At 42.3% G+C, this 72,089-nt stretch overlaps 2 protein-coding genes across 7 annotated transcripts in view; one reads left to right on the top strand and one right to left on the bottom strand.

Annotated features, from left to right (window-relative positions):
* Positions 1-13,492: 13,492 nt before the first annotated feature.
* On the bottom strand, positions 13,493-69,186 carry LOC108258729 (adhesion G protein-coupled receptor L1). Of its 6 annotated transcripts, XM_053675983.1 has the most exons (27): positions 69,027-69,186; positions 62,183-63,292; positions 61,847-62,030; positions 42,874-43,022; positions 42,526-42,739; positions 36,781-36,890; positions 32,776-32,983; positions 32,333-32,597; positions 29,725-30,052; positions 29,231-29,518; positions 27,815-27,918; positions 27,454-27,639; positions 27,323-27,361; positions 26,183-26,363; positions 25,926-26,048; positions 23,294-23,499; positions 23,020-23,193; positions 22,672-22,881; positions 21,331-21,551; positions 21,143-21,209; positions 20,745-20,836; positions 18,780-18,948; positions 18,126-18,278; positions 17,867-17,960; positions 17,059-17,181; positions 16,775-16,792; positions 13,493-16,370 (listed from the first exon to the last, which is right to left on the bottom strand). In XM_053675983.1, the coding sequence occupies exons 4-27, from the start codon at positions 42,941-42,943 to the stop codon at positions 15,553-15,555; spliced, it is 4,461 nt and encodes a 1,486-aa protein (XP_053531958.1). In that variant the 5' UTR covers positions 42,944-43,022; positions 61,847-62,030; positions 62,183-63,292; positions 69,027-69,186; the 3' UTR covers positions 13,493-15,552. The 6 variants fall into 6 exon arrangements, with proteins under 6 accessions (XP_053531958.1, XP_053531959.1, XP_053531957.1 ...); XM_053675984.1 differs by lacking the exon at positions 62,183-63,292; XM_053675982.1 differs by lacking the exons at positions 61,847-62,030; positions 62,183-63,292.
* Positions 69,187-70,128: 942 nt separating this feature from the next.
* LOC108258423 (basement membrane-specific heparan sulfate proteoglycan core protein) overlaps positions 70,129-72,089 on the top strand; it is a 7,858-nt gene continuing 5,897 nt past the window's right edge. The window contains exon 1 of the mRNA XM_053676311.1: positions 70,129-70,285. Within this exon, the coding sequence (XP_053532286.1) occupies positions 70,150-70,285 (136 nt within the window). The 5' untranslated portion in view covers positions 70,129-70,149. The remainder of the gene's footprint in view (positions 70,286-72,089) is intronic.

Raw genomic sequence — 72,089 nt, 5'->3', positions numbered from 1 at the left:
TTAACAGCTTTTCAGACGGAAGGTAGTGGGACTCTTGTCTTCCCTGATGGAGGGAGATTTGTACAAAGATGCATCGACTCCAAATCTTACAATTTGTCAAAACGTTTTAATAAATATCACCTCAACTCTATACAACTGTTTGTTTATTCTGTGAGTATTTTAGTAGAATTTTAGCATACAAACAAACTGTAGGGAAAAAAGTATAGACTACGCATCTCTTGAAGACCCTAAAAGACTTCATGATTCTCAGTCAGTATTGTTGGACGTCACTGTTAAACCCTCTACAGATCTTCAGGATCTAGATTGACAACACACTTTCATTTGACCATATATTGGGCCACGGAAAAAAAAAAAAATTATAACCACTGTCGTACAGATAAAGAGTTGAACTCCAGGGAAAGTCCATGAGGGGGATGCAGGAAAATCTATTGTTGTATTGTACTGCAGACAAAATGACCATTTTTATCAGGCAGTAACAGGAAGTTCAAGCTCTGAGCTGCAGCAGCTATTAATGTTAACTTGGACAAATAGCAGAAGCAAAAAGGTGTCCATTTTTACTTGGGACTCTACAGTGAGGGAAATGTAAGATTGAAATATATAGGGGGTGTTTCTAGGTGTAGCATAAGGACCGGAATATAATTATATAATTTCAGAATAAGGACTGGAAAGGAGTAGCGGAGAAGGCGTGTGCCAAGTTATCTCTGTGGACTTGGGTCCCGCCCCGGCTGTCGTATATGTTTGGAGTACTGATGCTAATATCCTATACCCTGATACCTTAGCACCACCAGGGTCATTGATCATGGGAATCCAGAGGAACTCTGGACAGCATAGCACTGTGTCTCTGTCCTCCACCTACCAGCGTAGGAGAAAAACTGACATGGACTGTCACAGCTCGCACCTTCCTCCAGACTGTAGAGGACATGATTTATGAAAAACACCTGTTTGTGTGATGGAAATATCAGCAGCTACTCATTTCTATCAATCTGTCACGAGAGCTGAACATCAGCAGGACTCTTCCCAGGCACTGAAGAAGAGCTGATCCAGTCCAGAATTTTATCATCTAGATACACACAAGAGCCCTTCTAGGAAGCACGGATCTCTAATATCAAAGGAAGACGGCCAACAAACTGCGCTGAGGCAGGTGCAGGGCTCCAGGGCGTGGCTCTGAAGGAATCCAGCAGCTTCTCCCTTCATTAACCATTTAGAAATTGATCAGGAGGAGCTCTCCTGTCTTTCCAAAGACTACAACTGACAACTTTTGCAGATACATTCACATTAGCAAGCAACAAGTTGGTTATATTTTGTGTCTCGTTGGTATGTCATGACTGTTATTGTCGTCCTGTGTGACCTGCCTGTGAGATATATGTAGCCTCAGTGATGATAAATGTTTAGTGTGTAAACATGAGATGGTCTGATTTCAGAACGAGAGCTGAACACGTAACGCAGGAAAACCTTTTCAATTCAATTTCAATTCAATTTTATTTGTACAGCGCTTTTTACAATAGACATTGTCTCAAAGCAGCTTTACAGAAATATCAACACGGTATACAGATATTAAAGGTGTGAATTTATCCCAACTGAGCAAGCCACTGAGTGGCGACGGTGGCGAGGAAAAACTCCCTAAGATGTTTTAAGAGGAAGAAACCTTGAGAGGAACCCGACTCAGAAGGAACCCGTCCTCATCTGGGTGACAACAGATAGTGTGAAAAAGTTCATTATGGATTTATATGAAGTCTGTATGGCGTTAGGAGCAGCCGTAGTCCCAGCAGTCTGGAATTAAAGAAGATTTGAGCTCCATCCAGAGGCAGAAAGGATCTGCATCTCTAGTATCTCCATAAATTCGTGTGGGGCTCGGCGAAAGGAGAGAGGGAGAAAAAAGATCATTATGACTGCGAAGTAGTAGAACAGAATCTAGTCAGGGTAGGCTTGAGTAAACAAATACGTTTTAAGCCTAGACTTAAACACTGAGACTGTGTCTGAGTCCCGAACACTAATAGGAAGACTGTTCTATAACTGTGGGGCTCTATAAGAGAAAGCTCTTCCCCCTGCTGTAGCCTTCACTATTCGAGGTACTGTCAGATAGCCTGCATCTTTTGATCTAAGTAGGCGTGGCGGATCATATAAAACTAAAAGGTCGCTTAGATATTGTGGCGCGAGACCATTTAGTGCTTTATAGGTTAATAAAAGTATTTTATAATCAATGCGAGATTTTACTGGCAGTCAATGCAGTATTGATAATATCGGGGTGATGTGGTCGTATCTTCTGGTTCTAGTGAGGACTCTAGCAGCTGCATTCTGGACTAACTGGAGCTTATTTATATTCCTACTGGAACATCCAGACAGTAAGGCATTACAGTAATCTAATCTAGAGGTGACGAATGCATGAACTAGTATTTCTGCATCATGTAGTGACAATATGTTTCTTATCTTAGAAATATTTCTGAGATGAAAGAAGACTATCCTAGTAATATTATCTACATGAGTGTCAGATGATAGACTGGAGTCAATAATCACTCCAAGGTCTTTAACTGCTGTACATGATGAAACAGAAAGACCATCCAGAGTAACCATGTGATCAGAAAGAATACTTCTAGCTACACGTGGGCCTAATAAAAGTATTTCTGTTTTATCAGAATTAAGCATAAGGAAGTTAGTTAACATCCAACGTCTAATGTCCATTACACAATCCTCAACTTTACTAAGCTTCTGTCTGTCCTCTGGCTTCGCTGAAACACACAGCTGTGTATCATCAGCATAACAGTGGAAGCTAATTCCATGTTTACGAATAATTTGACCTAGGGGTAGCATATATAATTCAAATGTAAACAGTAAAATTTCTACACTGATGCAATATTATAATCACAAACAATCACCACGTCAGAGACGTGACAAAAAGAGTCGATTCCACCACAGATTTCTGCTTTGTGCAACTTTTTCAGTGTGACTCTCTCTCTCTCTCTCTCTATTTCCCTCTCTCTCTGTCTCTTTGTCAATTTCTGTTTCCCTCTCTCTCTCTGTCTGTCTGTCTGTCTGTCTCTCTCTCTTTCTGTTTCTCTCTCTATCTGATTCTCTCTGTCCCCCCTCTCTCTCTGTTTCCCTCTCTCTTTGTCACTCTCTCTTTGTCTCTCTCTTTGTCTCTCTCTCTATTTCCTGCTCTCTCTGTCTCTCTCTGTTTCTTGCGGTCTTGCTCTTTTTGCCTGTCTGTCTACCTCTCTTTCACTTCTATCTGTCTGTCTGTCAGTCTGTCTGTCTGTCTGTCTCTCTATCTCTCTCTGTTTCTTGCAGTCTTGCTCTCTTTGTCTGTCTGTCTGTCTGTCTGTCTGTCTGTCTGTCTCTCTCTCTCTCTGTCTTTATTGTCATATTATTATTATAAATTCAGGGAAACACTCGCAGGTCAACTGATGCTGAGCGTGTGAAAGAATCATGTGTCTTCTGGGTTTTCACACAGACACACACACACACACACACGCACACACACACACACACACACACACACACACACAGAGTTTTAGTTCCCTATTGTGTAAAAACGGAGTATCGGACGGAGCAGCGTTTAGGCCTAGTACACGCCCCATGGAATAAATAAGTGAAGCAACACATTACAGTCGCTGTTACTAATTTTAGATCCCTGAACACTCACTGTTTTCAGTGTGTGTGTGTGTGAGTGTGTGTGTGTGAATGAGGGACATACCCTGACATCATACACCTCAATCATACACCACCATCTTTATTATTTAATTATTATAGAATTAATATATAATTTATTTATAATTCAGCACAGTGGCATCATCGCCACAGTATGTAATACTACAGGAATAGACGAAAGAGTCCAGTGCAAAAAGTTTGCGCACCCACAATCAAAAAGAAATGACATTTTTATAATACATTTAAACAGATATATAGCTGAAAATGTTTTACAGTTACAAATACAATACAAAAGATAATAAATAATAAATGAAAGAATAAATAATAATAAATAAACAAATATCAGAAAAAATAGGAAAAACAAATACAGACGAAATCATGAAAATAGACTGTATTAAAATGTCTTTCGCTGCTTTTTAAGCTGCTCTCATCTCATAAAACATCCCATTATTAGTTAAATAAATAAACAGAAAGTAATGAAATGCACACAGTGAGTCTCATGTTTACCAACAAGATGTTTATCACAAGTAATGAAAAGGCTTAAATAGTGTTTAATGCTTAATATATTCTAACATATAATTGTTCCCTGTGCCCAACCTTTACATTTATTACCTTAACTTACTTTCTAACCTGGTTTATGTTGTTTGTTTATAACTGTTTTTTTTTTCCTTCTTTTTAGACATATTATAAAATGTGTACATTTTTAATGAATTATAAACTTTATCAGCCAAAAACCATTTTTGTTGAGGGCGGTCAGGTTGGAAAACATTTGCTCACACCTGTGCAATTATTGTTTTTGCTGTTTTCCCAAGCATACACTTTCAGTCTTTTCAGCATGTTTAAACGTGTGTGTGTGTGTGTGTGTGTGTGTGTGTGTGTGTGTGTGTGTGTGTGTGTGTGTGTGTGTGTGTGTGTGTCATATCCTGTCTTAAATAATGTTGGTTTATGACAGAAGTCTTTGTCTCAGGATTGCACCATACAGCTAAAAACTCCTATTATCACATTCATCAATGCGTTGATGCAATTTGGCAAATCAGAACAAAGCTGATACCCCAGGGTCGAACCTGCAACACAATCACCAGTGACATCACCACCTTGTTTGGCAATAGTGCTGAAGGCAAGGAACATAGATAAATATACAGATAGTATTTTTTTCTGTCTGTGTTTTTTTGTGTGCCTAATTTAACATATAAATGTTTACTCCACTAAAGCAGCACTTCATGTCCACTCAGACAGACAGATGTTCCAGGTAGACGGAATATTACCGAGGCAAACCCCATTACAAAGTGTTTCTGGAAGATTGAAAGAGCCAGAAACATTCCCTAATGTTCCAATAAGAGGTCTTCAGAGACATATACATGCGTGTTCAAGGAATTCACACAGAGAGAAGTTTCTGCTGTGTTCCTCTTTCACAAATTCCTGAACAAGCCTTTACCTATAATTCATTTTCCAAGCTGTGTTTGTGAATAAACACTTTCAGTTTTTGTTTATAAATCACTGGGAAATCCCTGCAGTCACACGAGTTCAACGATTTGACAACGGATCCTCGTGAGGGTCGGTCAGTGACAAAAACATACAAACATGTCGAGTGCTTTGTGGTTGTCTTTATTCCTGTTTTACACAGTGCTAAATTTATTCTGTGTAATACGTCATGGACAGAAACACATGATTACATCATGGAGCTTGACCAATCGTATCTCACAGTCAGGTACTTCTCACCGACAGGCAGTGTATATAACTGCAGTATATATAACGGGTTTTAATGTTGTGGCTGATCGGATACAACGTCTATAAACTCCCCATTGGAGCATCTGTCCAATTCATAGAGGTCCGACCTCACAACATGCAGAACTTAAAGGATCTGCTGCTAACGTCTTAGTGCCAGATACCACAGCACACCTTCAGAGGTCTTGTAAGTTGTTGAGTCCATGAGTTGTTTTGGAGGCACAAGGAGGGCCGACACAAAATTAGCCAGATGGTTTGAATGTTAGAGTTGATTATATTTATATATTAGGACTGTCAAACTTTTGACTGAATGAATTACATGATGTGTTACACATAAATTTGCCAGAGAAATTACCCCTTAAAAGATCAGTTTAACGTCATTATTGTGTTCGATGAGAAAAGCATTGAATAAACATTACAAAAAGTAGCTTTAGAAAGAAATGCATAATTTTATTTGATACAACATAGAATTTATTACACATAAACTTTTAGGTTGCATCAGAGGATACGATTCAAAATATTTCCATCAACCCCCTTCCACCATATTAACAGGCCTACAGTCCACAATTATCTACAGAAGCCCTAAGGGGCCATGCATTCATTATTATTTTTTTCCTGTTTCGTTTTCTCATGATCACGACTTAATTTTTGGGACTGGTGTTGCATGCAGGTACAGGTCTGGGGCGGGGCGGGGTGGGGCAGGTTAAATGCCTTAATCCTTTTTAATGCATTATTTTTTCCACAATTAATCAGACTAAATTAACATATCAAAATGTGTTTGAGTACAAACACGAATATGAGATAATAGATCAGCTTTCGTTTTCTGATATGTATGGTATATCTAGACGTGTTAAACAACTTAGAACATGGCATAAGTGATCATAAATATCAGAACATGTGACTGACAGGTGTGTCCTGTTAGATTGGTTTTAAAACAATTAACAGCTCCGAACATCCATTCTTGGATTTAGCCTTCAGTTTCACTTGTGAAGACGGCATTTGTTATTAAAAAGAATAAACCAATCTTTTAATCTGAAACCTGAAGCCCTTCGGTGTATAGCAAAAACAAACGAATTGACCTCACTGTTCCAATACTTTAAGTGGGGACTGTATAATGGAGTGAATAACTCATCAGTTTGTTTTACATTCTCAGATCATGTCGTCCCAGTCACTTCTCTCTGCCTCGATACCTCTCTCGGTCTTTATATCTGTTGTTGATATGATAATACATATGGACTGCTAAAATGAAGCACCATATGACAAATCCCAGCACCTACAGTAGATCAAGGCACTTAACCCTTAACTGCACAGTCATATCTGGTCCCAGTTGTTGCTTTGTACATTGGTGAATACCAACTGAATAAATGTAAATGCATCTTATAAACGTACCAGTCTGTCAATGCTAGTGTACTCTGAGTCTGAGTTACTGTTTGGTGCTGTGTAGTAGTTTATGTGTATTGGGTGTATATGGGGGTCCCGTGCAATATGAGACTAAGCAAGGGTTAATGATCACAATACAGTGGGAATGTATATCTACAGGACATAGTTTGTCCTATTGTCCTGACTGGAAGTTAGGGAGATTCTGCGGCACTTTCCATATGTCAGGTGGTCAAAAAATGTTGTTCTGGGAAGAAGCAGAAGCCAGAAATGAAAAAAACATGACTCTCCATAACAGTGCCTTGGAGAGTTAACTTACTCAATTCCGGAAAGTGCTGTATCCTGGCCAGAGTCTGGGTGAATCTGGAGTCTATCCGTGAAACAGTGGGTGTGAGCTGGGAATACACCCTGAATGGTATGCCAGTCCATTCCATTGCAGGGGACCATTTACATACTCAATTACACCTAGGAGAAATTTAGCATAGCAAAACCACCTAGCATGTTTTTGGGAGGCAGGAGGAAAACATTCTATCACTTTTACCTATAATTCTTTTGTTTCTGGAATCATCTGAACTGTGAAAATACATTGATGCTATTCTTTTTTTTTTTAGGCCATAGATCACAAGGAAATCATGCAAGTCAGTTGAGATGTGTTTCATTACTGTATCTTCTCTCTGGGTTGTGACTACTTTGTGGTATTCCCTCCTTAAATAGTGCTAAATTTATACCCATGTGACACACGACTCACACAGAGTTGCAACATGCAACTCGACCAATCACATCCTAAATCCACGTGTACTTTCCCTCTCATTTGCAGACAGACTGGAATCCATAGCACCTGTTTCAACTTGTGGGCCGTTTATATATAAAGGAATTATTGACTCATGTCACACAGATGTTGTACATTCCTAGACAACACTAGAATTGTTAGAACTGAGACATGCTTTGGATACACTAGCTTCTAATATTCCCACTTTGCTTTGAAACATGCAGACTATTAATAGGTTCTTTGGTTGTACAGGGAGTCCTTAAAGGTACGTGGAACCCTAAAACAGAGTGGCTCACCATCCAAAAGGATTTCAACTTAAACCATGTTTGGCAGTGTTTAGGTGTCCTTCAGAAGAGTGTACCATGTACCAACATAGCTCAATTTTAAATGACATCTTCTAGGTATTACAAAAAAAACTTGTACATACTTTACATACTTGTAGAACCTTTAAGGGTTTGCCCAGAGGGATATGTTTTAGGTTTATGCCTTTATATGTGGTATACACTGTCTTCTTACATTCGTACACCATTTGAAACATGCAGACTCTTAATAGGTTCTTTGGTTGTCCAGAGAGGCCGTAACGGTACAGTATGCAGGACCGTAAAACAGAGTGTTTCCCAATCCAAACGGATTTCAAGTAAAACCATTTTTAGGAGTGTTTAGGTTACCAAAACAGCTCAATTTTAAATGACAGGTTCTAGATATGACAAAAATAATAACGAGAAATAATTTGGAGTTTGTACTGCACACTTACCAAATTGATACACACTAAACTCGGTATGTTCAAGGGTTTTTTAAGGGTACATTGCATAACTAAGGGTTCTTAACATTTAAAAAGAGGGTTCTGCTTAGAACCAGATAGGAAAACACTTTGCTGTATACACCTTGTTTGGTTCATAGAACCTACCCTGAGACATACAACCTGTAGGGGCAGTGGTAGCTTGGTGGTTAAGACATTGGCTACTAATCAGAGGGTCATGAGCTCAAATCCCAGCATTGCCACAGCTGGGCCCCTGAACAAGGCGCTTAACCCTCAACTGCTCAGTTGTATGAATGAGATGAATGTAAGTCACTCTGTATAAGGGCGTCTTTCAAATGCCGCAAATGTAAACGTAACTGAAAAGCATCAGATTTGAAGAAGTCTAGGAATGTAAAAAGGTAGTGTCACCCTACAATAACTCAATGCTAAGCATGTATGTATTAACTGGGTGAGAGAAAAGTACAAATGTCAAATTATCACTCAGTTTTTCTAATACCTAGAACCTGACTGTATAACATGAACACTTGGTACTTGGTTGTTAGACAAGGAGGAGGTATGAGTGGGCTAAGAAGAATTCGGGAGCAGTGCTGTCCGCTACACTTGGAAGGCATTCCATTTCCACTTACTGAGCCAACTCAGCTGAAATATTTTAGCACTCTTACCAAGAAGACCGTTGTTACTTCATATAGTCATTAGACTAAACAACAATCACAGACTCCAACCATGTCAAATTATTAGAAGCAGTTAGTGGTGAATAAAGATTCACCACTAACCCTATCCCTGAACCTGACCCTATCCCTGACCTTAACCCTGACCCTAACCCTATCCCTGAACCTGACCCTAACCTTGACCCTCAAGCTAACTTTCTCTTGGTCTGTGAGAAAAGGTGTGTGATTGGTCGGCTGCCATGTCAATCAAATTACCTCTTTCTAGGATAGTATGCAACTCTTGGCCACATTTATTGTAAGACATTCATTCAAGATTAGCAGATTCTTGAATCCACACCTCAGATATTTATGTTGTTAGTTCGCAACTGAAAATTATTATTGAGTTCATAAATTTGGAAAAAAAAAAAGACTACCATTTGAGTCATGACTGTATTTTTGCTATTCATAATTATAAGTTTGTAATTTTTAAGTTTGACATTAGCAGGTTTGGTTGATCCCAAAATTTTATTTCCAATTCCAAAATTATAATAACACTTGCAAAATAAAGTATATGTCACGTATCAAGGAAGGAACTCTGGACTTCATTTCCCAGCAGCCACTGCACCGTACTACATCAATGTCACATGACCACCTGCACCTGAATCACATTTAATGAGCACTCCTATATATAGCCACTGTTTGCACTGCTTCCTTGTCTTACGTATGTCTTACTTTACCGTTGTCTCGAACCTAAATGTCTTCAGTGTACAGCAAAAACAGATTTTGGAGGATGAACCCATGCCAGAGTACAATCACACACCCATTCACATAAGATTTAGAAAATCAGTCTACAACATGTCTTTGGACTTAAGTTTTTAAGTGGTACCATCCTCAGTAATCTCAGTGATCTTTAGGCTGCACAATGTGGGGACATCCTCAGCAGCAGCATGTGACTTCCAATTGAGAACTCCAACCAGAAATAGGACATCAGAATGGATCAGGCAGGTCTGGAGAGCAGAAGGGGTCAGGATCACTGGTATGTCAGGAGTATCAAGTAGCTCAACAGAAAGGGAGAAAGGGAACGAGAGGGAGAGATTATTAGATATGCTTATTGTAATGTAATGGTTAAGGAGAATGTACTTTGCGTGACTGAAAGCAGGGACTCTGGCACGACTCGCTATGACAGCATAACTAAAAGCCAGAAGCCATAACTAGAGCCAGAAGGTAACACAGACATGAGGGCTCCCTGGGACATAAAGCGGTCAGACACTCCATCAACAAACATCTCCGTTCACCACAACACGCTATGCCTGTGAGCTTCTACACCTCCTCCTTTACCTAAGAAAAAAAAATATTCACAAAATGCCTGACTAGACAAATACATTTTCAGCCTAGACTTAAACACTGAGACTGTGTCTGAGTCCCGAACACTAATAGGAAGACTGTTCCATAACTGTGGGGCTCTATAAGAGAAAGCTCTTCCCCCTGCTGTAGCCTTCACTATTCGAGGTATTGTCAGATAGCCTGCATCTTTTGATCTAAGTAGGCGTGGCGGATCATATAAAACCAAAAGGTCGCTTAGATATTGTGGCGCGAGACCATTTAGTGCTTTATAGGTTAATAAAAGTATTTTACAGTTAATGCGAGATTTTACTGGGAGCCAATGCAGTGTGGATAAGATCGGGGTGATGTGGTCGTATCTTCTAGTTCTAGTTAAGACTCTAGCAGCTGCATTCTGGACTAACTGGCGCTTGTTTATGCTCCTACTGGAACATCCAGACAGTGAGGCATTACAGTAATCTAATCTAGAGGTGACGAAAGCATGAACTAATATTTCTGCATCATATAGTGACATTATATTTCTTATCTTAGAAATATTTCTGAGATGAAAGAAGAATATACTAGTAATATTATCTACATGAGCATCAGATGATAGACTGGAGTCAATAATCACTCCAAGGTCTTTAACTGCTGCACATGATGAAACAGAAAGACCATCCAGAGTTACTGTGAGATCAGAAAGATTACTTCTAGCTACATGTGGTCCTAGTACAAGTTCTTCTATATATTAGAAATAAGTAAGAGGAAGTTAATAATCATCCACTGTCTAATGTCCTTTACACAATCCTCAACTTTACTAAGCTTCTGTCTGTCCTCTGGCTTCGCTGAAACACACAGCTGTGTATCATCAGCATAACAGTGGAAGATAATTCCATGTTTACGAATAATTTGACCTAGAGGTAGCATATATAAAGTAAAAAGCAGTGGGCCTAAAGCAGAACTTTGTGGAACACCAAGATTTTCCTCAGTATCTTGACCTGATTTATAAGGGAGATCTATAGAATACATGCGAGCTTAATCTTTCATTTGGAAATGTATTCACTGGTTCATGTACATTTTAAATCTAAAATAAAGATATTTTATGAAATAAGTCAAATGTCAGGCAATGGCTTGATTGGTACTACACCAAATGTAATTCATTCTGCTGCTACCATCATGAGTTCCATCAGTAAAGATCAGTGAGAATGTTCCAGAAGCAGCCATGCAAACCCAAGCCATGACACTACCTCCACCTTGTTTCACAGATCAGCTTGTGTGTTTTGGATCATTTTCAGATCTTTTCCTTCTCCACCCTTTGACTTTCCATCACTTTGGTAGCGGTTAATCTTGGTTCCAGAACTTTTGTGGCTTATCTCTGTTTCTTTGCGAATTCCAGTCTGACTTTCTGATTCTTACTGCTGATGAGTGGTTTCCATCTTGTGGTACGGCCTCTATATTTCTGCTCTTGAAAGTCTCCAATTTTACAAATTGAGTGGCCTGATAGAAAATCTGCTGTGATCTATATCATTTAACATTTCTGTGTATACCAGGAATACCAGGAAAATACCAGGAAATACAAGTTGAAATGGAATTGGCCTTGAAGTTTCAGTAGTTTCAGAGGGGGTTGTGTTCCTCAACAAGATCTAAAAGGTCTCTTTGAGTGAAGCTCGAACCCCAGTCACACAGGACATACGACTGTAAAAAGAAATGGACACATTAGTCGAAGTTGTCACTACATCACATTACCATCTCACATTATCATTCCTTCATTTATTCCACAAATCTTCCTCTCTACCACTGAACTGAGAAAGGTCTCTTGTCCCTGATGAGCCTCTACTCTTATCCTGGTCTTCTCTCTCTCTCTCTCTCTCCCTCTCTCTCTCTCTCTCTCGCAGACAAGTTTTTTATCATGCTCTTAGGGTAAAGGGGACATGCCTGTACCGCTTTTTGGACGGATGCTATAGTATTTTCTTTTTGTTGTAATTTTTCTCACTGAAAGCAAAAGGAGATGCACCTTAGTCAATGTCTATATTCAATAAAGCCAACTAGTCCTGCACAAGTGTGTAGTTTGTAACATATGTAGGCCTGTCTAAATATAGTTGTAAATGAGGTCAGTATGGTAAAAGAATACAAAGAATTGTTATTATCAAACACTTTCACGTAAGAATAAAAGAAAATTGATTCAAAATTAGTGGGACACGTAATTGAAACATTTTTAGATGGGTTTAAATGGAACCTACTGGGTTTACATGGTTCCACCGTCACTAATGTGTCCCTTTATTAAAAAAAATAATAATAAAAAAAACCCCTAATTTTTAAAAATATTCATCTGTCCAAAGGTTTTTATTGACTTCCTGTAAGGTCACCTGAGACTCCATGCAAAGGGGTGGAGCTAATTCAACAATTTTGGCTGCTGTGCAATAAAAAATGATATGGAGGTAACAAATAGCTGGATTGGTTAAAATAACGGGCAGCACAAAGTAATTTTCTCTCTTTTTCTGTTTGTCCTCAAACTTGAAATGGGGCTTAAAGGGCACATGGGCTTAACCGGGTAAAGGCACTCTAATGCTAAAGCATGCAAAAACGTCCTAGACAATCACGTGCCTCAAACTTCGTGGTAATAGTTTAAGGAAGAGCCACATACGGATGTGACGGTCAGGTACTAGTGCACTACTGACACCTGGTGGTTAAAATCTGGAAGCACAAGTGATGTTGAATTTCCATTCCATTTTTTAATACCATTGCAGTGGAGGATTTTTCCATCTGTAATTCCACAATGGCTATGTTTATTTAACTTTCTTTCAGCCAGCAGTTGCTACTCCAGGAAAAGGTGTGTAAAAGGTGTGAAACTTAAGAAAACCCTGAAACCTTCCTAGGAAACGAGTACACAGATGATCAGTACACTGCCTGTTCCCATGCACACCGTCTTAGAACGGTTTTGCTATAGGTTCTGGCTTACAGTGTGTTGTTTGGTGGTATCTTCTGCTTAGTTCCATGCACTTCAGGTTCTTGTAAGACTATAAGATGGAACGTGGAATATCCTTTTCCTGTTTGATTTTTTATTTCATTGAATTAAGTCGATTACGTTCATGACACATTCTGATAAGTCTGTCGTTCCTTAAACCCGTTTATTTTGTATGAGAAGTTACATTTTATTCCTCTCGTCTCTGTTTGGACAATCACTTTTACGGGAATCTGCTCCCTCTTTTTGTGGTGTGTTGAAGAGAAAACAAAACAAAAAACAAGAACAACAATAAACCAGCGGTTTGTTTTATTATAATTTTTTTTAATAAAAACACATTTCTCGTCTATCTCTTTAACAAAATCCCATCCTTCTGTCACCCTCTCAGAGCGGAAGAGCAAAAATGGAGGAAAGACAGAAAAGAGTGAATGAGAAAGAGAGAGAGAGAGTGTGTGTGAGAGAGAGAGAGAGAGAGAGAGAGAGAGAGAGAGAGAGAGAGAGAGAGAGAGAAAGAGAGAGAGACAGAGGGAGAAAGAGAGAGAGACAGAGGGAGAGACTAGTGAAAGATATAGAGTATCGTTCAGGTCTTCTACACATCCTTTTATGTGATTTTGTTTCCTTTTGTTTGTAACATTTGCAGATATTACAAGAAGCAGTTTCTCAAACTTTCATTCTCTTACCGCTATTTACACCAGATACATGACAGTAGACTACTCGTGCCTCCTTGACGTGTCTAGAAAAAGGGGCGGAGCTGTGAGCTTGGCTTGTCTCTGAACCAAAGAAGCTGATTTGGTGAGGCCCCTGTCTGAGGCATGTCTGAGGTCTACGGTGCCTAGAAGTCCAAACAGGTTGCAGCAAAATGAACCAAGCAGACCGATTTTGGATCCCTGGTCGAGGTCATGGACCCTTTAATGTAACTAACATCTTGACCCCTGACCTCAGGGGAAGGCCTTTCAGTGTGAACACTGAGAACGCAAGAAAGAAGTCTGTGTTTATATGTGTGTGTGTGTGTGTGTGCTCCCTTTAAAAAGGACGTTTTTGGCAATGTCAAAAGTTTTTGTTCTGTTGTCTCTGGAGAAGGCGTCACATTCTTCTGAAGGGGCTTAAGGACAAGAAATAAACGAACAATACATCAAATAAGAACCAAGACGCAAATCCAACACTCCACCCTGAGAGAGAAAGACAGAGAGGACACAGGAAGGCAGAGCAAGAAAATGAGACAGAGATATGTGAACCAACAGACAGATGGATATATCTGATGGGCAAGTATACAGTGTAGAGAGACAGAAAGAGAGAGATGATGGATGGATGGCAGTGAAGATGGGCAGGGTGGGTGTGGAGGTGACCAAGAGACAGAGACTCAGAGGAGGAAGCCATCCTTATTCTTTGCCTAATCATCATCATCATCATCATCATCATCATCATCAGGTTCTTGGTAAATGTGCTTTTCTAGGGTGTCCTTATTTATCATATATACCACAAATCAACCACTATCTCACTCCATAATTGTGCCTATGGAAATAATGAGTTATGTTGTCTTTATCCATGGAATGGATTGGCTAGAGAACATATGTGTTGGGTGATACCAGTAGGGTTCTAGTTCCATTTTGATTCCCACCAACTTCTAGAATGGAAAAAAGTCATCTGGTTAACCAACAAACTCATTGGACTCAAGTCACATGAATTTACTTGTTCATTCATTTTTCGGTGCGTTAGTAAATCCGAGTGCAAGTCAGGACTATCCCCTGCACGGTATACCAGCCCAATACTCACACCTAATGGCAACTGATGCCAATCCTCAAATCACCTTATATATGATGAAAGGTAGGCGCAAACTGGAGGACAACCACGTGGACAATACGCAAAACCTCTTACAGACACTGAGCTTAGGATCAGACCTTGGACCCTAGTGATATGGACCTTCATGCCACTGTGCCAAAATGAATGCATAGCCAATCACCAAACAATGCTGCTAGCCACTCCCCCAGGTGCCATTAGGTTCTGTCTTGAGGGGATTTCATTACCACACTGGAACCTTTGGTAGTAGACTCATGGCCAATGTGGAATAGTTTGAAAAAATGCAGTGGCTGTCTTTATATGATTTAGAGGACGTGTATTAGCGCTCACCATCCTGGTTTAGTCAGCAGGTGGGAAACGGCGACAACTGAACAATGACACCCAGCTTGGCTAGGACTCACTCACCAACGATATTCTTACAGAACAGCTGTTAATCTACTATCTACTGTAGAGTGCTGTAGTACTGTTCTACAGTAATGGATGATGATGATGATATCACTCTTCCTTTTTCCTCCCCTAGATCTCCATGTCCTGGTCACCAGCGCCCTAGTCACAGACTCGTCACCAGCTGCATCTGTCCATCGCCTTCTCCGTGGGAGGAGTCTAGCCCCAGACGACTATCCTCGTTGGTCCGGCGTGATGGGGGCTGGTAGAAGGCAGAGACATGGGCGTGTCTCCCTGTGCTGAAGTATAATTCATCAGGGGGCAAGGCTGAACGAGGCTCAGTTCCCAAACCCTCAGGGCTGCTGTCAGGATAGGAAGAGTCTCTATCTCTTGCATACAGGGAGGAGGAGTCAGGGCCAACTCCACCCACGCTGTCTGTAATTTCAGCCGAAAAGCTTTCTGAATCCTCTTCACTCTGATAGAACACTGACTGTGTGTGCTCCAAGAGGCGGGGCTTCTCCGGCACGTGGGGTTTATCAGGAACACGTGGTTTATCGGGAAGGCGGGGCTTCTCCAAAGCCTTGTAAAGTGGTTCCTCTTCATCCTGTGGAGGTGGCGGTGGTGGGCGGGGAAGAGGACGTTGGGGTGGCTCCCTGTGACCCATCCCTGCGTTCATGTACTCCCGTGGCTCCGCCTCCGTGTCCGTGTTGCTGCTGTAGCGATCAGCAGCAGGACGCAGGTTGCTCTGCACCAGCTCAGAGATGATCATCTTCTCCAGTGCTGCCGCATCTGACAGGTTCCTCCTCATACCTCCTGGAGGCTCCGACCCTCTGGGGGTCAAAAGGGCAGGGCTGACGTCTCCCACAGCGACACTGCCAAGGAGGTCAGAACTTCCACCATGCACTGAGTAGCTGTTATTGTAGTTTCCATTCAGACGAACAGGCTCCAAGCCACATGACTCACGACTGCGGGATAGAGTGCCCTCTACAGGACAGAACAAAAACAGCAATCAATCAGCTGACACAACACTTCTTTTAGCGAGGAGTGATAGAATAAAAAAAATCTTGGCAAGACTTTTAGATCTCAGCGTGAAAACATCAGTTTTATATGATCATTTTCAACTCCCATTAACATCCTGATGTTAGCGTTAAGACGTTAGTGGAACCGACGGAGATGTGGTAGCGTATGACCATGACTTAGTATATAACTCAGACTCAAATCTTAAACTATAAAAACAACTGTTTTCAGTGTGGCTGCTGTCATGCATATTACAACAAAAACAAAAACAACAACAGGCAAAAGTGATAAAAGTGTTGTGTTTGTGATCATGGATAAGAAACAGCAACATAAACATGTGAGACAGTAATGTTATAACAGGTATTCCGTACTTGAGTTTCTGAAGGTACCTGCAGATCAGAGACAGACAGAAATAGAGACAGCAAGAAAAAGAGGAGGTGGTGGTAACGTGACAAATGCAGAGAGATACAGTGACAGATACGGAGAGCGAGATCGCAAGATGTACAGATAGATAAAGGAGGAAATAAAGGACAGAAGGAAAAGACAGAGTAAATCCATATAAATACATTCACTCAGAACCGAGTATATTAATGTAGGACACACACACACACACACACACACACACACACACACACATACACACACACACACTGACCAGTGGAGTTGAAGACAGCCGGTGAGGGTGGGTTAAATGTTTCAGCCAACAGCGTGTTATAAGGGGAGGAGCCAGAGCGAGTCTGCAACACTGGATTGGCCAGGAGATGATTACCCATAGTTCCTGTAAAATATGCAAGCATAAAGCTTGCATCATAACTCCTGAAGGTGTGGTTGTTTCATGACACATGGTCATGTCCAAAGCCTGTGATAATCACTTGTACAAAACCAACGGAAACAACAGTTCTAGTCTGATTTTACACACTGATGGAGTTGTAGGAGAGAATGCTTAAGACACACGAATGAGACAAAGCAACTAGAAACAAGAGACTTGAGATCTGCAAATGGGGAGACTGGAGACACTGCTTGGTTTCCTACTCAAGCTGATCTGTCCATTCATCTATTTCCATACTGTTTATCGTACACAGGGTCGCGGGGAGTCTGGAGCCTATCCCAGGGAACTTGGGGAACAAGGCAGAGAACACCCTGGACGGCCAAACCATCGCAGGGCACAATCACACATACTACGGACAATCTGGAAATGCCAATCAGCCTACAACACACGTCTTTGGACTGGTGGAATAAACTGGAGTACCAGGAGGAAACCCCCTCCAGAATATGCAAGCTCTGTGCACACAGGATTCAAACCCCCAACCCCGGAGGTGCGAGGCAAACGTGCTAACTATTAAACCATCATTAACCACCCGCCGCACACACACACACACACACCTGCTGATGTGTCCAGTTTCCCAAGTGGTGTCAGTAGAGAGACAGACGGATGTGTGTAGAGAGACAGACAGATGCGTTACCTCTGTTGAGGGTGGGTGTGTTGTTGAGGTCAGCCATGAAGGAAGACTCAGTCTGCCTGCGAACTGTGTCATTCCACATCCTCCGTATACGACTCTGAACACACACACACACACACACACACACACACACACACACACACACACACACACACAAAAACACAGGTTATGATGTTCTCATACATTTATGCATGAATTGTTATAGGTGTTAAACATTCTGTGTGGCGTGTAGACTTGAGTGATTAGGTTTGAAGTGTGTTACCTGTCGGTGCACTTGATTGTGTCTCGATTGGCCTCCGCTGTAGTATCGGTTGTTTCCACGGTGCGAACTCTTCAGGGACCCATGAGAACCACCAGATGCGGCATGACCACAGCAGGATGATTGACGGAAGCATTTAGCATACTCCTTCTGAACCTGGACCCAAATCAATGTTTATAATAATAATAATAATAATAATAATAATAATAATAATAATAGTGTTATGCACAAGACTGTTTTTTAGTTTTTTAAAAAGGTAATTCCTCCTTGAAAACTAAATAAAAGGTCAATAAAATGCTTGAACTGCTGTAGACAGCACATCCTCCATGCATCATCAAGTTATAAGGAGTTTCCACTCTACAGTATGTGCTCTTAGTTTCAGCATCAACACCACCATGTCCATATGGGCACATTTGAAAGTTTAGCATGTCTTTAAACATTATATCACACACAGATTTATTATTTAGTATGATTAAAAAAAAATAAAAAATTAAAAAGAGAACTGTCTAGTCCACTACATGTGGAATTGCTGGTAGACTACTCAAGTCAGCAGTTGTGAAACCCTTATTATGTATATTATTATACCCTTATTATATATATTTCCTAAGGATGGATTATATATTTTAAAAAAATGAAATAAAAGCACATGCAATATACCTTCTTCTGCAGTGCACAGTGAAAGATGAAGATAAACAGACCATGCAGGGCATTAAAGGATGTGAAGAGGTAGGCCATGAGTGCACTGTTTTCACTGATGAAGAGGAGGCCAAAGATCCATGTTAACGTCACCAACAAGAGCAGAATGACTGAAGACAGCGTCCAACACCTGAGAGATACCAGAGCGAGAAAGAATGAAAAAAAAATTGAAGTTAAATGCAAAAAGTTCAATCAAACAGATGATAGAACGTGTCCTTGTATCCTCTCTCAAATACTACAAATGTTCTACTACTGTATGAGTGTTGAAGTTCATTCCTGGAATATATACTGCGCCATGAAAAAGGATTTGAGCCCTTCCTGATTTCTTTATTTTTTGCATATTTGTCACCCTTAATTGGTTCAGATATGCAAACAAAATTAACAAGACACCTAGAGTAAACATAATTACAGTTTTTAAACGTTCATTTCTTTTACTGATGGAAAAATGTTGGCCTGGTGTGAGAAATCTATTACCCCCTTAATTACTCAATCAACCAATGAACCAAATATAATTGATAATTGGATTCAATAGACTAGACACGTCCCGGTTTTATTACTGTCAGCGCTGTAGAACCTGAACATCAGTTAAACAAAGAACCCAGGAAAAAATCTCAGGAGCTGCAGTCCTCAGATAAGGTCAGTATTAGAAAGAGACTGAGCAAAAATAGCATTCATGGGAGAGTTGCATGGTGAAAAGCACTGCTAACTGAGAAGAACATAAAAGATTATCTCACATTCACCAAAAAACAAAAAACACCTTGATGACCCCCAAGCCTGTTGGGATAATGTTTTCTGGACTGATTCATTTAAAGTGGAACTTTTAGAAGATATGGGACCTGTTACACCTAGAGTAAAGCTAACAGAGCATGCTACAATAAGAGCATTATATCAACAGTCATGGTGGTGGTAGCGTGATGGTTTGGGGATGCTTCAGAGCCTGGCATGAAATCTGCTCTCTACCAGAACATCCTAAAGGAGAATGTCTGATCATCAGATGATCATGATCTGAAGCTCAGGCACAATTGGGTTACACAGCAAGACAATGTTCCAACCGACAAGATCAAGCCCTCAAATGATAATGATTCTTTATTGATCACGTATACATTACAGCACAGTGAAATTCTTTTCTTCGCATATCCCAGCATGTTAGGAAGCTGGGGTCAGAGCGCAGGGTCTGTGGAGTGGTCTAGTCAAGTTCTGACTTGAAGCCCATTGAGATGCTGTGGCGTGGCCTTAAACAGTCAGTTCATGCTTGAAAGCTCTCCAATGTGGATCAATAAAAGCAATTCTACAAAGAAGAGTGAGCCAACATTTCTCCACAGCGATGTCACAGACTGATTTCCAGTTATTGGAAGCATTTGTGTGTAGTTGTTACTGCTAAAAGTGGCACAACCAGTTAGTAAGTTTAGGGGGAAATGACTTTTTCACATGGGTGATATAGGTATTGCATAACTGATTTCCTTCAGTAAATAAATGATTATTTAAAAACTGTGTTTTGTGTTTCTTTATGTTCTTCTTGTCTTATATTACATTTCATTTGACAAATATGCAAAAACAGAGGATATCATGAGGGGGCATATAATTTTTCCACAGTCTGCATATGGCCCTCATACAAAAGTGAAAAAAAAAGTAGTGAATAAGGTGTGGTTTCATAAATACAGTCTCTCCTCAATCACTGACCTTGAACTGCTATACCTACTGCTTTGACCCCCCCACCAAATGACCACCCAAATGACCTCCTAAATGACCTCCTAAATGACCACCCAATGACCACCCAAATGACCTCCTAAATGACCTCCTAAATGACCACCCAATGACCACCCAAATGACACCTAAATGACCACACAATGACCTACTAAATGACCTCCTAAATGACCACCCAATGACCACCCAAATGACACCTAAATGACCGCGCAAATGACATACTTGATGTTGTCGAAGCGGCTGGAGTCAGGCTTGAGCACGTTAGAATGGCGGATCATCCTGTGCACTGTGACCATTAGGATTACCAGATTCAGCTAGGGGTCAAAAGTCAAAGGTGCAACATAAGTTGTGACACACAACAAAGAAAGACAACAAACAGCTCACTAAAAGTTTAAGTTTATAAATTCAAGTTCATCTAGCAACACTATCTTGCCGCATTAAATGATTTTAGGTAAGTGAGTGAGGCGAATCAGTCATATTAGAGCCAGAGTGAATTTGCAGGTGTATAAGAAACAACACAATATGTATAGTCAAGGAAGGTGATCGCTAGCTTAATGTAAAGAAAGGAGTATGATTAGCTGGCTTATGCAATGCTATGTTACTGGTTCCTTGTAACTTACCAGGATAACAAGGGAGACAGGGCCAATAAACAGCCAGATGAAGTAGTTATCCACACGCAGCCAGCAGCTATGCAACAATATGTGTTAATACACAAACATACACACACACAAATGTGCTTTATTGTGTTTATTTGGATCCGTGCAAGCTCTTAAGTATAATGATACACATAATAATAAGATTGTCATACCTGGTGGGGCTGGAGTAGCCAGTGTAGTCGATGGAGGCCGAAATGGCCACCACCAACGTAGGAAAGCCATAGGCAGCAGTGTAGTAGTACTTCCTACGTGAGGACGGACTCTCGAACACCTCGACCAGCAGCACATAGAGCTGAACGGCCTCGACACACAACCAACAAAAGACAGAGAGAAGGAAGAAGTGCAGCAGAGCAGCTAGCACAGGGCATGCCACCTAGAAACACACACACAGACACACATAATGTAGCCTCCATTCATCTGCCACCGCCCCCCACCGCCCCAATTTAGTCTTGGCCAATTCTCTAATCAGAGGAGAATACGGTGATTCCTCTGAGACACAGGAAGCCAGCCAACTGCATCTTTTCGAACTACTGCTCATGCTGCATCGCGGGGCAGAATAACAAACTCAGAGGAAAGCATACCCACCCTGTGTCACATGCAAGAGCTCACACACACCCATGATTAGCGAGTGTCGCTGTGATCGATAGGGAAGAGACAGTGTGCCTCTCCTCCCTCCCTGAGAGCACGGCCAGTTTTGCTCTCTTGGACTCCTCGCCATGGATTTGAACTTGCAAACTCTGGATGATAAGGCAAACACTTTTACTCTCTGTGTTGTGACCAAATCTGTGCCCCTGTCATTACCAGATCTGCACCCCCTGTGCCATTACCACATCTGCCTCCTCTGTGTCATTACTAGATCTGTGCCCCTGTGTTATTACCATATATTTGTCCCATGTCATTACCACATCTGCACCCCTGTGTCCTTTCCAGATCTATGTCCAGTGTCAATACCAGATCTGCACCCGTGTCCTTATCAGATCTGTGTCCCCTGTGTTATTATGAGATATATGCCCTTTGTCAATACCAGATCTGCACCCATGTCATTACCACATCTGCCTCCTCTTACCAGATCTTTGTCCCATGTCTTTACCACATCTTCGGCCCCCATGTCCTTACCAGATCTACGTCCTGTGTCATTACCAAAACTACACCCTCTGTCATTACCAGATAGGCACCCACGTGTCTTTACTAGATTTGCATCGCCTGCTTAGTTTCCAGATCTACTTCCGCTGCGTCATTACAAGATATGTACCCCTTTGTATCACTGCCACACCTGTGCCCCCGTGTTCTTCCCAGATTGGCGCCTTCTTTGTCAATGCCCTATCTGTGTCCCTAATGTTCATACCCGATCTACAGCCCCTTTCTCATTATCCAATGTCATTCTTTTCACTGAGCATCTTTAGATGTGACATCCTTACCACTGAATTAACCCCACACTCATCTCCTTCTACTGAAATCACCACATTTGGTGAATTGGGATTGCCTGCACGTACGGTGTAGTGGGTCCTGTCCATGCCGATGAGGAAGAGGAGCTGCGAGATGAAGAGCGTGAGGCACAGGTTCTTGTGGATGGTGGTGCGCTCGCTCTGCACGGCCTTTACGCAGCAGAAGGTGGAGATACACAGAGCCAAACACACTAGGGAAATCACCATGCCCACCCAGGAAACGACAAACAGAATGAGAGCCTGCATGCCACCCGTGTACTGAGAAACAGAGCAAGAGAAAAAGAGGAGATAAACTTTAGTGAAATATATTATCAGGATAAAAAGTAGAGAAAAGACTTAGTTAGTGACTGTGTGTGTGTGTGTGTGTGTGTGTGTGTGTGTGTGTGTGAAACTCACAGCAGGTGTCTGGCGGCTCATGAGCAGAGCGAAGTTGGTGAGATGCGAGCAGGAGCAGGTAGTGTGTGTGTTGTTGCTGTATACAAGCCTGCAACCCTGAGAAGACCACTGACCCGTCATCGAGCGCTCCGAGTAGTTCCAGAATGAGCAGTTTGGCCCATAGTGATTCTCTAGCTGCAGCAATACCAACAGAAACGTACAAACCACATCTTTCTCTGTTTTAACGGCTTGAACCTTGCATTAAGGCGTAAAGGAGAGTGGCGTGTGTGTATACCTGTAGGTGTCTGAGTGTGAAGTTGACAGGTTCAGTCAAAAACACACGGCTGGACTCTTTATTGATGGAGGCAGATATTACATGGGAATTGACAGCCAGAGTCCTCGCTCCTGACTTTAGCTCCACCTCTGTCTTCACCGTGGCGTTTTGGGTGGACAGGAAAGGGCCGAGATTTTTATAAAGCGCAAACACCACCTTCACCTGACCTGCAAACCCAAACCACAGCGAATTCAATCACACAGTACAATCCCACAGCCACCAGAGGATAAGGAACTGTATTATCTGATTAGAGGGACACACAGTGGCTGTTGCAGCAAACGTTCCAGCTTTGTGTCATGACCTGAGGAACCAAATCCAAGACCCGGTGTTATACAGATACGTGTGTTTTCTCCACATGCAGGTAACATTGGGTTATAAATGTCAACATGTAATGGTTTTGTTATTAGGAGTAATTATTTATTGCCAATCATTTGTTTGCACTGTATTAATTGCTTTGTCAATAGTGTAGTGAAGAGCAGCCATGCAGATTTTACTCAAAGAACACTTCATGAACATTTGCTCATTGCGAAGCCTTGCTGATATTATGCAAGTTCCGATGTGTTTTGTCCTTTGTTGAGATTGCTGGATTTGTCTCTTGGTCCCCATTCACACCTGGTGTTAACACGTGTCCCGGGTGATCGGATCAAAAGTGGACAGCCGAGACTCATAGACGTTCACACACGGCATTACGATGCATCTCCAGCAGCCGCTTGTGATCGGAATTCATACATCGTTTCCACTGGAGAAAGGCTGTCACGCATGTTTATTACGTCTGTCATTTATTTTCAGGCAGAAATGATATCTCATGTACCTGTATGGACATTTTTAATTGCGTGGTCGGCTCATGAAATTTCCAAATGAATGAGAGATGAGACGACAAATGAAGCTAGAAAATGCAGCGGCTTTCATATCAGTTGTTATAGCATCGCCTTTATCAGTTAGCCTAGCAGCAGAGAGCTAGTTTGCGATTAGTTGGTCGCGTTCACATGGTTAAACGTTTGTGTACCCCTGACCATCACACCCATATGTGCTTGCTGAATGTCCCATTCCAGATTTATTCTCTCTTTTCTGTGATAATGCGCTCTTCTTTCTTGAGAAGGCTTACCACTAGATTTTAGGGCGTGGCCGTGGGGATTCGTGTTCATTCTGCTTCAAGAATGTTAGTGAGGTTGAGGTCAGGTGCTGATGATGAAGTTCCAGTTCATCCCGAAGGTGATGAGTCATTCGGGTTGAGAGTGCAGGACACTCACATTCTTCTACCTTCTTCCAATCTTCACGTCTTCATGGAGCTCGCTTTGTGCACAGGAGCATCGTCATGCTGGAACAGTGTTTGGGTTCCTCTTAGTTCCATCCATCCATCTTCTACTTCATGCTTACTCCTTTTTCAGGGTCACGGGGAACCTGGAGCCTATCCCAGGGAGCATTGGGCACAAGGCGGGGTACACCCTGGACAGGGCGCCAATCCATCGCAGGGCACAATCACATACACACTCACACACCCATTAGATACACCAATCAGCCTACCATGCATGTCTTTGGACGGGGGGAGGAAACTGGAGTACCCGGAGGAAACCCCCGCAGCACGGGGACAATGGTCCCAGCGGGGTCCCAGCGGGAATCAAACCCCGGACCCTGGAGGTGTGAGGTGAACGTGCTAACCACTAAGCCACCGTTTGGAGAAGAACCACATATGGGTGAGATGGGTAGGTGTCCACAAACCTTATAGTCCTATAGTCTACATCTTCACATGTATACTCACTCTGCCTCTGAATCTCCACTCTTACACTGGTTTTACTTGTACCTTTTTTCCACACCACCAAATAGTTACTCTTATATACTGAATTAAAAAAAACACCTAATTTTGCACACAAGGCCGACCTGATTATGGGGTCAACCTCTCCATGCAGACCAGCAGTTTTGACAGTTTGTTTGGAGGTACTGTTTCGAGTATGTCCATCACCACCAGCTCTGGCCAGAACTCCCTCCTGTTAGATTGTGGTGGTGCCTATGTCTTCTAACATCTACCTGCCTATCATATTTGTTCTTTTGGCGCCATTGCTACTTAGCTCATTGGTCTCCTAGTCTCTAAGCTCCCTACCACTTGGATTCCCTAGCTCCTTAAAATGAACTTCTTTTTCTCCTGATTTGTGATCGGTTGCTGGTTTTGAGCTTTTACCATGTTTTCTGGATGTCTTTCATGCATGTCCCCATGTTAAACCTGTCTTTCAACTGGCTTTCAGAGATGAATCTTAATATGTCATTTCATCAAGAGATGATCAAGGGATGGTTCAGAATATGGCATTTTGTCTCTCAGTTGTTACAGACAGCAAAACAAAGAGCAAGACCGAGAGCAAGACAGAGGACGATGGTTGCTCAGTGGTGAAGACATTGGCCCACTGTTGGAAAAGGCCATGAGTTCAAATCCCAGCACTACCGAGCTGCTTCTGCTGGGCCCCTGAGCAAGGACCTTAACCCTCACCTGCTCAGTATAAAATGAGATAAATGTAATGTCCTTTCACTTCTGTAATCGCTCTACATAAGGTCATCTGCCAAATGTGATAGATGTAACGTAAGAAGGAGTCAGAAGGTTTACCATTACGGCTGTACTGTTTGATTGTAGCTTCAGAGAGATGGATGGTGCTGTCACTGTCATATGAGTGTGGGAAGTGCAGATCTCCAATCTCCGTATCCGCATTCAGGACATACACCTCCAGATCTAATACATACACATGTAAGTACAACAAATGTTTTTTTCCAATATATTTACTGGTTTGTAGTTGTCCATAATGCCAAGAAACACCAATTTATTTAGCCTTTTATTTTTTAGCATTTATATCTGTTGGGTCTCACCAATATTGGGCGCGCGCTCGCTAAATCGCCCCTCATAGAGGTTGTTGGCCAGCAGGAAGGAGCCTTTCTCCATCACGTCTAGCAGCATGGTGGCCGTGTGAGACTGATCAGTCATGTTCATGTCCTGCCACGAGTCCAACGCCTTCAAGCTCAAAAGATTATCGGCCGTCTGCACCATGGCCTGTATGAACAGAAAGACAGAGAAGCAGATCATAAACAAACCTAGGGAGAAAGTGACAGAAAGAAATATAACATTATATTATCCATCTATCCATGTTCTGTACCGCGTATCCTACACAGGATCGCGGAAAGCCTGGAGCCTATCCCAGGGACTCGGGGCACGAGGCGGAGGACACCCTTCACAGGGTGCCGATCCCATCGCAGGGCACAATCACACACTCGCACACTACGGACAATTTAGAAATGCCAATCAGCCTACAACGCATGTGTCTGGACTAGCGAGGAAACCCTCGAAGCATGGGGAGAACATGCAAACTCCATGCAAAATCCCCCAACCCTGGAGGCGCGAGGCAAGCGTGCTAACCACTACGCCTCTGTGCCTACTATATTATATTACATTATATTACATTTTACTCTTAAATTTGTTGAAATTTAGTGTTTTTTTCAGCAGCTATTGTGCAAACGTTTCAGTTAAAAGCTTTTATGTCCTTGTTGGATTTTTTTATTTCCATCCTAATGTTCTTCTGGTTATCTTGTCTTGTCTGAACTCCAGAAGCTCACTAACAATGTTGCTGAAGCTTAAAATTTCCCTTATAATCGCAAGTTTTAGACACACTGGCAATTTCTGTGTAGTATCAGTGTGGTCCTTGAGTAGTTTTCCTTGGTGTTCCCGTTTCTCTTTCACGTTGCTTCATTTTTAAAATAATTAATAGCTAATTTTAGGGACCTTTTTTAATATGATCTGAGTTAGCATTTCTTCTAAACAGCAATTTGCTGTTTATGTCGGAACAACCTGGAAGTCAAAAAGCCTGTATGTTCTTTAGGAATTCTTAGCTGAAATATACAGTATATTGTGATAAATACTGTTACTGTCAAAATGACAGGAAATACTGTGATATTATAATTGTTTTCTGACTATATCACTCATCTCTGCTTTTACTGTTGCTATGAAAATGTTACCTGAATGAACGCTCTGCAGGTTCTCTCTCTCTTCTGAAGCTGCAATAGAATGAAATGTTTTTAAAATAAAGGTTTTTACATGTAGAGATCACACATGCACTGTGTGTGTGTGTGTGTGTGTGTGTGTGTACTTTGTTGTAGTTGCGTGTGGCCGAGTCCTTGTTGGCGGGCCGTAACGCCTGGAGCTGAAAGTCCAGAATGTCCAGCAGCTGCTCCATCAGACGCACAGAGGAAGTGACATCACCAGCATACACCTGTCCCCGTGTGTGATTGACGAGCACGGCAGCAATATGTGCTGCATTCTCTCCACTCTTTATCTAGATCAGGATAAAAGTGGACATTTAGAGTGTTTAGAAAAACGCAGTCAATATTAAATGAAACGTATATGTCGTTTATTCAATTCAACTAATAGTATTTATCCCAATTTGTATGTACTTAAACAATTGCATTGATTTGCACATTCCCAGAGATGACCTGTGACCCCTGACTGACCTTCTGAGCGACCTGGTTGACCCAGGGTGATGTACAATTACTAAGGTCAGGACCTCTGGGGTTCCACACCACCTCGTCAGCCATACAGTGATAGGAGGCTAAACCTAAAGGTTGACAAAAGGAGAAAGAATTTGTTTTTTTAATGTTTTAATTAACTTTTAACACTTGGGAGAAAAGCAAGGCTTTTGCTATAAATCCCCATGAGTCCTTGGATTCCCAGATTCCCAATATTATAGCCTCTATCCTCTACAAATTGATGATGCTTAAAAATCTTGTCTGACACAGCCATCCTTTCAGTTTTGGTTTGTCTTTTGTTACAAACATTCCATCATGTAGAACAGCAAGCGGAAGACAAAAGCATTATTTTTAGCCCCCTGGGTGGTGTTCAGAACAGATGTGACCAATTCCAATTGCGGACAACATACTTTATGACTTTTAACACACTTTTGACCAATTTATCACAGACTGTGGGAATAGGTGAAGCTCTGCCCTAGAGACACTGATCTACAGACACTCTAGGTGGAAGATTAACTGGCAACCTGCTGGAGTCCCACGTTGTTAGGAGTTCTTTACACACAACTTAATCTGACCATCCTGCTTAGGTCCAACTGTAAAAATGTTAATGACTGCCATGAACGCTGGTCAGAATTCGCAGTCCAAGGGATGACTGTAAGCGAATAATTCTTTTAATAATCCAAATGTAACACCAAACCAGGACATTACCTCTCCCTATCAACAGAGGTGATGGTCTCCAGAGGATTGGCGAGATCTCTGCCGAGTTCTCTTCATATCCGGTTCACGTCCAGACTCCTCAATTTATAAACACACTTGGAAGAGTGATTCATTGTGAAGTCTTGCCTAGTACTGCAGTTGTGTGAGTTCTGAGCCATGCTATTGCACTGATCATCTGTACTGTCTTCTAGCGGTGTTGGGTTAAACTGAAGCAAAACTGACACTGTGCTTCTATCCAAACAGCTGCTTGGTGAACCTAAATGGGCCTGCAGTAAATGCAGTCCATTCTCTGAGGTTCTCTCTACTAGTCGACTCGGGAGAGGGTAATTAGTTTGCTTCTGATGACAAACTGAGGCTTTGTATTTTGCTCTTGAGGATAATATCTCTCACTTGTCTTGCCTCACCACCGTAAAGTGGTGCTTTAGGGTCAGCAGTCCTTGCCACAACTACCTCATGTTGTTGATTTACAACATAGTGCTCTACCTTCATTCAATCGCAACTTTCTAAAATCAAATGGCCTTTTTGGTATTGTAGAGATATCTTCACTTCTCAGTTATTTCTAGTTCTTTCTTATTTCTGCTTCCTGCCACAAGCTTTACCACTTGCGATGTATTTAGATTGTTGTCCAATTAGGACAGTTGAAGTCACTTGAAAGCTGTGTTTGGTGGGCACACAAATACTTACCGAGTGATCCTTTTGGGCAGGGTCTCTGGACATTCTCTCCGTGGGGTGTTTGGGGCCACTGTACTCCACGGCTCACTCTTTCCTCACACATAGGAGTGCGGCCTCGTGGCTGGCGAGGTGGGCGCAACGTCACGGGCACCGAGGCCGTGATGGGCCGGCCACGGTTTTTCGAACCGGCTGGGTTAAATGTCACTGAGAGTGGGGGGCTTGGACTGAAGCCCAAAAATACTGTAGATGAGACAGGGGAGAGAGCAGTGGTGGAGGACAGGAGTGGTGTGGAGAGAGGGTCTGAGAGAAACAGAAAGGGATTTTTTAAAAAAATTCTGTTTATAGAGTGATGGGAACAAATTATCAAGCTAGCTAGCTATTTAAATGACGGCCTTGGGTATAATGCTAGCCAGCTAGCTATATTTAATACCTTTTTAAACACAGTGTAATAGAATATTGTCAAAGCATCAGAAATGCAAATAAAATGGTCTCTTGCTGTCTCTGACCTGCAGTGGGCTGTGGGGGTCTGAACTCCAGAGGGTAGCGTAGGACATTGTAGTTGTTCCACACGTATAGCTGATTGTCTCGAGGGTTGTAACTGATAGACGAGATGTGTTGGTATGGGTTGGGAAAAGCGATGCTTACAGACTCTGCCCTTTCTCGTCGTGTGTCATAGGCATAGAGTATAAAGTCCCCACCCGCCTCACTGTCATCGTCCTGGTAGACGGAGCGAACGGCATACAGGATACCGCACGCAACAAACGCATCCGATGCCATGCGCTTCTCAAAGCCTGTCTGCCATGTCCCTTCAAAACGCAGTGTGTATGGGTTCACCTGCGCAATACGGAGCATGAAGAAAATAGTTAGAATATGACATGGAGCATATCTAATCAGAACAGAGGACAGAGAACTTTCAACTGTAAGATATCTCAAATGTAAGTCACTTTTATAAATGAATCAGTCACATGGAAAAAGTAAGTACACCCCTACATTTATCACACCGTCAAATCCATATAATTAGAATCAGGTGTTGAAGATTCCAGTGATTAGAACCTGCTCAGGGAGTGCAGATGGAACCGGTCTTATTTATCTCTCTCTCATATCTAGTGTCTGGCGTTCCCTTTGTTATTGAGGTGTGTGGTGTCATCATGCCAAGAATCTAAAGAGTTCTGTATGGCCTTCAGAAAAAAGGTTGTGGATGCCTATGAGTCTGGCAAGGGGTTTAAAAAGATCTCAGAATTATTTGAAATACATCGTTCCACTGTAAGGAACATCATCTACAAATGGTGCAGATTTCAAACGTCTGCCGATTAGTCCAGGACTGTCCATCCCAGCACAAGAGATGATCGTCTGTTGCAAAAAGAAGTCTCCAAGAACCCCAGTATTTCATCACAGGACCTGCTAGTAAGTCTTGTAACTCAGAAAGAGATTACACAGATTTGACCTGCGTGGAGGCGTGTCAGGAAAAAGCCTTTGCAAAACTACAGTTTGTCAATGAGCATATAGGCAAAGACCAGGACTTTTGGAATAATGTGCTCTTGACAGACAAATCAAAGATAGAGTTGTTTGGCCATAGTAACATGTTTGGCACAGACCAAAGACAGCTTTTCAGGAGAAGCAGCTCATACCAACTGTGAAGCACGGTGGTGGAAATGTTATGGTTTGGGGTTGCTTCACTGCCTCAAGGACTGGACAGCGTGCATCCATTGATTCACTATCAATTCTGCATCATATCAAAGACTGCTTGAAGATAATGTGAGGCCATCTGTCTGATAGTTGAAGTTGAACTGAAAGTGGACCTTTCAACGGGATAATCATCCTAAGCACACGAGCAAATCCATGAAGGAACGGCTCATAAAGAAGAAATGGAGGGTTATGGAATGGTCGAGTCAAAGCCTGGATTTGATCCTAATTGAGATGTTGTGGGGGGATTTGAAACGGGCAGAACATGCAGAAAACCCTCAAACATCTTGCACCTGAAAGAATATTGCATGGAAGAGTGGTCAGAAATTCCAGCAAGCCTGGTGCACAATTATACAAAACGCCTACAAAAGGTTATTTCTGCTAAAAGCGGCAATACTAGCTTCTGAGCCATGGGTGTACTTACTTTTTCCAAAGAAGAATATCCTATCTATTGATATTTCTGTTGAATACATGATTGGAAAAGCAAATTTCCCTTGTGGTTTTGTTCAAGTATATCAACTTTATTAATAGGCGCTGTTCCAAAGAGGATCAAATGTTTACTTGTCCAAATATATATATATATATAACCCAACAAATTCCATGGGGGTGTACTTACTTTTTCACTTGACTGTAGGTTAGAGATATCGCTTACTTTAACTAACAAGATCATGTTGGTGCAACTAAGATGCCATTGCTGATGTAATTAGTATGATCTCAATGGTGTAACTAGCCTAGACTTGTTTACAGATTAGTCTTCTCATAAAATAAATACGGTCTTGCTGACACAACTGCGAGAGTCTTCTGGGAAACTAGCATGGGATTGCTGATGGAACTAATATAGTCTTTCTGGAGCAATTCGCATGGACTTTCTCAAGGAACTAACATGGTTGCGATCATGTCTAGTGTAACTGGTATGCTTTCGGTGATGTACCGAGCATTATCTTGCTTGTGCAACTAGACTAGTCTACTGGTATAACAAGCATGGTCATGTTGATGAAACTGCTTGCAACTACCATGGCCTACTGATTTAACTAGCAAAGCAGTGCTTGGGAAACTAGCATGGTATTGCAGTTGTAACTTGCATGGGCCTGTTGGTGGTCTTGCATGGGTGTCTTGCATGGGCAACTAGCATGGGCCTGTTGATGTCACTAGCATGGCCCTGCTCGGACAATTAGTGTTGTCTTGCTTGGGCAATTAGAATGCTTTTGCTGGTTCAACTATCATGGCCTTGGTGGGACAACAAGCATGGCCTTGCCAGTGTAATTAGCATGGCCTTGCAGGTGTAACTAGCATGGACTTGCTGATTTAACGTCGTCTTGCTGCAGCAACTAGCTTGGTCTGGTTTGTCCAGCAATCATGGTCTTGCTAGGGCAAGTCTTGCTGGTGCTGTTACATTAGGGATTTATATTTATCACTCTTTCTGTCTCTGACCTGGCTGAGGACTATTCGTCCATTGTTCTCCTCTGTGGCGTAGATGACCCACAGGCCATGTTCGTCAACAGCAAGGTCAATATCTGACTTCCCTCCCCAGCGGTATGGTGATGTGTCATGGTAGTTGGCATTGGTCACAATGGCCTCTCCACTCTTGATGCGGGTCCGCAGGTCATATTTAACAATGTTCCGAGTTCGTTCTTTATTGTAGAACACAGCGCCATCATACACCACGAACCCTGTGCCGTCCACTCGACTCGGCAACCTGAGAACAACACACAGCCATAATGCCTTTATTTAGAAAATACTGCTCATTCACCCAGAGCAGCAAAAAATTCTTCTGTATGTTAAAACTTGATGTTTGTAGCTCTCTCTCCACTTCTTTGGAACATGTTAATGTTTTTGTAGCACTAAAGAACCTGAGAGCACACAGACACACTCACTTATAGGTAGTGGTGACTCGGCTTTGTCGATAGTCATTCCAGGACGCGTACTCGTACAGCGTGTCTGTGCGGTATGGAGTCCACGGCATTACATACAACCTATCGGCAGCCTGCAGGGGATCTTTACACCATGCCCCTGACTGATGCTCCGCCTCTCGCACCAAACTGGCCTCCAAAACACCAATCAGAGTGCCCGGACAAACGAAGACTGCGGAGAGAGCGAGACGCCAAAAGAAAAAGGAAGAAAGACAGACAGGATGGAAAGAAATGAAAAGAAAGATTGCCTGAGAGTATTAGAATACTAGAGGTACAGATTTTGCATGCAGTTTTCTCTCACTCTCTTTCTCTCTTTCTCTCTCGCTCATACTCACACACACACACACACACACACACACACACACACATTCCTCTTTCATCACTAGTTGGACGCTGGTGTGTGTTGATGCCTGTTTGCGTGAAGGAGAGAAACATGATTAAAGCAGCAGACTTATAGTGTGAGTGAGACTGAGTGCATGTAAGAAAGACAGATAGATAGATAAATAGATAGATAGATAGATAGACTTGCTACAAGTTAGTTGAGGTAGACAAAAAGGGGGAGGGGCTACATAACAGGAACTTCCTTTGGATCCAATGAAATGTGGGTTAGTTCACGAAGAGGGATGCTATTGGCTGAGGGAGGCGTCAGTCACTGACTCCCAACTTTGGTTGGTCAACTCAAGGTCAAACACACACACACACACACACACACACACACACACACACACATACAAATAAACAACAGGGCTGAACCACGTCAGGAACACTTCATTCATTACTGATACTACAAAAGAGAAGGAGTTTGTTGGTAAAATGGCAGAAATGAAACAACGGGTCTGCCCTGAAGGAAGCAAAGGGATAAACGGATGAACAAACAAGTGGAGGAAAGAAGGATGAAGAAGAGGAGGAGGAAGGAGGTTTCGCTTAGATCTGAGGAGTCCAAATTGAACACAGCAAGCAAATGAAATTAACAGCAGAGAAATGTGTGTGAGTGTGTGTGTGTGTGTGGGTGCATGGATGAACAGATAGACAGAGATAAAAGGGCCACTTATATAGCTTCTTTTAACCTTAGCAGTTATATAAAGCGCTTTGCACTGTTTCTCATTCTCACACACACACACACACACACACACACACACACACACACACACACACACACTATGCAAGGCGCTAGCCTGCCATCAGGAACAACCTAGAGTTCATTGTCTTGCCCAAGGACACTTCAGCACGTGGAGGCCCGTGGGCCGGGGATCGAACCGCCAACCCTGCGATTAGGGGACAACCCGCTCTACCACCTGAGCCACAGCCGCCCCGGGTGAGAGGTGAGAGAGCGTGTAGAAGAGCGTGTGAGAGAAAGACAGAGTGAGTGTATGTGTGCTTTTTTTGGGGTGGGGGCTCGCTGAGAGAAAGAGAGAATGAAGAAGAAAGAGGTTACATCGAACCGGACCACATCACAGGGGCCAAGGATTTGCAGAACGAAGGATAGAGAGAAAGAGAGGAAGAATGAGGGAGGGTAGGGAGGGAGGTAGGGAGGGAGGGAGGGCGAGAAACTGCGGCGTTAACAAGGTCTTTACCTTTTTGGTCCACTTCTACTCAAGCGTCGGAGATAAATAGAGAGAAGGAAGGAAGGAAAGAAGGAAGGAGGGAACAAAAGTTGGCAGAGAAGACAGAGAAGCGAGAGAAGACGGAGGAGAAAAAAGAGAGAGATTTCAGTTCACACAGCAGCCTTCTGATTTTCTTTCAAGCTTTAAAGATCAAAGTGGAAATTCATTCAACGTTAGCCATGTTGGGTAGAGGAGAGTGGGCGAGAGAGAGAGGGAGAGAGAGAGGGAAGGAGAGAGAGAGAGAGGGAATGAGAGAGAGAGAGAGAGAGAGAGAGAACAGAAGAGGGAGGGACGGGGTTTAAACAAATGGGTATGAAGGGAGGGAGGGAAGAGGGAAGCTACAGACTCCAAAATATCGCCTTTCTGTGGTATAAACGACTGAATTTTTTTGGGATTGTTAGAACAAAAATCTCCCCATTCTGGCATCCTGCAACACCCCTGTTCTCTCTCCACCCCTCCACCCCGCCCCTCCCTCCATCTGTCCATCTGTCCATGCATCCATCCATCCTTCCACTCATCCTCCCGCCTGGGGCTGCTGAGGAGCGCTGGAAACAAGAGAGGAAAACGGCAAAGCTAATGATGATGATGATGATGATGATGAAGATGATAATGGATGAATCATAAAATCAAAACATATAAGTTATCCAATAAGTATTATTAGGCATTTATGGAAGGAGCCTCCAGTGTCAGTGCCTTGTGATGCTGAGTCATCATGGTGGAGTTTTGCCTCCCTATTTTATTAATATCACTTATAAATAAGCAACAAAACTACCAAATGTAAGTTATGACTACAGGAGAAATGTTCTTCCTAAAAACTTTAGAATCGTTCATAGCATTTATGTACAATTAGTCTTCAGCAGGATAAAAACTAAATGTAGGAACTTTAAAAACGATGGCATATTGGATAACCTGTTATCAGTACATGTCTAGTTCAAGCTGGGCGCTAAGCATGGTCGGCTGTTATGATAGAACTGTCTCCATGGCAACACATCCGCTTGAACACACACACGCGGAATTGTAATGTCAACATCTCTCACCAAGGCTGTGAGACACACACACACACACACACACACACACACACACACACACACACACACACACAAGGGGAAACTCATGCCAGCCTTACAACAGGGATATAAATCAAGTATGACACACACACACACACACACACACACACACACACACACACACACACACACACAGAGGAGATGTGTGCTCACTCCTTGGGGAACTGAGAAGTTGCCACAAACACTGATCTTTCTAGACTGAACACACACACACACACACACACGAGTAAACCCTAAGCCAAAATCTGCTGAAACAGAGAGTGGAATGAAAATGGCGGATGACTTTGGGTCGTACCATTCCGCTCTGCAGTAGAGGGGGCTGGAAACACAAAATCAAGGGTTAATGCAGGTCTGAATCACTGGACCTGAAAGCAGGGGGAGACTTTCTTTATTAGAAATAAAACATCAGTGTATTGCTTGTGAACGCTGTAACAAAATGCAAGGGAGAGAAATGCAGAACAGAATGAAGAATGAATGAACAGCTGCGTCGTCACAGCTGAAAACGGCTCCTGCTCCTGGAGGACAGGAAGAACAGACCATCTGCATTAGAGGAAAATAAAGGAAAAGGTTCAGGTACTCCAGAGTGCCCCCTACGGAAGGAGGAAAGGATCAAACCCAAGTGCCCAAAACCAATCACACCCAGTGGAGGAGTGGAGAGAGGGAGGGGGTGGAGCCAGGGACGGAGGAGGTGGAGGGAAGGAAGAAGAGGGTATCAGGTGATGGAGGGAGAGGTAAAAAAAAAAGGAAGGTGTGAAAGAAGAGAAGAGAGGAGGAAAAGAGAGAAGAGGTTAAAAAAGAAAAAACAACGAGAGGCAATAATAGGCATTATTATTTTCTTTATGAAAATAAAGAAGAGGACAAAACAGAAAAAAACAGAAAAAACAAGAAAGGAAATAAAAATATATTAATAACAGATGAGAGGAGCAGAATGGATATTAAAAGAAAGGAGATGAGGAAACAATAGGCAAATAGTCACTGAGAAAAGAAGAGAAGAGAAGAGGGGAGTACGGAAGGGAAGAGAAGAAAAGAGAGAGAAGAGAAGAGAAGATGAGAGAAGAGGAGAGAAGTAAGGGGATGGATGGTATACTGGTTGAAGGAGGAAAGATTGCTGAAAATGTCTGTGTGTGTGTGTGAAGAGAGAGAGAGAGAGAGAGAGAGAGGGAGAGAGGGAGCATGGAGCATGTGATCACATTTTGTATACATGTGTGGGTTTTTTGTGTGTGACACCAAGCAATTGCAATTGTGTGTGTGTGTGTGTGTGTGTGTGTGTGTGTGTGTGTGTGTGTGTGTGTACTTACTGTATGGCACACACTCATACTGGATTTCCAGGTATTTATATGTTCCGGGGCAGGGGTCAGGAAACACATCCGCTCCGGCAACAACCACACACTGAGTACGGTTATTACACCTGAGAGAAGGAGAGAGAGAGAGCGAGCGAGAGAGAGCATTATTACACCTGAGATAGGGTGATCTATCACATAAATATATATAAATAAAATAAAATATTAGATGCCATGAGTGTATCTTCTATCATCATGTACACACCTGAATAGAGGTGGAATATGAAGCAGTGTGATAATACGAAATTAAAGATGACATTATATATGCATGACATTAAATAAAAACACTGTGCCTGGACATTTTGGACTTTTCAGTCCTCTTTCTGTGCCCCATTGTCCGTTCCTGAATATCGTGTCTGTCCCAACAGTCCATGATGAAAGACATTCCTTCCCTTTTCCCATTGGCTTTGCATCAGTGAAGACCCTCTCTCCACATTAACACTGTGAGAGGGAACAGCGGAGAACAACGGTGCCATCTTCAGCACCTCGGAATGAAACTCGATGTTTTCGAACCTTTCACAATACTTGGTCCAGTTCTGGTGTGCATGGAGATCCCCAACACCCCCATCACTGTTACATTCTTTGTGAAGTTCTTCTGAGTTCCTCCAAAGTGTTTAATGCAGGCTTCTACATGGTTCCAGTCAGGCGGCTCGCTCAGATCCACCCACATGAAGGACGAGAACTCCTCCATGGGTTCCAGGCATGAACTGTACAGACACCGCACTTGAGTACTTACCAAATTCATCCTTTGTAACATTCCCTGAACGTTAAGTGACACGAAGGTGTTCCAGAAGCACGGTGTGGACTCTGTTCAAAACCTTCTTCACTTCCACAGCTGAGCTCTTCTCCTTTCTTGAATCTCACTGGACTCATCTTCAAAAAACTTCTAGATCAAGGAGGGCGTTTTTTCCTATGACAAAAAAAAAGAATGCTTTCGAGGCTGGAAACATCTGTAGAAGCCTCTCAACATCTGGGAACAGTGACAGCCATCGTGTCTTGCTGTGAGAGGAGACTTCTGCATCCAGTATCAACAAACTCACAGTTCTCCTTCAAATTCTCTGTGTGCACGGTGTAGATGTGAAGGTATTGATGTATTTTGAAGATGATGTTCTCAACAGCAACATCTAGAGTGTCTGAACACTGAGCACCGTGAATGCTCCCATCGATAGACACACCAAAATAAGTTAATGTAGGCTTCTAAATCTCTTTATTCACAACTGCCACATACAGTAAGTGTCAGCTTTACTTGTCGAACATGCTGCTTCCCAAGGATATGAACCGGGATGAGAGCATGGGAATTTTATGTGCAATTCCGGTATAAATTTGCACTTTCTTTTGGGTGTTATTTCGACTCGGGACAGCTTCATTCACTGCTGTTGTGGAGTAACTGTTTAACTCCGAACACAACATCGCTTCACCTTCACGCGCTCACTGAGAGAAGGATAACAGCAGAGAGGCAGGAATTTGGACAATAGTTGCTACGAGCTTTTTATAATCGACCAATTGGTGTGCGAGGAGGCGGGGCTTACAGAGAGGGTTAAAGCAATGCACACACGCTCACACATCATGCAGCATTAGACCATAAACACATCATAATGAAACTAAAGCAGAATCCCAGACATTTTCTCAAATTTAGATGCTTTTTAAGATCTGAAAAGGTCAGTCCCGGACATGTCACCCTACCTGAGAGAGAGACAGGTGGAGAGAGAGATAAAGAGAGAGAGAGACAGGTAGAGAGAGAGAGAGAGAGAGAGAGAGAGAAAGAGCAGTTATTACACCTGAAAGAGATACAGGTAGAGAGAGAGAAAGTAAGAGAGAGATAGGAGAGAGAGAGAGAGAGAGAGAGAGAGAGAGAGAGGTTAATACACCTAACAAGAGAGACAGTTGGAGAAAGATACAGAGACAGAGAAAGAGATTGAGGAGCTTGAGGAGATTGAGATTGAGGAGGAGAAAGAGATAGAAGAGAGAGAGAGAGAGGGGTTATTATACCTGAAAGAGAGACAGCTGGAGAGATACAGAGAAAGAGAGAGAGACAGGGAAGAAAGATGGGGAGAGAGAGAGAGAGAGAGGACTTGATAAGGCAGCCCACATGCTACGTGAAAGCTCCAGTTAGCGCCTTTAAGAATGCTACTGGAATAAAAATCGCATGTTTTGATGCCGCATTAATAACGCAACAAAAAAAATGAGGACCCGTGGAAGTGTGTGTTTGAATGTAATTCGCTGATTTGCATAAGAACTTAATTACAGCTATCAGATTTCAGTCTCGCGAACCAGAGCTGAATGAAGAAGTATAAACACTCGCAGACGCACGAAACCAAGCCTCATCACTGACTTTATCACAAGCGTCTGTTTGTCCACTCACTGCTGCTAGCGTGATGCTAATGTCTGCTAGCAGCCCTATGAGATGTGTATTCTGATGTTCTGTTAATACTGAGAACGTGCATTGCTAATTCACCACGTGGGATGTCGGGACACGCCCGTTATTATACGCTCTACGCCTCGGATACAAGTCACAGCACCGACTTCAGCCTTATAATTGGGAGAATTGTCTCTCTCTTCCTCTCCTCGCTCTCTCTACTGCTCCTCATCGCTCTTTGCTGGGTGTTTAAAGGAAGATGGCAAGCACTCAGTGTGTGTGTGTGTGTGTGCGTGTGTGTAATGGGAGAGAGTAAGCGAGTGGAAATTGATTTGCTCTTCTAGGAAGCAGCAGCAGCACAAACAGAGGAGAGACACCGTGGCGCCACAGAGAGCGTACGCACACACACACACACACACACACACACACACACACACACACACACACACACACACACACACAGACACACTAGGGCTGCAGTAATCGATTACTCGGGCAAATATAACACAGATTATTTGGCTAATCTGTTTAGGACTGTGTCAGTGAGAGCAGGTGCTTTGCTGTGCTGTTTTTTATGACATAATAAAAAATTATCTCATGCGTCCGTATGATGAAACCAGAGCGGACGGTTTATTGTCCGTCTCCGTGTTGAGCTAAGCATGTTTATCTTTAAAAATTGCTTTAAAAGGGAAACGTGCATCCGATATTGTTGTGTGTCAATCTGTTTCTGGTGTAGGTTTCCATTCGTCTATTCACATCCAAGTAGAGAGGAGTTCGGTCTTGTATGACATAAATCACCTGACTGGGTGCATCGCCAAGATGGCCTCCGAGTGGACGGACTTCATTAGAAGGACATCAGATAGTACTTTAATGATCAAACTGGTCAAAATACACTTTCTCTTGTGCTGCAAGTGGACGCACCTCTGAGGGTCGAAAAGAAGTCGGCGATAGAGCATAGAGGAGACTCGAGTTGAAGTTAAGTGTCTGAACAAGACTTGAAAAAGGAAAACCCTGCCCAGATCCTCCTGCTGCGGAGATCCCAGGTCAGAAACTCGTTAGGATGTGTTACTAAAACAAACAGGGACTCTCCAAATATATCGCTACACAATCCGTCCAAATAATTATGCCCGACCAACAAGGCTGAATAATTGTGAGCTGATATAAATGATAATTTGACGTGACCGCTTGGTTTTAAACAGGAAGAACCGAGAAGCCCAGGCATCTCCTTCCAGGTGGTTGTATCTCTTATGATAGCAGTCAGATGCCTTTCAGATGTCACATTGTGCTCGAGCAGTGCCCTTTTGGACTGCGTACCTGCTTGGCCCATACCTTATCATGTAATTCCCCCACCCTGAAGATGTGAACTTCTTTTGCCCGCTAATATCCACCTATCTCATTGTTTTAGCTACGACTGTGGTCCGGCCAGCTGCCATCGCTGTATCAAACCCTGTGGTCAGTCCCACGCGCCGTCTTCCCATCACTCGTAAATACGACCCTGAGATACATAAACTCCCATCTTATACATAGCTCCTGTGGCTTAATAGATATATCATCAAAATAGACCACAATGCTACCCGGGTAAAAGATACCTCTGCCAAAGCAGAGATATAATATGTATGTCTAATATTTATCAACAAATCAATACACAATTTCTCGGAAGAGGATGACATGCCTCATCCAGGTAAGCAAGCAGAACCTACCCTGAGTAGACAAGATCTAACCATTTTTCATAGAGCCTTGTCAAGTTCACCTAATGACCTGTACTGGAGGCCTGCCGCACCGAGCCGCTTTCGGTTTGAGTTCAGCTAGTTTTTAAGCATCTCCGGGGAAACTTACACTACATGGCTAACCTGCCCTAGAGTACATTTTATTCTGGGTAAGAAAACTCAAACCCAAACTGGACCAATCAGCTGCGAGCAAAGTGATATAAATCTGACACATCAAAACGGACCCTTTAGTGTTTGTAGCGAAGGCTTCAGACGGAAGTGCAAATAATAAGGGAAAGAACTTTTAGGGAGGTTGTTCAACTCACTTCATGAAACAGGCCTTGGGATACATGACAATCAAGAAGACTTGAATTCTTGAAACACAAAAAAACACCAGAGTATAATCTGACAAACTGCAGTATTTTAGGGCTTAACACGGAACAGGTGTGCACATGAGGGAAACAAGACAATGGATAGACAGGGAGTAAACAGGATTGAAACAAACAAAAACAAACAAAGGCTCATGGCTAATAATAAACTAAAGCGCATGATACAATTCCTCTAAACGAGGAAATGAGTTTCAAATCAGGATTTGCAATAGTGACATTTTCTAGTTTGTAAAATTTTCGGTTTTCGGTTAAGTCTTCTGTTAGAGTGGCTTTCTTTTGAGTTAGTCCTTAGTCCTTTTGAGTTAGCTGCAAAACCAAAAGTCCAGGGGGTGGAGCTGGATTTGATCCAAGGCCTGATATAGGGTATATAAGCATACCCTTACCCTTAACCCATGATTTGCTCTACAGCACGGAACAACAAACACACTTATCCAGCCTGAAACACAATGAGATGTCTCCAGAACCCTGGACGTTTGAAATGATTTTGCCCAGACAGAAGGAGCCTGATCAGGTCTGAACCACCCCCTTCGACTTTTGGCTCTAGAGCAAGGGGTACTTGTGTCTTTTGGCTAATATATGCTACAAGAGCTTATACACAGCTTATACACAAAATGGCCAAAAGTGTGTGGTCACCTGCCCAATGACACCCATATGAGCATATATAGAGGACAGGACACTAATGTTGGGTGAGGAGGCCTGGCAATTCATCTCAAAGGTCTTTAGTGAGGTTGAGGTCAGGGTTCTGTGCAGGACACTTGAGTTCTACCACTCCAACCTTAACACACCGTGTCTTCATGGAGCTCTCGCTTTGTACACAGGGGCATCGTTATGCTGGAACAGGTTTGGGGAAATTGTAATGCTACAGCATACAATGACATTCTAGACATTCTTTGTGGCACCAGTTTGTGGAAGGCTCACATACGTGTGAGATGGTCATGTGTCCACATACGTTTGGCCATATAGTGTATCCCTGTAATAAACTGGAATGGACCATTAACACCAAGGCCATGGTCCATTCCAATATTTCCCTATGTTCTATAAGCTTGACGCAGAAGAAGTTGAGTTTTGTCATCTGATCAAATCTTGTGATCTTAACCCCCTGTAACTGGTGGACAGAAGAACGTTGTCCAAACTGATGACGGTCAAGAACAATGGCACACTGTACTCCACTGCAAGCGTGGACTTGGATAACACCGATACGAATGAAATGACTGGATGTGTCTAATGAAATACATCTTGTTTTATCACAGACCTGTGAGACATGATCTTGAAGGCATCTGGTTGGTAACACTGCACGTTCTCCATTTGAAACGGATCAGCATCGCAGATCTTGTCATCCGTGCGGCCGTAGTTGGCCGTCTCAATCATGATGACATCGCTTCCTGGGCAGCGCAGCTCAATGGGGTAACCTTCGCACGCCAACTCTCTCCTCATCAGACCAAAGGGCATCGCCGCCCTGCTCAGAGCTGACAGAGGAACAGAGAGAAGACGGGGAGGGAGATTTTTTAATCAATTCCTGCATCCCTAAGAAAACGCACGTACACATTCATCTATGCATGCTTTAGTAAAGTAATTAAAGCTCGTTTCCTGCAGTACCCACCTTGTTCTGAGGGGGTGATGTTAGTCAGCGAGACAGCACACATCCACAATAACCACAGTGACACTGCCATGGTAATGGGTAGGGATGGGCAGAGCCAGGAGGAGCGGGCAGGCTTACCAACTCAGGTTTCCCTCTCAGTTTAGGCAAAGCTGAGGAGAGAAAAAAAGGTGAATGCCAACCTATTTCTATCTGCCACTGTTCATCTTACAAGCCTTCAGTAGCACACACAACATTCTGAGATATGATCTGATGCTATAAACATGTGTCACCTTGAACTACACTATGTTAATTTGATGTCTTTTTTACTAAAAATATACTCTAGCACACCTAATCCCTGCACATCACTTAATTTCCACATCTTTAGCGGAGAAGGAAATGCAGTACTCTTCACAGAACCGGGCTAAAACAGTTAGCAAATGCTAAAACAATTACGGCAAAGTGGATTGAATTAATCAGTCTGGCCTCGACGGCCGATTGGGCATCTCGAGCTCGGTTACACTACACCAGCCAGCGTTGTTTTTCTGACATAGCCCTGATGGAGGGAGGAACATTTTATCAAATCATATGCACAAGCATCTTGATGACGGTGTTACAGCCATTTGCTTGACCATCGACGTTTGGACACCAGACGTGAGTCCTGTAAACGTGTTCCATTTGACTGCACAGATTTGATACGGCAAAGGCAATTTTGTACCCTGAAGCATGTTCTGGGATACTGCATACTCTGTGGCATTTAAACACATGCCTAATTGCCTAAAGTTAATGCTAATGGAGTGAAATGAAAAGAGCATGCGCTCTACAGTATGGACTAAAAAGCACTCCGAAAACCATGACGGAGCTCACAGCTCACGTGTGTCTCACAGCAACCTGCAGACAAGCATCAGTGTCCTCGCCATTTCCTCAACTGGTTCCTGGTACCACTGTCATTCATAAATCTCAAAATTGAATGCATCATTACATTTAAAGGATTTAAGGTCTGCCAAATATTAGTGTTAGCCAAGAATTCCCAAATCGGTGTGTCTCTAGTTGTGGTTCATCTCAAAACAAACATATCGAGCGAGATAAAAAACCTTTGACTATTTTGAATTGCGTTCCTGCTCGTCGGCCCAGCAGCTATTTTCCTGTCGAAAAGTAAAGTCACCAAAAACCACCTGTCATTTTCTAACACTATACTTTAGCTTAAAAACATTGTTGAAACCCAATTTTCTGCTCAGTAGCTTCGACAAGTAAATGTAAACACCCAGCAAGGTGAAAAAGCATTTTAAGGGACATCCCTCGGATTTCAACGCAATCGAGTAGCAGTCAAGCGTATGACTCAGCCGTGAAGGTTGGCCAGTACTTTTTTTTTCTTCAGTTGCCATTATTAATAATTGAACTTATATATATATATATATATATATATATATATATATATATATATATATATATATATATATATATATATATATATATATATATTAAGAAAATGATAGTTAAGTGAATTCTGGAGTCTTCCTGAAGCCTGTAAATGGACTACTGTTAGTTTGATGTTATAGAAAATTGACCATTTTAAAATCTGAAGTCAGTGCACTCAGGTTACTTGACTTTGTCTAGGATTCACTCAGAGCGCACACACGGATCAGAAGCTTGTCTTTTTAGCCAACTGATCCATAGACATCCACGATCCACTATCTCTAGAAAGGTTTGCAATGTCGGTGAACCCAGTAGAGTGACAAAAATCTCTGTCTAGTCCTAACACCTACATCAGAAACGTGGCCACTCGCTGAACAAGGCAATGAGGGAACAAGCCGCAGCAAATCTTAAAATAGGAACTTGGCCATCACAAAGACTCAGATTTATTGTACTCTTTAGTCGTTGGTGTACAAGGCCATTAGTGTCAATCTTTCGTGTTTTACTGTGTGATAAAAAATACGTTGGATAAAATGTACAACAGAAAAATGTCTCCTATGAAAACTGTAAAAAATATAATAATGTGGGATACCTGATCCAGAACAATTCCAGATACAATACCCTAGCATAGTGTGGTGATAATTTGTAGATGTTGGGCATATATTTAATAAGTTATATTTGTGTGTGTGTGTGTTTTCCCAAAAGTCCCAACACTGATTCATTTCTGGGGCATTAATTATGATGGGGAAAAGTTAAAAACGTGGATTAAAAAGACAAAAGAAAAAAAAAGGGGGCTTAACATCAAATTTAAGCACATTTCAGCAATTTCTGTCCAATAATAATAATAAGGGAAAGTTCTTAGTGCATCCATATCCCCTTGGGTCTGTAATATGTTCATTACTTCATTTTTTAAAAATCTACTATTGTTTCTAATATCAGTGTAGATGACCGGCCCTGTTTAATACAGGTACATTAACCTGATTCAGGGCAGGGACATAACAATTAAACTAAGCACCTTCAGTATGTTAAAATAATTATGATCTATGATCGTAAGACAGCATTAACTCCACATATTAGTACTTGCATAAAGTAGTCCTTTTGAGGAAATGGTACAAAATACAGCGAGGGGATGGAAGTATGCAAATATGATAATCTTATATACATCCAGTATAAAACACTTTACTTTTACACACAGGAATTGATGTCTTTTGAATTAGTGTTTTTAACTATGAACAAAAACATATTTATTCATAAGCATAAACAAATATACTGTATGTTTAAAAAATAAAATTAATAGGGGGAAAAGTATTACCACAGATTACCAACGTTAGCACTACATTGTTGGCGATTACAGCTTTGCGATGTCTACGGTAAGAAGTAATTAGCTTTTGCAGCACCGTGGTTCTGCTGTCTTCAATTCCACGAGGTTTTATCGGACAGACTTGCAATTTCAAATTTCAGAAGTTTGGCTAGGCCATGCAACCTTGACCTTCTTTTTTAGAAACCAGTTTGTATGTTTCGGGTCACTGTCTTATTGAAACGTCCTTGTTCTACCCTGAACATGTTGATTGGCTCTAATGAGTCCTGGTACATTGCTCTATTCATGATTCAATACCTTAGTACCATTCACCAAGAAGCAGTCCCATATCACGATGCTCCCACCTCTGTATGAATGAATGAGTCTATACTGATCACATATAGATATGCACAGTGAAATTCAGGAAGTTGGGGTCAGAGCGCAGGGTCAGCCATGATACAGCAGAGAGGGTTAAGGGCCTTGCTCAAGGGCCAGACAGTGGCAGCTTGGCAGTGCTGGGGCTTGAACCCCCGACGTTCCGATCAGTAACCCAGAGCCTTAACCACCTTAACCACCAGAGCTTTTGTGAATATTTTAGACGAGCATCTCTTTTTAGCGGAGAAACAAAATGTTGCTTGAGGTGTAGTAAAGAAGATGCGGTTCTCTGTAAACCTGCTGTTCCTGCTGCTTTAGGTCGTCCTGCACTCGGGTGACTGCTGATTTCTCTTTTCCCTTCCTCATCATTAGTCTTAGAATGCGTGGGCACCTGTCTGGAGATGATTTCCATGAACTGTCCACTTGTATATTATCGGACCAGTTGTACTGACATGGATGTTTAAGGTCTTTGCTAGACACTCTGAGAGAACCTGTTCTGAAATACATCATAATAGTCTTGTCTGATAATTCCTCACAACTTCTTAGGAAATAAAAATCCGCTGACGGCCCATCAATAGCAGGTGCTCATCCTGGTTTCAGTCGGTGGACGTCCTCGATCGGCTCTTGGTAGAAGAAAAACCAGTCAGGTGGTGCACACATTCAGACTGAGGTGAGCCACTGGAATTAAAAACTTTAATTAAATGAAATGAAAGTAAATGCACTCATAAGTCCTATGTTTTGTTGTTGTTGACTTCTGTGACTTTAGCAATAACAACAAGAACGAAATCAGTATTGAAACATCAATATTTAGTCTGGCTTTGGTTGCTCTCAGAGACAATCACTGTTTTTCTTCGCATTGTATTGATCGACTATTAGCGACCGTTATCAGAAAAAAAAAAAAGTGCCTGAAGATCTTTGTTACCAGATTCCCATCTTGCACACTTCTGACGCTCAGATTGAACCGTTTCCCTTTGCTGTGGTTAGGTCTGTTACTCCAGCACTGTCAGGATCAGTCTCATGGACTGTGTCCATTCCACTGGCACTTTGAGGAACATCAGCAGGTTGTAATTTTTTTCTTTCTCTCTCCTGGAATTCCCACCTGCAACACCATCATGCGTTAATTTTTTTTTTTTTTTGGAGGTGAGAAAATCTCCACACAGATCTTTCTTCACACTGTGTCCTTGACTCCATCCCACTGTGTTTGTTTTTCATGGCCTAAATCTTCACATTCTGAACAAATGCATGCTTGCCACGGTTGCATAATGATGTAGGAGGTTTTATGGTGGTGCATTCGTAATGAAATCAGAACCAAGAGAAACCACATTAATGTCACCAGCACATTCCCAGAAACAATTTTGGGAAACACTAGAGGTACAAAACAAGAGGCATTCAGATTCATTATCCTCCAAGATGATTCAAACAATGGCGTGCACGTTGGATTAGTGGTTCGCGCGTTCGCCTCACAGCACCAGGGTCGGGGGTTCGATTCCTGCCGCTGCCCTGTGTGTGTGGGTGGGTGGAGTTTGCATGTTCTCCCTGTGCTGTGGGGGTTTCCTCAGGGTTCTCCGGTTTCCTCCCCCAGTCCAAACACATGCATGGTAGGCTGTCTGGCATGACCAATGTGTCCGTAGTGTATGAACGTGTATGTGAATGTGTCCTGTGATGGACTGGTGCCCCGTCCAGGGTGGACCCTGCCTTCTACACCATGCTCCCTGGGATACGCTCCAGGTTCCCCTGGACCCAGTAGGATACGTGGTACAGAAAATGGACAGATGGATGATTCAAACAATTGAGTTGGCAACTCCGTAGTTATTATTATTTTTTTAATATATCACTAACACTTTTTTTTATTTCCATAGAGCCCTCTTTAGATCCTCTACAAACAATTTATAGACGATCACGAAGCAGCAGATCAAATGATGTCAGAAATATACCTTATATATAGTACTGTATATCATCATTATTAGTATGAGTATTCTGTGATTGTTTAATGCCTCTTGCTTTTAACAGCAAAGGAAAATGATATCCGCTCCTTCAATGCAAATGTTCTATCCGTGATTTTCTGAGGGTTTAAGGGCAAGTGATTGTTTTTAAAGGCATTGGTCTAGGCATGAAATCTGGCAACCTTGGAGGCGTGAACAACACACATGGAAGATTTTATTAATCTGAATAGAGAGCCCAGAAAATCCATTAAAGCGGACGCGTAACTGTATACTAAGAACTTTCCCTGTATAATTATATTGACGTAACTTTTGGAGTTAAGTCTCAGACTCTGAATATGGACCATAGTGCAAGAGACAGGATGTACAATCCCACTATGTTAGTGAATAGATGTTTAAGATGGTGGATCTTTATGACTATGAAACGTCTATTACGACTATTTTGCCTCCGTGTGATTTTCCATGGCTAGGAACGAGACATAATTGTCTATACTCGCCCCATCTGATCTCCAGTCTAACGCTGGTAATGTAATAATGTACAGACGTTCCATCTACAACAAAGATCTCACTGCAAGGACTACACAAGAATGTAGACTATCTTTCAGAGAGGATAAATCTGAAAATGCACAATGATTTTATTATGAGGACACTGCTCTTTCATGCCAAGCACCAAACAGAGTGTGAGAGAGAGAGACAGAGAGAGAGAGAGAGAACATTTGGTGGGTGTGCTACAGTGTGTGATTTTGTGTGTGTGTGTGTGTGTGTGTGTGTGTGTGTGTGTGTGTGTGTGTGAATGCTTGGAATGTGGCTTGGGAAAAAAAATGATTTACAGGCATCGGTAAACCAAGATGCCGCTAGCCTTCAACAATGTCTCTTACACACACACACACACACACACACACACACACACACACACACACACACACACTCACACACACACACACACACACACACATCGATCTGCCAGTGCCTTGACTCTCTCTCTATGCATAGTAACCATAGCAACACTGCAATGAGGGCTGCAGCAGTGCATTCAAATCTCTCCTTGTGTTTCATCCTGTATCTGTCTCAGTTCTTTTTAAATATCACACACACACACACACAAAATATTACACACACACACACACAAATCAAATGAAGGGTGCGGATGATTGTCAAAATACAATGGTATGGAAATTAGAAACCAGATTTTGTCTCATGTTCAAATGGTTACATTTCAACACACACACACACATGCGCGCGCGCACACAAGCACACACACGGTGCATACCTTGCATTCAAAACAGTTCCACAGGTGCATAATTTATTCTCTCATTCCCTCATTCTCTCTCTCGCTCCCTCTGTCTTTCTCATCTTGCAGTCATACTGCTGCTCTGTTCTTCTCCCTCATGGCTCCTCACTCTTTCCATTCTCACTCTCTCTTAAAAACACACACACACACACACACACACACACACACACACACACAGAGCTGCAGCACCTGTGGGTTCCCCAAAGGTAAAAAGTCTCACGCAAATAACACCTTCCATTTTAGTGTATGCAAACACAGGAGACTACCATTACCTTAGGCACACACACACACACACACACACACACACACACACACAGTGTAGAGTCTCTTGTGGGCGTGTCTCATCTGCTACTAGAGTCATTTGTGGGCGTGTCCCAACCTCTACTGTAGCCTCTTTTGGGCGTGTCCCAACCTCTACTGTAGCCTCTTTTGGGCGTGTCCCAACCACTACTGTAGCCTCTTGTGGGTGTGTCCCAACCTTTACTGTAGCCCCTTATGAGTATGTCCCAACTGCTGCTGTTGCATATTTTGTCTCAATTGCTAGTGTAGTCACTTGTGGGTGTGTCACAGCAGCTCTTATGGCCTCTTGTGGTCATCTCCTAACTGCTACCCTAGTTACTTGTACGCATTACCCAACTGCTACTAAGGTCACTTGTGGATCTGTTCCAACTGTAATCACTTTTAGGCATAACTCAGCTGCAACTTGTGGTCACTTGTGGGCTTCTCCCAACTGCTACTATAGCCCCTGTACAGTCTTGTGGGTGTGTGCAAACTCTACCTTATCATATATAACTGTTATATGCAAGGGCAAATATCTTTCTGTGAAAAGCCTATTTAGAAATAGTGAAGACTACTCATTGGACGGTGTGTTCATCCATCACCTCCTTGTCCAATGCTGGTGGCCCAGGGGAAGAGCTTTCACTTTCAGAAGATACCCCCTGAAGAGTCACAGAAAGTGAACAATGATATGATGAAATACATCAAACTACAGTCAAACCATCGCTGTAGGTGAACAGTAAGGTCCAAACACTGCACAGCAGCCACCATGCTGCCTTTAGATCAACCAAGAGGCATACTTTAGACCAAAAGAGAAAAAAAACTTGCCTCAGTGTTAAGAATTTAGTATTAAAGAGCTTCGGGGGAGTGACTGACTTGGGATACATGAAATGGCGTGCATGGCTTGGGAAGGGTTTTGGGCTACTTAAGGAGTACCGAAGTGTTTGGTAGTACAGGTACAGGGGCTTGAGAATGGCCACAAACTTGCATACAATCACCATAGATTCATTCACAGCATGTGGAACATTTGAACGTCGGGATATGGCCCTCACAAGCCCCAGCAAGATTAGTCCCCGGCCAAAGTTGTTGCTCCCTTCTAGGTGATTGTTAAATAGAACCAATGGTTGTGGCTGCCTCCATCCAGGCTCACAAATGACAAAAGCAGGATCTCAGTTTTAGATCTAAAAAGTATCCAAGATCTAAAAAGATTAGTTATTAAAGTTAATACACCACTGAAAAATGATAGATATTTAGAGTGCGTATCCAAAATGTCAAACCCGAGGACTATAAAAGAGATCTGAAGATATGAGATGTGGAATTACCAGGTCTGTTGAAGAAGATACTAAAGAAAATGGCAATTTCGTCAGCATTGAGTACAAAATGGAGACCAAAGGAGCTTATCTGAGGTAACATCCCAATACCATTAGCTAGTGAGCACTGCCCCACCCCTCCCCCGACCCAACCCAACCCAACCATTCCCCCCTTCTCACCCCCATTCCAGATCCCCTACAAATATATATAACTAAACATTGTAGTCTTTCAAATTTTGCTTCTACCTCCAAGATACGTAACCTGGAGGGCATGCCATCAGTATTCGAACTTGCTATAGAGCCCGTTGTGTCATCAAAATGATGTGAGTATGCATGATTACAACAGACGTATTGATGGTTTCATTTTTGATCATCATGCCTTTAAGTACTCTAAAACTAAGAAGTGGCTACTGGCAAGGTCAGAATGGGTCCTGTTGTATTAAGCACCTCAAATCTAAAGAGCTGGAACTGTTTGCCCGGTATTGGTTCTGGCAGTATACCAAAAATTGCTTTTGCTGTAAAACTTTGATCGATACAAGGAAAAGCATAACGATGGTGCCCAAGAAATGACTTCTCACCCTACACACCAAGCTGATGCACAGACCTCTATCTTTAGAAAGTCTTTCAGGTCTTTATGGTGTGTTGTATTTATTTATTTTCAGATGCTCTGGATGAGAGTCCATTTGTGTTTGGATGAATTGTTGCACTCGCATGAGCCAAGCCATTTTGTCCAAATATGCAGACGAGTCTTTAACCATGAGAGCAATCGGTACAGCGAATGGCACATCACATTGACAATATGGACCGACGGAAGTGAAATATTACATTTTATCAAGATGTTGTAGCCAAAACTTGTTGAAAACACCATGATGATGATGATCAAGTCCCCGATCCTGGCAATAACCGAATCCTTCCAGTTCAAGTTGGATTTTGCTTTGTGTAATTATAACACCCTTGTGTGGAGGCAAAATTCATTCAATCTCTGTTAGTTTGCAATGTTTTAAATTAGCTAGAACTTGTCTTACTGTCTAGCTGATGATCTTTGCTACTGGAATCAATGCTATGCTACGTTAGCATTAGCAAAGAAAACATGCTAATGTAATTAAATATAGCCAAATAACTTTCCTCAACATGCCCTTTTTTAATTACATGGAAAATGACCCAATATTATATATCTGCGAGAGGCAAAAGTTTGTGAACCCTTTCGCATTTCTATATTTCTGCATAAATATGACCAGTATTACATGTCTGTGAGTCGGTAAAAGTATGTGCACCTTTGTTTTCAGTGTGTGGTGAGAGCTCCTTGTGCAGTAATAACTGCAGATAAGCGTTTGGGGTAAGTGTTGATCAGTCCTGCACATCGGCTTGGAGGAATTTGATCCCGTTCCTCAGTACAGAACAGCTTCAGCTCTGGGATGTTATTCTTCTTTAACTGTTCTTTGGTAGAATGACTCGTGTGTTTAGGATCGTTGTCTTGCTGCATGACCCACTTTCTCTTCAGATTCAGATCACAGACAGATGCTCTGACATTTTCCTTTAGAACTCACTGGTATAATTCAGAAATAATTGTTCTATCAATGATAAGTCGTCCTGGACCAGATGCAGCAAAACAGTCCCAAACCATGACACTACCACCACCATGTTTCATAGATGAGATAAGGATTTTATGCCAGAAATCAGTGTTTTCCTTTCTCCAAACATAACGCTTCTCATTTAAACCAAAACATTCTATTTTTGTCTAATCTATCCACAAAACATTTTTCCATTAGACTTCTGACTCGTCCCCATGATCTTTATCAAACTGCAGAAGGGCAGCAGTGTTCTTTTTGGAGAGCAGTGTGGTTCTCCTTGCAGTCCTGCCATACACACCGTTGTTGTTCAGTGTTCTCCTGATGGTGGACTCATGAACATTAACATTAGACAATGTGAGAGAGGCGTTTAGTTGGTCAGAAGTTCCTCTGGGTTCCTCTGTGACCTCGTGGACTATTACACGTCTTGTTCGTGGACTATTACACGTCAACTGATCTTTGTTGGTCTCCTCTCCTGGGGAGGGGAACACTGGTGTTGAACTTCCTCCATTTGTACAGAATCTGTCTGACTGTGGATTGGTGGAGTCCAAACTCTTTCCAGATGGTTTTCTGACGTTTTCTAGCAACTCTTTTTCTGAGGTCCTCATGTGTTCTGAAGATCAGACTCTGATAGATCCCTGTTCTCTAAATAAAACAAGACTATCACTCACTCACACCTGATCATCATCCCACTGACTGAAAACACCGGACTCTAATTTCACCTTCAGATTAACTGCTAATCCTAGAGGTGCACATACTTTCCCCACTCACAGATATGTAATATTAGATCATCTTCCTCAATAAATAAATGACCAAGTTTGTCTCATTTGTCTATTCAGGTTCTCTTTATCTACTTTTAGGACTTGTGTGAAAATCTGATGATTTATGATTTATATATATTTATGCAGATATATAGGGAGTTCTAAAGGGTTCACAAACTTTCCAGCACCACTGTATGAGTCTACATGGCCCTACAGCCCATCTATTAATGCTGATTAATAGTATAAATTGATGTAAAATGATTGTAAGTACATGTTAAGGTGCAAAATGTCCAGAGACATCAAGAGAAAGTAAACAAGTACACAAACAAACCCAAATAAACACACAAACAACCTCAGGCTTTACAATCAGACGCTGTGACCCGTGGGGTACTGGATAGAAAGAACTAAACTGCTGGAATGCAAACCAGACGATGGGCAATCAACACTCTCTCTCTCTCTCTCTCTCACTCACACTCACACACACACACAATAACTACGCATGGCAGTGGTGGGAGAGTAATTGCTATGATTAAACCCCCTGTTGATTTCATTCCTCCCTCCTCGATTCACGCTCTGTGGTACAGGCACAAACAAACACACCATACTCATCAATGCCACACACACAATTTCTTTCACACACACACACACACACACACACCTTTCGGTTATTTAACTTTCAGAATAGCAGTTGCATTATAATGCTCCTCACTATGAGATTAACACTAAGTATAGAACAACACACACACACACACACACACACACACACACACACACTCACACTCAACTGTGTGCCAGATAAGAGTAAGGTCATGTACATAATAAAGTAAACTACTGTATAGTATGTATGTGTCTCTGTCTGTCAACATGGCTGCCTGAACCCTCACTGTGTGTGTGTGTGTGTGTGTGTGTGTGAAAGAAATAGAGAGAGCGAGAGAGAGAGAGAGGGAGAAAGAGAGAGGGAGAGAGAGAGGGAGAGAGAGAGAGGGAGAGAGATAGAGAGAGAGAGGGAGGGAGAGAGAGAGAGAGGAGAGAGAGAGGGAGAGAGAGAGGAGAGAGAGAGAGGGAGAGGGAGAGAGAGAGAGAGGGAGACTTTTTTTTTTTTTTTTACTTTTAAATTGTCCTTTTTATTCAGTCATTTGGAAATCCTCCAAAAATCGAGACATGGTAAGATAATGACAAGGAAAAATTCATTGATACATAAAAATAAAATAAATAAATTAATAAATAAATTTTAAAAATGTAGAGAGAAAACAAAATATATATATATTAATAGTAATAAAAATAGTAAAGAATATATATAAGTTAACACGAAAACCCAAAGTAAAAAAAGTGACTATTTCACATCCCGCTCTTTTTTTAAAAGAAAGATTAAGACTTAAAAACCCTGAACCTACAGAGCATAAAACCTCCCCAACTGCCCACAACTTTGAATCTCGAGATAGAAAAATGACAGTGAGAGAGAGAGGGAGAGACAGAGACAAGAAAACACAAAATACCTATTTCACAACCCACTCTTTTTTTTTAAAAATTAAAACTTAAAAGTCCTGCACCTACAGAGCATAAGACCTCCCCAACCGCCCAAACTTCCAAGAATTCCCGCAGCCTCCGAGTCATTTTAAAAAAACCGTATTCAACTTTGAGTCTCGCTTTGACTAGTGCAGTTAGCAGTTTTTCCGCCTCCTGAGTGCCTCCTCCCTGCATTTTGTTTTTTCTTGAAAGCCAGATAGCAAGCTTGGCTTGGCCTATTATAAAGTTTAGTAGAACCACAGCTTTATTTTTTGGAACGTACTTTGGCCCATATATGTAAAGGCTTTCTGCCCATGTAACGCCCAGCCCTCTGCACCAGGCTCTAAGTAAAAAGAACAACCTTTGTAATCTTTGACAGTGCAAGAACAAGTGTTCTACTGTTTCTTCCTCGCCACAGAAGAGACACTCCCTACCCCTAGTGGGGTCGATGTGTGCCACGTGTCTGTTTGTGGCCACGGCCCCATGCACTATCCGCCACTGAAGATCAGCTGTGCGCTTCTCTATGGGCGGTTTGTACAGGGACCTCCAGCATCCTCGTGGGGAAGAGTCTGGTTCCAACAGCCCTGACCAGTGTGACTCTTTCAATCCTGTCAGAGCACCTCTGTGCCCAACTTTGATACATGTTTCATACAGTACTTTCTTCGAGGCGTCCTCAAAAGTTGTCAGTGACGGTGTTTTAAAGGATAAAAGAGCTCCTTCCTCTCGCTGATTCCCCTCTACTGCCGCGGAGATTCGTAGAGGTGAAAAGGCCTGCTGATTTTCCTCTCGGTCCTGTCCCAATGCTTCCCTGAAAAGGGAGGGCAGTGCAGAGACCACCTCTCCCAACAGTCTCTGCATGAGGCGGCACGACAGTACCCCCGTCTCAGTGCACAGTTCTCTAGCCGTCTTCCATCTGTTGCCAGCCCTCAGATTCTTGATTTTTGTGAGTCCTGCTCTCCGTAAGCGCTGTCGAAGATATGTTGATTCTAACATTTTAGATCGTATCACCGAGTTGTAGAACAACGGCTCCTCTTCTATGTTGGGAAAAACATCTGCACCAGTCCTGCTGATGTTCAGTACTGAAGACCAGGCTCTCAGGACAGACTGGTAGAAAGTTGTTGTAGCTGATAGGTCCATTTCCTTCAGATTCAGCACGAATAGGTGTTTATCGTACGCCAGGTCTTCATTACACTGAAGTAGGGCACAGGCTGTGCTGGCCCACGCTATCCCTTCCCCATAGAGTAGCCTCTGTGCCGTCTGCAGTCGGAAAGTCTTGACTCGACTTGACAGGTCAATCAAACCCTGCCCCCCCTCCTGCAATGGCAGGTAGAGAACAGGGGCACGAGTCCAGTGCTGTCCAGCCCAGAAAAAATCCACAATCATCTTCTGAATTTCTTTGATCAAAAACCCTGGGGGGTCGAGGGCAGCGAACCGATGCCACAGCATGGAGGCAATCAGGTTGTTGACAACCAGTACTCTCCCCCTATAGGACAACTGGGGCTGAACCCAGGTCCATTGAGACAACTTGGCACCCACCTTCTCCACTACCCCCTCCCAGTTCCTGTTTTGAAAATCTGGTGTTCCTAAAAACACTCCCAGGTATTTCAACCCAGCTTTTCCCCACTGGAGATTCCCAGGTAATATAGGAGGGCCATGTTCCTGCCACTGCCCTATTAAAAGACTCTCACATTTATTCCAGTTAATGCATGCTGAAGAAGCTCTTGTGTACATTTCTAGGCTGCGAGTCAGTGTTTGTATATCATCCTGATCTTTTATAAAAACTGTCACGTCATCTGCGTATGCAGACAGGACCAGCTTTTCCTGCGCTCCGCTCACGGACAGTCCCCGTAGTTCTGCTCTAAGGCGGCATAGCAGCGGTTCTATAGCCAGGCTGTAAAGCTGGCCCGATAACGGGCACCCCTGTCTAATTCCTCTTCCCATTTTAACTGGGCAGCTAAGACCCCCTCCAACCTTGAGTGTAAAAAAAGCCTCAGAATAAAACATTTTCAACCACAGTAAAAAATTTCTCCCCACACCAAAGGCTTCAAGTGCCTGAAAAAGGTATTCATGATCAACCTTATCCAAAGCTTTTTCTTGATCTAACGAAAGAAGACCTAAATCCCAAGAATTCCGTTTACATAGCTCTATAACGTCTCTAACAACAAAAATGTTGTCCATTATTGTGCGGGCCGGTATGCAGTATGATTGATTTCTGTGTACAATTGTGTGCATGCACTGTTTTAGTCTGTTAGCCAGGCATTTTGATAAGATTTTATAGTCACTACAAAGAAGTGCCACGGGTCTCCAATTCCTCAGGAGTCCCAGGTCTCCTTTTTTTGGCAGCAAAGTCAAAGCCGCTCTTGTGCAGCTCACTGGTAACCTTCCTGTGGTGAACGAACACTTGAAGACGTCCAGCAGGTCTGCACCTAGGAGTCCCCAAAAATGCTTGTACAGCTCGTTTGGTATTCCATCTATTCCGGGTGCTCTTCCCTGTGCGAGCTGCTGAACAGCAGTGGTCATTTCCTGCATTTCAAGGTTTGCGTCCAGCATACTGCTTTGCTCGAGGGTCAGTTTGGGCAGCTCCCTGAACAGCTCCTCCCTGCAGGATGGATCACAAGTCTCAGCGCGGTAGAGGTCGGTATAAAAGACTGTAGCTTCTCTCCTCATTTCAGCCGCCTCTTTTGTTATAGTTCCATCCGCTTTTCTAAGGTACAGCATCTGATTTTGTGGTTTCACCTTCCTGGAGAGATTGAAAAAGAAGGCACTGGGAGCGTCCATGTCCTTGATATTTGAAAAACGGGATCTTATTAGTGCTGTTTTGGCCTTTTCATGGAGGAAGGAGCTTAAAGACTTTCTCTTTCCCTCCAGCAAGCTGCTCGTGTTTGGGTCATTTCTACCAATTATTTCACTTTCTGTTAAAATTATCTCCGCCTCGAGTTCTTGTATTTGGCCTTTTTTTGTCTCTATTGAATGTGCTGTGTATTTCTGACAAAATACTTTAATTTGTGTTTTTCCCACCTCCCACCAGGAGACCAAACTGTTAAAATCTTCTTTTGTTTTTTTCCACTCACCCCAAAAAGCCTTAAAATTTCTGCAGAAACCCTCGTCCTGAAGCAGTTTTGTATTGAAATGCCAATATGATTTATACTTTTTTGTGACAGGCATCAGTAGATCTAGAGTAATTAAATGGTGATCTGAAAAACCAGAGGGGCTCATGACTGCTTTATAGATATTATTTCCATTTGCTCTGGTGATGTAAAACCTGTCCAAACGTGCTGCAGTAATCCTCATATTAGTAATTTTAACCCAAGTATATTTTCTGATTCCCTGGTTTCTCTCCCTCCACACGTCAACCAAGCCACACTGTCTGATAAGCCCCTCAAGTGCCTTAGCAGACTGTGGGTGTGGTTCCTCCCCGATCCTGTCTAGGGTAAAATCTATGGTGCAATTCCAATCCCCTCCCAATATTACTAGGGGATTTCTTCCACTTTGTTGTATTGCATTTTTTAATTTGTTAAAAAGTTGTACTCTCTCACTGCCGTTGTTGGGGGCATAAACATTTATAAAAACGCACTCTATTCCCTTTATTTCCGCCTGCACCATTAAAACCCTGCCCTGCTCCAGTTCTATCATGCGTGTGTTGGTGTCCCCCAATGCTCTGTTAAAAAGTATTGCTACCCCAGCACTAACACTTGTTCCATTGCTCTGGAAGATTTTCCCTTCCCACCACATTGCCCACTCTATCTCATTTTCCGGACTACTATGAGTCTCTCGTAAAAAAATGATATCCATGTTCTTCTGTTTTATCAGTTCTCCAACTGCTGCTCTCTTGTTCCTATCCCTACCACCATTGATGTTTAAGGAGCCTATTTTTAATATCTCCATTGGAGGGATTAAAGAGAAAGAAGAGAAGACAGAAAAAACAGCAGTGCAGAAAAAGAAAAACACCCAGTGTAACGCCTTCATTTTTTCTTTCTTTTGGCCGAAGGGTTCCGTAATCTAGCTAGATGATTTTTTAAACGGTATCTCTTCCTTTGGTCTAGCTCCTTGAAACTTGCTGTGCGTTGTAACTTTACTACTGAAGCAATACATTTTTCAGTGTCCGAAAAAAACTCCTTGATCTCAACCTGTTTACCAAATGTATCATCCAGAAATCCCACAATTTCAGTTAGTGAATAGAGCTCTTGATCCTCCCCCAACTGCGACCCACTAATGTCTGAGATATCGGAGAAGTTGTCCTGGAATTCCTCCTCTTCCACTTCCTTCTCCTGCTCTGCTTGCAGACTTACTGACTTCTCACTACTGTCTGCTATATCCATGCTTTCTGACCCCCCCCCCCCTTCTACACACCCCATACTATCTGACCCCCCCCTTACTGCTGTACCCCATTTTCCGTCTAGCCCCCCTTCCACTACTACACCCCCCGTACTAGGTGACCCCCCCCACACTGCTGCACCCCCGGTGCTGCCCGACCCCCCCTCTACTGCTGCGCCCCCGGTGCTATCTGACCCCCCTTCCACAGCTGCACCCCCAGTGCTATCTGACCCCCCTTCTACTGCCGCACCCCTGGTGCTGTTTGACCCCCCTATTCTGCTCCGTTTTTTTTCCTGCGCTATAAATTCCTGAGTTCTTCCTACCTCTGCGCCTCTCCCTCCAGGAGTCAGCTCGTCTGACCCCTCTCTTAGGTCTTCCCCTTTTTGCTCAGGTCTATCAGGTCCATTACCCCCCACAGTGGTTTGGTCAGTGTCCTGTCCTCCAGCACTCTCTGACTGCTCTACACTGCTCACATTAACCTGCTTCTCCACCCTGACTCCGCTCGGCCCCGCTTCCTCTCCGACTTGTTTTTTATGTGGACACACAAACTTCTTGTGCCCAATGTCTCCGCATTCGAAGCACCTCATGCTCCCAGTGTTGGCGTACAGCATGTATGACTTTCCCTCATACCATACTCTGAATGAAATATCCAGCGCGGGTTCATTCAGAAACATGAACACTGTGCGCCTGAAAGAGGTCACGTGCTTCAGCGCGGGGTATTTGCAGTTTAACGGAACCGTTCTCACCCCGCTCACTATTTTACCGAAGCGAGACAGCTCCCGCGCGATTTCCTCATTAGGGATGAACGGCGGAATATTCGAAACTGTAACTTTAACTGTTGTAGCCCCCGGCGGAGTGACGGAATAAAGCTCTCCACTTACCTTTATTCCGTTTTCAGTCAGCTGGTGCACGAGTTCCCTCTCCTTCACCAACACCACTACGGCCTTGTTCATTCTCGATGCCGCCACAATGTTTTCACATTTAATAAGCTCCCCTACCGCCATTAGCACCTCCTCCACCGAGACCTCGGAGCTCACCTCACACCGCACCCCGTGACGGAATGAGAGAGGCCGGGCTCCACCGCTCAGGTGAGCCGCCATCCCTACACCCCGCCACGAGATCAAACACTCCCCGCAGCAAAAAAAACAGCAACTAATAACACCGCTTCCTTGATAATATTATCACACACTCACCCAGTGACTGTACTCTGAAACTCCAGCTTGTAAAGAAAGAAATATATCTATAAATATAGAAAAAAGTTCATTCGCTCTCACACCACGCTCACACGCCGCGCTCGCTCACAAACTCCCAGCATGCACCAGAGAGAGAGAGAGAGAGAGAGAGAGGGAGGGAGGGAGGGAGAGAGAGAGAGAGAGAGAGAAAGAGAAAGAGATAGAGAGAGAGAGTTAGATAGACACTACCCTGATGACCACCTGTCAATCATTAGATAATTACACACACTGACAGCAGCGATAAACCTGCAGTTAAATTATGTGAATGGAGCAGTGCTTCTCTCTCTCTCTCTCTCTCTCTCTCTCTCTCTCTCTCTCTCTCTCTCTCTCTCTCGCCGTCCACTCACACCATTAGTCTTAATTATCACAATCATTTCTTTCTCTTCGTCTATTACTCAATCTCTCTCACCATGTCTACGTCCGCCTCCCTCTCTGCCTTTTGCCTTTATCATTCCTTTCATCTCTTATTGTCTCTCTCTATCGCTCCTCCATCTCTCCCTCCATTTCTCACTTCATCTCTTATCTTTGTCTTTATCATTCCTTCTCACTGTCCCTCCCTCAGTTTCTCTCTCTCTCTCTCTCTCTCTCTCTCTCTCGCCATTTTCTCTTCCCACCTCTCCCTTTGTCTCTCTCTGTCAATCTGTCTTCCTGTGTCTCTCCCCCCCATCTCTCTGTCCACCTCTCTCTCTCTCTCTCTGTCTGACTCGGTATCTTTCCTCTGTCTCTTTCATCGTCAATCTCTATCTCCCCCTGTCTCTCTCCATCTCTCCCTCCTTCTCTCTGTCAACATCCATCTGAGTCTCCATCACTCCCTCCTTCTCTCTGTGTCTCCGTCTCTCTCTCTCTCCCTCCTTCTCACAGTGTCTCCATCTTTCTCTCCCTCCTTCTCTCAGTTTCTCCATTTCTCTCTCCATCCTTCTCTCAGTTTCTCTATTTCTCTCTCCATCCTTCTCTCAGTTTCTCTATTTCTCTCTCCATCCTTCTCTCAGTGTCTCCATTTCTCTCTCCATCCTTCTCTCAGTGTCTCCATTTCTCTCTCCATCCTTCTCTCAGTGTCTCCATTTCTCTCTCCATCCTTCTCTCAGTGTCTCCATTTCTCTCTCCATCCTTCTCTCAGTGTCTCCGTCTCTCTCTCCCTCCTTCTCTGTCTCCATCTCTCTCTATCCTTCTCTCAGTGTCTCCATCTTTCTGAGTCTCCATCTCTCCCTCCTTCTCTCTGTGTCTCCGGCTCTCTCGCCATCCTTCTCTCAATGTCTCCATCTCTCTCTCCCTCCTCCTCTCAGTGTCTCCGTTTCTCTCTCCCTCCTCCTCTCAGTGTCTCCGTCTCTCTCTCCCTCCTCCTCTCAGTGTCTCCGTCTCTCTCTCCCTCCTTCTATCTGTGTCTCCGTCTCTCTCTTCCTCCTCCTCTCAGTGTCTCCGTCTCTCTCTCCCTCCTCCTCTCAGTGTCTCCGTCTCTCTCTCCCTCCTTCTATCTGTGTATCCATCTCTCTCTCTCCCTCCTCCTCTCAGTGTCTCCATCTCTCTCTCTCCCTCCTCACTATATATACATCTCTGTGCCTCATTTTCTCTCTCTCTGTGTCTCCACCTTTCTATCTCCATCTCTCTCCATCGTACTTCTGTCAGTACAGTGTGTGTGTGTGTGTGTGTGTGTGTGTGTGTGTGTGTGTGTGTATGTGTGTATGTGTGTGTGTGAGGCAGTGCTGCCTCCCTCTACCTTTCTCCTGTATCCTCTCTCTCTCTTGGCCTTAGCATCCGACCTCCATTATCCTCCTCCTCCTCTTCCTCCTCTTCTCTTTATTCCTTCTTCTCTCCTCTTTGGGCTCGAGCGCATAAACATTAAAGTTTAATAAGCCGCCATCTTCCTGGCGCGCGCGCTGCCCACGGCGTAAAATCCCCACCTTATGGCATCAAGGGAAATGTGGCGGGGAGGGGGGCAAATATTTTATATCCCAAACATTCAAATACATATACATATGTATATACATATAAATATGCGTGTATTTATATAGATATATATAAATATATAGAGGGAACAAAAAATAGTCTTTACCACGCCGCAAAAAATGGGGGGTAAAAGCGCTCTTTAGTCGGCCATTTTAAAAACGCCAAAACCATCAAGACGCGCGCGCACGTATCGGGAGCGTTATGTCCACCAGACGCGTCGCCACCGAGTGTGTCAAAGGATTGAAAAGCAAACACCTTTTTCTTTTTTAATTAAACCCCTAAGGGAAGTAACGATGCGCCAAAAATGAGGGTAGAAACCCCCCAATCTGGCAACACCACGACGGTGCGTGTCAGAGGCAGAGGAGAAGGTGAGAAGAAGAAAAAACGGTGATTTTACGGGGAGAAAAGAGTCAGATTTGTGCAGTGAAAGGTGAAGGTGATGCTGAGATTGATGCTGATGGTGAGGGTGATGATGCTCTCAGGAGGAAACACATGTCGCATTAACACGCGGAAAAAAACAATCCCACCCTGCATCCGGAATCTCCAACACCAGCATCAACAATCTGAGGATTCCTCCAGGAATAACATACACACACACACACACACACGCGCGCGCGCGCGCTTTTTTTTTTTTTTTTTTTACACTGATACACACTCCTGTGTGCAGTGCAAGCTTGACATATTAAGGTTAAAACCCCACGCGCTCATAAATGATCTGATCTCTTAAGCGCTCGTGCGAGCGCATCATCCATCCAAATACCACTGCTGAGCTGTACCGGGGAGCGCGAGCAGATTTACTGAGAGAGATGTGGATTCTCTGCATGCATGATCCGCCCAGGTCACTCACTCACTCAGTCAGTCAGAGTACACACACACACACACACGCGCGCGCGCGCATCTCTGATCCTCCGTCCAAAATAAATCTCCCTGTTTTCATCATCATCATCTTCTTCTTCATCTTCATCATCGTCAGGTCCAGATCGGCGTGCAAAATAAAACACACAGGCCTTGCGTGTCAGGACCAGGTCCAAATTCACGTTTTAGTCCATGAAATCGACTCCGTGGTTTCGGCATCGAGGCTCGTGCGCTGCTCTCCTCCGTGCGTCTGGGATGCAAGGGTTGCCAGATTGGAGAGACAGGCGTTTTCCCTACAGGGTTGCCAGGTGTCAGTGTTGGGTTCCCGTTTCTGAGGTGTGTCTTTTCTCCCCGCCGTAGCCTGATACCACAAACACACACACACACACACACACACACACACACACACACACACACACACACACACACACACACACACACACACACACTATCATTTCAGTGTCACGTCACTCACTGGTGCACTCGGAATAAACCAGCACACAAAATGATACCTTTAAAACAACAACAACTGAAACCATCATTGAATTTGTAATGGTCTCTGTGGGTCTCTACTGGGAATTTCTTGCCTTCTATTGGTGGCATGTGGTATCTGTTGGATAGCATTAAGGACGAACTGTAGTAATGGTTTATTGGTTAGCTGATGGCTTGTAATGGTATTTTGTAGTGGAAACCATTAGAATTCTTTCATGGTTTCGATTATGTCCCCCCCCCCCCCCCCAGGAGTTTTAAATCGACGCGACAATCATAATTCAATTATAATTATTATTTAAAAAACGAGAGACAACTGGTGTGATTTGTTATTAACTTTGTTATTAACGTTTCAAGCTCTCCTTCTCTACATCATCATCATCATCATCATCATCATTCCTGAATGAATCGCTCACATATTGATCAGAGGCTACTAAATAATACCGTATCATATTATATCGTAGCAGATTCAGTGAATATCGACTGTAGACGTAGAATAAAGAACTAGACCTGATAAAGTTGCATAAAGGTGTATGAATGGGTGTTTTTGTCCACGGACCTGCCCGATATTTGCATTTCATTTATTGCGAATGATAGCATCAGGTCGAGCCTAAACGTATACGCAAGTCTACTGAACAGTTATAGGGAAGCTGTAATGAGCTGTAAAGGAGACGTTAAGGATGCTGGTCTAACGGGGACCATCACCATGGGAGCGCAACACCGGAACATAGCCAGAACCATAAACAATGGGGTGGGGGTGCCAATACTTTTGTGCAAAGCAACAGAAGGGATACAATTATATATAATTCAGTCTAAGGGCCAAAATCACTGTATACCCCAACCAAAAATTCAACATCCTTAAAAACAGAAGAATCAACAATTATTATTATTATTATTATTATTATTATTATTATATTTTGTATAATATTATTAATAAGCACTGCTTAACTAAAGTCATATTTTGCAAGCTAAGGTATATGAATGGGATTTAAATGATTCCAGTTAGAGCAAAAATCCCAAATCTGGCAACACCACCATCATGAAGGTCTTCCTCCTCCTCCTCCTCCTCTTCCTCCTCCTTATCCTCTTCCATTCTCCCTCTCTGAATGAATCCCGTACCTGCCAACCTGCTTCCCAGAATGCACCGTGTTTCTTCTTTTCCTTTTACATTCTACCCGTCCAGCCATTTTTATTTTTTCCCATGGACAGCACAGAGTGTATTGTTACAGGTTTGCATGGGGTGACCTGTTATTAAAATCCATCTCTGCTTGTCTTGGCATGGAAATCTCTTCTTTCAATGTCGGCTGCCAGCTCCGTGGAATTTTGCATGATAAAAAATACATTTACATGCAGACGAGCCTGGTGGAAGAGCGCACAGTGTGCCATCAGTACCAATGTAAGAGGTGCAACAGTCTTGTCAGGGTTTTCTTTTTTAAAAAGAGAAAAAATAACTGTGCCATAACTGCCACACCTCTCATTAGTGGTGCAGTTACAGACTAACAGCTCATGTTCTTTCACCCGTCGCTCTCTGCTGAGGGCAAATAATAATCATGACTCCACATGTGTGGCTGGAGTTACTCTTACCCTTACTGCAGCACTGACACTGGAGACTCCTTCCATAAAGGTTAAATAAACTTCTCCTTACAGAAAATTCCACCTAACAGCACGGATTTTTCAGTCCGCGTTTGAGGAGCGTTTGCTGTACGAGTCCCTGAGAACGAGCCGTTACTATAGAAACGATAACGTCTTAACGAGTGCATTAATATAAACCTGTGATTTCAGCTACGCTACTGTCCGAGCCGCTGCTGAATGGTATATATTTATATATATATATATATATAAATATATATATGGTATATATATATATATATAAAATCACATACAACCCCAATTCCAAAAAAGTTGGGACACTGTGCAAAATGTAAATAAAACAGAATGCAATGATTTGCAAATCTCCTAAACCTGTATGTTACTCACAATAGAACATAGAAAACATATCCGATGTTTAAACAGGAAATCTACCGTTTTAAGGGAAGAAATTAGGTCATTTTGAATTTGATGGCCGCAACACGTCTCAAAAAAGTTGGGATGGGCAAGAAAAGGCTGGAAAAGTAAGTGTTAGTAAAAAGAAGCAGCTGGAGGTTAATTGGGAACAGGTCATAAAAAGAGGCGGAGTCTTTCAGAAGTAAAGATGGGATGGAATCTGGATGGAAGCAATACAGTATGTTGCTCTAAAACCTGCATATTCCATTGTTGCTGCCTTTCCAGATCTGCAAGCTGCCCGTTCCATAGGCACTAATGCCCCCCCCCCCCAATACCAATAACAACTTTGCAGGTAATCGAGAACACAGCACAGTATTTTCGTTACGTGACATAAGAGATAGCACGTAAACACAGACATTATAATGAGCTTAAATTGTAAAGAATTCACAACAGTGTGTAATCTGGATTAAATATGAAACCTTTGTAATCAGACTAGGATTTATTTAATAATATGTACAATGAGATTATTTACTCATGAATTGCTAGTTCTTTTTATGTCAGTGAATCATATTGTGTATTGATTTGTAATTTAGTGGACACAGATGGCGTAATAGATGACGTAATGGGTAAGGCTGGACCCCAAAATGTCTTTGTGAGCATTTTTTGGAACGTTAAATAAATAGGTAATTATTCCTCACAGGGTTGATTTGAGAGGGGATACGTGGGGAATCCATCTGACCATGATAAAACAAACAAACAAACAAACAAACAAACAAATAAACATGAAAAATAAATAAAAAGAATTTGAATGACTTGATTGTGCTTTTTCAGATTCGGTACAATCAAAGGCGGAGTCGATATACATGATCGCTCATTTTTTTAATCAATCGCTCTGTCGTTTCAGCCGAGTAGTAAAGCTGTGCTTGTCGTTAGTTGGGTGTTTTGTTCAAACCAACGAAAACAAAACTTCCTTCTTGTTTCTCCCCCTAAGACAGTTAAAAGAAAAAGATCACCGATGATGATGTGTTAAGAAAAGTGGGCTTAAATAAAGTGGATATCAGATCTAAGGGGTATTTCAACAAGTATAATCTACAGCCTGATCTACAGTCTGGGGTAGAAAGAAATCAGCCCCAGCATCACTTCATCACTACCATCCTGGTTTCACCACTGGTGGTGCTGTAGAGCTCGGTTCCACAACAACAACAACAACAACAACAACAACAACAACAAAACATGATATGGATTATAAAAATGAACCTTTATTTGTATGTTTTTTTTTAAAAAACCGTTTATACCAGCCAGACCTGCTAGTCATGCGGTGCCACCGGTTCCTCCGCCGTCCCTTTAGTCCGTATACTCAAAGGGAACACACATCAAAGAACAGTGTGCTACATGACTCATCATATCCATCTTTAATCTTCCACACAGGTCCAAGTGATTCACATCCTCGATGTGGAAAAAACATGATTGGAAGAGAGTGTGACGCATTACACCTTGGAGACTGTTCTTCCTTAAATAAAGCTTCCGAGGAAGCACCCGAGACAAACTTGTATACCAATCTTATCCGGATAGGGCCGGTGTTGGTGCACGCAGTGTGGCTCCTGCTCGATTGGAATGAAAACCTGCACCCACACCGCCCCTTTTCGGATAAGATCGGACGCCCCTGCATTAGACAAGTAAGAACTTTTATTTTGCAGTGATATTCGTGGGCTTTTTTTTTCTTTATCTGCGACATTTTTGTTCAGTCTTCTCACGCAGAAAACAATCATTTGCATAACAGCCAGCAGAACCTCAGGCTGAATCTGAAAGGACTTCTTGCCCTTCTCTAATGTTCTGTACCTGTTTCATATCATACACAACGCATTTAGAAATACTCTGCGGTTCTCTTCTCTTGCTACCGATTTGATTATAAATCATAAACGTACTTGTATCATATCACCATCGATATCTCCAGAGACATTCTGTGAATGCTTTCATGATTCCCCCAACAGTTCTAAACTCTTGTCCAACCTTAACTCTTCACAATTCTGAGTCTGTGTTGACATTTTGTTGATTGTTTTGCAAAACAACACACATTTTGCATAGGAAAAACTTAAAGAGCCAAATAATTTGACTGGTTTGGTTTGCTGACGTTAAGGCTAAGGTTGTAGGCAAAAACAGGGATATTTACCTACAATTGTATACGGTTCAGTGAAAAAGCAACACAAACATACTAGGACTAATGCCCTGTGTGTGTGTGTGTGTGTGTGTGTGTGTGTGTGTGTGTGTGTGAGAGAGAGAGAGGGAGAGCGTGGGTTGTGTAGGAAATACATTATGCAGACCTACACAATATTGGTTTAAACCTTTTCTATATCAAACTGCAGAATATCATATCAGTGGGGAAGGACAACAAAAAAAGTCTAATGTTTCTCACTGGAGATCAACTTCCTGTGTGAGCAAACTAAAACTAAAACAACCAATGCAGTGATATCATATGATTTCATTACTCATAACTAATGATGAAATCATATATCATATCATATCATATCATATCAGTGCGCTGGTTGTTTAAGGCTCATGATGTGCCTGTGGTTGCGCCTACAAATTTACAGCAATACTGCAACGCAGAGGTGACCTCTGGTGGTGATATGAAGAACTGCACTGACTTTCACTCTTGTAGTCATGTAAAAAGAACATACAGAAAATATAAAACAGAGACATTTCTACAAAAATAATAATAATAACAACCAGATATGTTTAACCAGTATTGGTATTTGGTATATTGTATTTTTAATCAAACAATAGCACAACTAATCGTAAGGTTGGCGGTTTGATTCCCGGCCCACACGACTCCACATGCTTCAAGGGTGAGCTGCCTCTGTTTTGTGTTTGTTTGTATGATGGTGGGCTGCCAAAGATGTTGATCGTAGCTACTGTCATGATTGTATCTTTAAACTGTTTATATCAATCAAATCACACGATTCTTAGCTTTCCAAAATTCCGACGGCCCACGGGCGAGCCTCTGGAACACTAGCACCTACTATTTACTCACTCTATACTATAAGTAGTAAAAACTCACCATCTCACGTTACATTTCAACTTTAAATATATAGCACGCGAGGCTTCTTTCTCAAATGACATTAAAAATGGTTTGAAATAAAGGGGTATTATAATAAATACCAAATGTTTTAGTTAATTTTCCAAATGGTTTTGTGTTCATTTAATGTTCTGTCTGTAAAAATATTAAAACAATAAAACAAAGTGGATTTTCTAGAACATTTTCAAGTAAGGCTGTCTCCTGGATTTCCCAGAATCCTTCACATTTTGATTTATAAGTTACAGTATTGGAACAATCCTGAAACACAACAGATGCAGACACATGTAAAGTTCTTGTGATTTGTCTTAAATGTACAGTAGACCTGTCCTTGCTTATATAGCTGGATGAAAAAAGACCTCTTCGGTTTTATAGATATGACCGAACCTTGTATGTTCTCAAAACCTGCTAAAAAAACAACTGGAATGTTTTAGGTGACGCCTAATGAAAGGAACCAGCATTCCAGATCTGCATGGTGGGAATGCTTAGAGTAATCAGTAGTTATTAAGGAAATGTGCTAAAAATATGTCTCAAGACAGTTGGTACTTACCGAGCTTTTACTATATCCTTCCCCTTACGAGCAGTCGGAGTTCCTCTGCTGATGCTGTGTATTGCTTCGGGTCAATTTTCTCCTGGATTTCAACTAACTTCAGCACCGGATTGATCACTGTGCTCCTGAAAGACTGTCTCTGGGCTTCAGACAGAAGCGAGTCATGTGTAGAGACGTGTTTGTTTAGGGTATCTCTGATGAAATCATCTGTCCGTACCATGTCCTGTGGTATGTCCACAATGGGAATTTATATAATGCTTAGTATGCTGTTCATGAAATGTGGCACACTGATAAAAGACAATCTCACCTACCTTCCTAGCAAATTTCACAGGAGGCTTTGTCCTTAATGCACAAGTGAATTTGATGGTAAGAAAAGTGAGTGCAGATCCCAGCAATGGTGTGATAGGAATATTCTGACCAGACTTTGTAGATAAATCCTCATCATCACCCTAAGTTTTGTCTAAATTCACTTCCAGGTGGCATCATAATTCAACAATTTGTTGAACTGCTCATGCTTTTAAACAGCTTAACATTACATCAAGTATCTCGTGTCTCTTGCCAAACAGGAAGTCCGCCATTTTGAAATGTAGTAAAAACTGAATAATAATAATAATAATAATAATAATAACAATAATAATAATAATAATAATAATTATTATAATTATAATTATAATAATAATGTTTTGCTTTTTCTCCTATAACATTTCTCCAATCATCACAGAATTTGGATCACAGCATCATGAGTTCATTCTGGAAAAAAACAACAACTATTCCCCCCCAGATGTTTGATGTATGCTATGTTTAATCCATAAATGATTACAGGCACATACCTGTGCATATGCACACACACACACACACACACACACACACACACACACACACACACACACACACACACACACACTTATGACCCTTTTTACCCAGACTGTACACTCTTCTTCTGTTTACAAATGGGGAACTTTTGTGCTGATTAAACATGAGAACAGATTAGAGGTCAAATCCCAGCACACCACACACGGCACGATCACAGCAGAGTCACCACACGTCCATTCACCTCCAGATGAAAATCCAGTCCCGCCCGCCATGTAACGTGTGTTGGGGGGGTGGGGGCTGATATGATGAAATGGTGGAGGGAGGGGGACTGAGAGTGAACAAACAGATACACAGACAGAAGAACAGACACACAGAGAGAGAGATCTGTCTTTTCATCATGGAGGCAATCAGGGCTACACTGATCTTTTCCAGTCTTCTTCTAACAGGTAACCACAAAACACACGCTTTATTGTGTGTGTGTGTATATATATATATATATATATATATATATATATATATATATATATATATATATACAATAATGATATTTTTTGAATGATTTTTACATTTAAATGCTGTTTTATCTTAAGTAAAGATGTCTTTTTGGGGTCTGAATGTTGAATCTAATTAAAAATAAATGAGTAAAAGTGTTCATTTCACTCGCAGTCTCTCAAACTAGTCAATATTGTTCCATGACCTGGTTCCAAGTTCTAGATAATAAGAGAATAATAGTGTTCTAAACTGAACTGTTAGGATTAAAGCAGTAATTATAAGAAAATTATCATTTAAAAAAAACAAACATTTATTTGAATCTGTAATGTAGTGGAATTACACTCACAAGTTGCTAAAAAAATTATATTTAATGGAAACATTTAAAAAATCAACTGTAACATATATCATGGTTTATGATCTGGTTTTGTTTCTAGATTATATAAAAAAATAAGCAGTAAAGGCTCTATAGAAAATCTTTAAAAAAAAAATAAGTTAAAGGCTTTAAAAAATAGCTGTTTAAAAAATAGGATTTGTATGCAAGATTTAAAAAATAAATAAAAAATAAATAAATAAATAAATAAATTTAATTTGGTTGCTTTAAACAAAGTGTGCAGGCTATTTATTTATTTATTTATTTAACCAACAAAAAATATTTAAAGAAGGATCTGCATTAAAAAAAAGAGAATATGTAAGTATTGTTTTTTTTTTGTTTGTTTGTTTTTTTTTGAAAAAGTACCTGTATGTAGGATTTATTTGATTTTAAAAAAAGATATACATGCAGCATTTTCAAATGTCTTTGCAGGATTTTCAAAAATATATTTTGTCTATTTATTTATTTCTCTTTAAAGGATACATATGCAGCGTTTCTTTTAGTAAAGGCACCTATATCTAGCTTTTAAAAAGTTTATTTACAGAAAAACAACAACACATGTGAATGTAGGATTTTAAAGGACCGGTGGGAAGGACGTGTTTCCCTTTTTTGAAGGGTTACTGTAGTACGCAGAACTGATGCAAATATTAACATTAATGTAATCAGTCTTGTTCATTAAGAAATCTGATGATATAAAGTAGAATAAAATGGGGTCTGCTCTCGTTTAAAATAACAATGAGGGCCGATCTAAACACCCCAGTATGAAGTGTAAACATCTGGTATATAGTGAGAGATGTAGCTGTAGGGCGCAGGAACCTGCTGGGATAAATATCTGTCTCTGTGCTTGGTCTGATGTATAGGGAACGTAATCAGTGCTACTTACAGGGCACGGGATCTCTCATTCTTCAAGATGAAGGGAGAATAACTAGTTTATCCTCAGGCTTTTATGTTCTGTTTGTATTTACTCTTTTAACCAACCTACAGCTTTTTAATTAGCTGGCTATTTGGAACAAATCCAGGAAGAAATGCTGTAGTGAGCATCTGTGACCAACTTAAAGTGCCATTTAAAACAACCAACAAAAACCAGACAATTGATTCAACTAATCAGCTTTTCTCATGCATTCAGATTGACCAAGAACTCATCCGGAATTCACAGAACCACAGGTACATGCATAACTGTGGTTCTGTTTCATTCCTACTGACCACTAGAGGCAGTGTTACACTACTGGATGAGGTATACCAACATAGTCACAAGGAATGCCACTCACCTGATGAAAATGAAGGCCGCTCCTGAAGAACTGACAGCATGAGGAGCAAGCGTGCATGGAGAAGCCGCGGTAACGGCAGTGCAGATATCCGCCAAGGAAGCTCTCTAAAAACAGCCCATG

Source organism: Ictalurus punctatus, chromosome 26 (assembly GCF_001660625.3).
Source record: "Ictalurus punctatus breed USDA103 chromosome 26, Coco_2.0, whole genome shotgun sequence".
NCBI classification, from domain to species: domain Eukaryota; kingdom Metazoa; phylum Chordata; class Actinopteri; order Siluriformes; family Ictaluridae; genus Ictalurus; species Ictalurus punctatus.
The sequence above is the reverse complement of the archived record's forward strand: the minus strand, read 5'-3'. Positions and strand labels throughout refer to the sequence as shown.

What these genes read in the sequence shown, in the direction of transcription:
- LOC108258729 (XM_053675983.1), bottom strand. Translation starts at nt 42,943, where the DNA reads ATGGCAGTGTCACTGTGGTTATTGTGGATGTGTGCTGTCTCGCTGACT. An exon ending in CCTGCAGAGCGTTCATTCAG is followed by an intron (nt 26,364 to 27,322) that starts GTAACATTTTCA and finishes CTGTTCATACAG; the next exon opens with GCCATGGTGCAGACGGCCGA. An exon ending in TCACACTCAGACACCTACAG is followed by an intron (nt 23,194 to 23,293) that starts GTATACACACAC and finishes GTATTGCTGCAG; the next exon opens with CTAGAGAATCACTATGGGCC.